Source organism: Struthio camelus, chromosome 2, assembly GCF_040807025.1.
Source record: "Struthio camelus isolate bStrCam1 chromosome 2, bStrCam1.hap1, whole genome shotgun sequence".
Lineage (NCBI taxonomy): Eukaryota > Metazoa > Chordata > Aves > Struthioniformes > Struthionidae > Struthio > Struthio camelus.
In genome coordinates, this window is record NC_090943.1 from 102,220,140 (window position 1) to 102,292,228 (window position 72,089).

General features: G+C 38.5%; 1 protein-coding gene and 2 long non-coding RNA genes across 6 annotated transcripts; 2 read left to right on the plus strand and 1 right to left on the minus strand.

The window, feature by feature from the left end:
• Positions 1-18,471: 18,471 nt before the first annotated feature.
• On the plus strand, positions 18,472-49,309 carry SLC35B3 (solute carrier family 35 member B3). 3 transcript variants are annotated; one of them, XR_011139074.1, is made up of 11 exons: positions 18,786-19,021; positions 25,416-25,695; positions 27,114-27,235; positions 29,660-29,814; positions 31,491-31,598; positions 35,297-35,394; positions 39,481-39,573; positions 39,982-40,093; positions 42,283-42,401; positions 44,422-44,491; positions 45,586-46,281. XR_011139074.1 is itself a non-coding variant. In XM_068931892.1 (10 exons), exons 2-10 carry the CDS (start codon positions 25,495-25,497, stop codon positions 45,734-45,736), a joined length of 1,110 nt encoding a protein of 369 aa, XP_068787993.1. In that variant the 5' UTR covers positions 18,472-19,021; positions 25,416-25,494; the 3' UTR covers positions 45,737-49,309. The 3 variants fall into 3 exon arrangements, 2 of the variants coding, with proteins under 2 accessions (XP_068787993.1, XP_068787994.1); XM_068931892.1 differs by lacking the exon at positions 42,283-42,401 and having other exon boundaries at positions 18,472-19,021; positions 45,586-49,309; XM_068931893.1 differs by lacking the exons at positions 44,422-44,491; positions 45,586-46,281 and having other exon boundaries at positions 42,283-42,436.
• LOC138065981 (uncharacterized) lies at positions 23,524-34,028 on the minus strand. 2 transcript variants are annotated; one of them, XR_011139077.1, is made up of 3 exons: positions 33,974-34,028; positions 33,737-33,885; positions 23,524-25,240 (listed from the first exon to the last, which is right to left on the minus strand). It is a non-coding gene; the product is annotated as an uncharacterized lncRNA (long non-coding RNA). The 2 variants fall into 2 exon arrangements; XR_011139075.1 differs by lacking the exon at positions 33,974-34,028 and having other exon boundaries at positions 33,737-33,940.
• Positions 49,310-57,396: 8,087 nt separating the features above from the next.
• Positions 57,397-64,482, plus strand: LOC138065982 (uncharacterized). Its single transcript, XR_011139078.1, has 3 exons — positions 57,397-61,068; positions 61,640-61,729; positions 64,415-64,482. It is a non-coding gene; the product is annotated as an uncharacterized lncRNA (long non-coding RNA).
• Positions 64,483-72,089: the final 7,607 nt, after the last annotated feature.

Consider the following 72,089-nt stretch of genomic DNA (forward strand, 5'->3'; position numbering starts at 1 on the left):
AAAAACAGTCAGGCAGTCTGTTTTAGGCTATGCAAAAAATTACAGTAAAAGAAGATCATAACCCTGACAAGCTTAAAAACCCCAGTCTCACAATATTTTACCATTATTACAAATCTGTGCTATCAGATCTGATCTTGCATTCCAAAAAGTACTTCATTAAACCAAAATTCCTATTGTACTGAACAGGAGTAGCAGTATGTAACACCCCAAAAGTCTATCATATCTGATCTGCATTGACAAGTGATACACAGCTTAAATTGTGACTGAAGATGCACAGTTACTGAGTGATGTTCATTGCGCACAGTTGCATACTGCAATCATTTTTATATCAAACTTGTATAATCACCCCAGATAGCTCTGGGGAACACTACTGACTATAGAAACAACTGATAACTTAATATTCATGAGAGGTCTCACTAGATACCCTAGGACCATGCTGGCATTTTTGTTACCACTATAATCTCTCTTCCTGAGATCAGTGATCAAATTCAAAAAACATACATGCATAGTATTCTTAAAATAGTTCAACTGTGGGTTAACAGCCAGGTCATGCTGCAAAGCAGCTTAATTCTGTGACAACAGTTGATTTCAGATGTCTCAAAGCGACACAGCATTAAAAAAAAAATCCTATGAAGTTGTTTATATTTTAAACCCAGGTGCCTGGTCTTAAGATGCTTAACATCATGAACTACAGAAGAAAGTAATGCAGAACATGCACTTTTAAAAATGGATATTGCATTAAAGAAGAAAGTACAACCAATAGGTTTAGACTTTCTTGGGATGTTGTGCTATATAGAGAAATACAGAAATGAATAGTATTGGTTTTAGTTTAGTTTTTGTTGGTTTGGTTTTCCATGGGTTTTGAGTCTTTTTCAATTTATGTATCAAGAAAACTTACTGAAAAGTCATCCTCCTTCTCCCTTTTCATCATTTTTTGTGATGATCTATGGTACTGCCTGGATGATTATACTTCACCATCTGGTTAACCTTATCAGCAAGGCACTAGAAAACAAATCCTGTGCAGTACAATTGTATCTATACTTCAGTTATTCTGATCACAGGCAGTTACCCAAAACTATGACAAATTGTTATGGAGACTTGAAATGTGCTGCATAAACCACTTGTGACTGAATTCAAGTAAGGGCTCCTGCACTTTGCTAGAAAGAATTATCCCCCAAAACTCCACTCACAATCATGTTTTTTTCGTAGGGGGGAATATGCTTTGTGAGCTACTACACAAATAGATCATATGGATTGGTACCAAGATGTTGGGAGAGCGTGCTCAGAGGATTTGTTAGTAGGGTATAACTTTTTGTATGCAAAAAAAAAAAAAAATAACAAATATCATTCCAGTCTGAGTGGCTTATTTGGGATCCAGGAAAAACATGCAGCAATAAAATTTTACATTTACATCTCCAAGACGAGTTTTGGAGATGCTATTCACCGTACAGTATAGCAGTTACCTTGAAAGTCTCACACACTGGTTATCCACGCACACAAAAGAGAAAAATCTTGTATTTACAGTGTAAGAAATAAGCAAAACTAAATATCTCATACAGTACACAAGTCGTGTATAACCATGAGCAATTTCTTAATAAGAAAGCTACTTTATTTGAGAGACATATTTCTGTGTTAATTTCATGAAAACTGATCCTTTTCATCTTTTGAGAAACTAGACTGAATCTTCTAAATGAGCCACTGAAGCCTTAGAAGAAATTTAGGCACTGCTAGAAAGTGCAATGAAGTGAAGTGCAAACCATCAGCCACACTGGCTCTAATTCCTAAAGGAAGATTTGCTAGAATTTTTTTTTTCCCCAAGGCATTCTCAAAGAAAGGACAATGATCTATCTTTTATAAATGGGAGCCAAGAAATCCTGTTATATAATTATTTTTCTATTGTCTGCAAAGACAGGAACCTTTATAGATGTGAATAAAGGAGCAAGAATTCTAAGTGGAATGAGTAAAAGAATACCTCCTCTCTAAGGGTGACCCAAAAAACTTGTACAGCCTTTCTTTTCCAACTTCCATTGTGTACTGTAAGGCTGTTTTTAGCTCTTAACAGAAGAAAGATATGCAGAAAACAAGAGGGGAAAATAATAGGGGTAAATTGTCATAAGCACCTCAAAAGGTAATATTCAAAGCAGATTGTCCATCTCTAACTTCCTAAGGCAGCAGTTCTTAAAAAAAGAATTAAACTCTAGCAGTTTTAGTCCTATTTAATCCTATATGCTATTCAACTCATAAACCACACAAGAGGTTCACTTTGTAAATGAATGCAAAATATTCTACCTGTAGGTGACACCTCTATGAGTTAAAGGGAACTGCTTTGGGCTTCTTCTGTGGCCTCCACCCACTACTGAAGTGATAAACAAGACATGTGAGTAAGCCACAAGGAGGCAGGGAAGAATTCCCACAGGGAAACAGAATAGAGACAACAAAAGCTGCCCTATGCTCCATCCCAGGCCCTGGTAAAGAGCATGGTTAGAAGTGTGAAAGCCTTAGAGCTCAGCACTATGGAAAATATACGGTACACGGCATCCCACAGGCTAAGAAAAGCTGCTGTAAATTACAGCAGTCTCCAAAGATTCTCTAGCTTATGCCAGGGGCTGTTCTAATCCCTCTCTTGACTGAGTCTTCTGTATTCCACCTCTCAGGAGAGAAGCATCACATAATTTGCCCCACTGGGTCATGTATAGTATAGCAATACGCATCTTCTACAACAGGATCTTAATGTAGTGGGCAGCCCACGCTCGTTTCTGGAAATAATGAAGCCCGTATCTTCTGATAAACAGCTCACTGGAAAATATCTGAAACACTTTTGCTTATAAAACAAAACAGTCCAACACCCTTGTGCTTACTGTTACTCAAATGAGAGACCAATAACACAATGTAAGCTTAGCCTTAATATATGGATTTGAGAGAGCTATAACCCTGTTATAGTTTATATTTCACCAGTTTCAAAAATGACCTTACAGAAACACCACACCAGCTAACATTGCATTTGGTGTTCTGCATACTGAAGAAATTTCATCACCCTTAACCACTGTAACAATCTCTCCCTCCCTCATACCCACAGAATGCCAAGAGCTTTGAAATGCATTACTATGCAAATATCTTGGGTATCTTTACTACACATTTATATTGCAGGGTAATCAATAAATTATTATTTCAATATTTATTGGAATCTCAGAATAAGAAAGAAGACAGATTACACAAATCCATCGTAGTTGATTAATGGGAACTCCAGCAAAAGGCATACACTGATGGAGTGGGTCAGTATGCAGACTATATTACTGAATATTTCAGCTCGGTTGTAAATATAGTATCTGTTTCTCTTAGGGACTGTCACACTGAGTGCAGTATAAAAGGCAATAAATTTCAACAGATTAATTAACTCTTTGGTTACTGGGGCTGTGTGTCACCTATCCTGGCACCTAATAAAAAATCCTTTAATGCCAAGACATAAAGAAGGGCCTCTTTGGAAATGAGTTATTAACAGCATTTCGTGAATAGATGGAGAAATTGTAGCCCAGCCATTTAAGTGTCATAAAGTGCAGCAAAGGCTGCTGGAGGCCTCTGAGGGACGCCAGGCAATACCATAACAATCAAATCTGAGATGGAAGAGGGATTGAGCTGTCCACTCAGAATTTTTATATTGTCAAAGAGCAGCGAGGAAATAATGTGATCAAGAAGTGAATTAACCTTGTGTGTGAAAGGAAGGGGATGATCTGATGGAAAAGGCAGTAAAGTAAAAATCACTCCATAATGCCTACATTGCAGGCTGGTCATGAGGGGCCCCTAATGTCTGCAGGCTGTCAGGGAACAGATCCAGCCCTCTAAGTACCATAAAGCCATTACCTGCATTAGTCTGTAATTGGAATATATTTATTCATACATTTTAAGTTCTTAGGGTCCTGGTGCTGGCTAACCATTCAGCATTAATTTCTATAAATGTTCTCCATTTCCATCCCTGTGAAAAGAACATGGACAGTCTTCTGGGGCAATTAATACTCAAAAAGGAATGGAAGACTCATGTACAATGTAACATTTATATATGTGTGTATATCACACCATACTTTTTGATCTAGTTTCCTTGGTGTCAATTCCCTTTGAAGTTACACTGGCATTTCTAGTAAACCCTAAGCTGCAAAAAATTTGTGCTATTAGAAATGGAACTGATGCAACCATATGGGAGGACTACATCAAGGAAGAAATGATCCATACCAAGTCTAACAAAATTGCTTTGACCTGAATGTCTTTAGTAACACATTATCCAAGCAAGAGGCAATGAAAGCCACACAGTGTACTTCTGTCATGTAGGAGTATGCAATTTTTTTCCTTATGCAAGACAAAAAATTTTTTCTCAGACCACTCTTCACGGAAGTGATAGGCGCAGTCTATGTGTACATTACATCTACTGGGCACAAGCCTCTTACTTGCACATCATGCTCAATCAGATGTTATACCAGCACAAAAAAAAAAAAGAAAACTGGACAATCAAGATACATATTCTTGGAAAGACCCAAGAAAACACAGACAAATTACATACACAGCGTGTACGTACCATACCTGGTGTTTCATCAAATGAGAAGTATTTTCTGCTATTAATTAAGGCTGCCTTCCTATTAAAGAATTTGTTCACTGTTACCATAAAAGCAGAACACGTGACAATGCAATGAGAGCTAAAGACCATGTAAGCAATTGGTTGTAGCATCACTACATGAACTGAGCACAAGAAGAGCATCCTTTAAAGGTCCTCATTGTACACATTGTTATTCTGACTATTAGAAGTAACTAGAGTTCCAAAACTTATATACAAGTTTAACAGAGATTTAAAAATGTACTATGGTTGTCCAAGTATTCCTTCTTTAGTAGAGAGAATTTAGGTATCATGCACTTCAGTATACTTCAGTTCACCTAGCAATCAAAATCAGATTGAGAAATGCAAGCATACAAGAAGGTCTCATTGTTGGTGGCAGCAGCATTTGCTTTGCCAAAAGGAGTATGTTTCCTAGCCAGCCACTGACCTAAGAGAAACTTCACAAGACTTCTGGTATAATCACCCCTCTTAATAGCCCCATTCTGTCACCATCTCAGGTTAACCATTTCTCTTGGCTTACAAACCTCCCCTATCCAGCCTCTGGTACTTCTGACTCTCAGAATTTGAATGGTTTCAGTTTAACCAAGAGAGTTCATTAAGAACTACTGTTGTATTTAATTTTCAGAGGACCCAGAGCATGCCCTATCACAGCTCTAACAGTGCAGCCCTTCCTTTAACAAACCGAAACTAAGAAAAAACTGCAGCTGACATTTCTGTAAATATCACTTCTTAGACACATTTCTGTAAAACAGTTTCTATTTGTGCAAAGAATTCACTAACAGCCAAAAGGAATTTGAAATTAAAGAATTTATTTCATAAACAAAATGTATCCACTACTCATGGTGAAAGCATGCTCCTCAAATTTTGTTTAGCAGGTAAATTATACTAGGAGTTGAATGAGTATGGAAGGCTTTGGACATGCTCATAACCACGAGATCACTGGATGAACAGAACCATTGAGTTACCCTTCACTGCTCCTTGACAATTGCCTGCACTCTCTTAAATGTTCATGACAAATGCACTGCGAAATACCTTGTGTCACTCAGTATTATATCCATTTTAGCCGCCACCAGAAAATATACAAAAGCTGCCTCTAGGGGCATCTTTCCAGGGCACGGAAAAACACAATCCTAATCCTTTTGTCCCTTTTGCTCAACCAACCAAATAGCCAAAGCCCTGAAGTGAACAAGAAATACTGGAGCATACATTCAAAGCTGAAATTATGTCAGTCACTTAGTGACTCTTAAGAACAAGGGATAATATACCCAAACCTATCACCTATGAAAACATGTAATCAAACTAGGCAGTGAAAAATATTTTCACCTAAAAAAAATAGTATTTGCGACAAAACAGTGGCGTGAAGAAGTCTTTCTCTGGGTTTGCAGAGCATCACTGCATGCCAAGAAAATATCAAGTCCAACAAAAAAACTAGCAAAAGTCCTGCTGTAGATTGCCAAGCAGTGCAGGCAGCAAGGACACAGAAAACATTCGCCCTGCTCCCAGACTTTCAGTTCAGTACCAGGTGAAAACACCTCATCATTTTTAATAATTCCATGCTGATAATCCAATTACTGGAAATGAAAAACACTTTTGTCAAAGAACATTAAATTTAGACAACATTTGCTGAGCATAATGACATTTGATCACATGGCCACAAAAAAGACCAAAGCTCTTTTTTTTAGACTTTTTTTTCAGTTGGGAGGACAACAGATGCTTTGCTTCTCAATAACATTACAAAAATTGACATCTATATGAAAAGTTTATTTAGTAATTTGGTTGTATTTACGGTCCCTTATAACTCATGACTCATGGAAACTCATGAGTTTCCATTCCTTAATAAAGGAAAATGTCATAAATGAGTGGTCTAAGTCATGAAACATCACTGTTCATCACCTATTAAGGTCATGTCTACCATATTCAATCACTTAAACTAAACTCCTATTCTGTTGAGTTTTGTAGTCATGGAATTTAAACGCCTTCATGTACTGAATATCAAGAGATTGAAGACTCCTGGGTATAATTACACAAAGGAACTTTTTTTCAGTCAATATCTGTTGGTTTTAGAAGACTCACTGAAACATGTCCAGATATTTCAGCCAAAAGCAACGATTTTGGTTGAAGAGCCCTGGAAAAATTATACTGATGAGTGAACCATCATTCAAAGAATTCCTTACGGGAAGGTTCAAAATTTGCAGAGTTGTAGCTACTTCCCACAGACAATGGCCTTTAAAATCGGTGAAGCGTTATATCTTACAGGCAAAGGACCATGAACCGAATATGTTCACAGAACAACGCACTTTTCTAATGCTACCATAGCAGACTATGTTTTCAGATTGGGGTTTGAGATTAATGCTCACACAAATTAAATAATATCAACTGTGATCACCAGCCAAGGCATCCCCCTACAACATAATGTGAACTACAGGAATTCATTTTAGTGAATCTGCAAAGCATATTTTTCCCTTCAGTTTCTTTTTCTCTTCTCAAGTAAATATGAAAAAAAGGAAGTGACTATTCTCCACGATGAAATGCACTAGGTACATTGGAACTAAACGCTACCGGTTTCTATTTAAACGAAAATTGTTCCACAGTACCTTTAATCCCTTACAGTGCATCCTACTGGTTCGTGCTTTGAGAAGGAACTTCTGTCACCAGCTTTTGTGCCCCAAGTAATTTTCATCTTTCTCATACACCATTAATATTGTTACTGCTCCAGTTACCGCTAAACAATATAATTAATGGAGCCCAGCTACAGTGATTCTGGCACACTGCAATCTAACCACGTTGCAGTTTGATTTGGGTCTATAAAGAACATGCTGAAGGCCTTAGCAGAATTGACCAGATTGCCCAAAATAATAACGCTGTAGTTTCAGAAGAAGAAAAAAAAACACCTTCAATATAACCGAGCAATTGGAATACAATTTTAATAAACTAAGAATAATGAGCATGTTACAATGCTACTTAACTTCTTTGTAAACATCAGTTTAAACTACTTAGCAAAGGAAAAAAAGCTTGCAAGATGGACCATGGGGGGAAAAAAACTTCAGATTATTGGCCTATGTTCACCAGCAGAGTTAGCAATTTATGGACTTGATTATACCTTCAAAATGAACAATAACCCAGTAACTACTGCAGTAGAGAGGTACTAAATTTTTATGGTATTGGGTAATCAGGTTGGCTACCGAAGACATAGCAGACATGCTGCAAAGAAGAAACAACTCACATTAAAATAGCTGAGTAACAAATTTCCTTCTTGAAAAGGATATTTTTCTTTATATGATGTCCTTAGCAGACTGTAGGCTGTTTCTTTAAATAAATGCATATGACACAATTTTCAGACACACTCAGTTACAGAAAACAGCACTGCACTGTACATCATGTTTAGAAATAAATAGAGCTGTCATACCTGGATTCATATTGACATTTACATCAGACTCTTAATCCGTATAGATTTGACATATAGAAAAGAGTCAGTCACCCCACATATAAACGATGCTTACCTATTCATAATAAAAATGTTCTTGGTTGTTTACTCAGTAAAACAAAACTAGTTTCTTTATACCTCTCTACTGTAGGAGTAAATGGTCTGACATTCAGCATATTTGGAAAGACAGTATGCTATTTTATTGCATTTACTATTTCCAGTGAAAAATTAAGGAGCAAAAATTGTGGTGATTTTTCAAAAAAATAACGTACTCATTTTTGTAGAAGGTAAAAGAAATTGTACTTTTTGTTCCATGGTGTAATGGGTACTCACAGACTGTGGAATTAGCAATTTCATGCAAATCAGTAAACTCTTCCCTTCCATTTAGTGCATGAGTTGTTAAAAAAAATGAAAGAAAAGTAAAGTGCCTACAATGACCCAATAAATACACAAAGAAATGTTACTTATTAATTAGTTAACGCCGACAGTAGTAACTCAGTTGCTATAAAAAAAATGATGCAAATCAAATTTTAAAATAGAACATTTAGAATTTAATATAAGTAACAGCCAAATCTTTCCATGACTGTATTACGGCATTCCAAGTTCTTGCTATGCTCTATAACTTAAACCGGGGTTAATACTGTTTTTTAACTCTCCTGTTATGTTCTAATGAAAGTGAACGTTCATCTAAGGAGGTGAGCCCAAAGTTGAACACCACACCTCACAATTAAGACTCTGATATTCCACATCTTCTGCGCAGGTAATTGTCGAATGCATCTACAGGGATTTCTAATGAAGTCAATGAAGCCCTGTGTGACATGAGACAACTTTTCGGACACTGAACATAACTTCTAGATAACAATTTATCTTTGTGAGCTGCATTAATTATGCCACAAAATATTTTTTTGCTGAAGCTGTTGATACTTGATATCTTACCCTATTTCCAACAGCCAGTACACAATGTTTAGAGGGAGAAAAGAGAAAGAAAACTTATTGATATACTTTATCCTAATAGAAAAGAAATTAACATAACATCAATAACACTTGATAAAGTTCAACACTGGAAGAGACAATTACGCTCTCTGTATGTGAGTTTTATCCTTTCATTATTTATCAAAACGCGTGGAGAGGCTAATTTCTGCTGGTTGGTTTTTGTTTGGTGAGTTTTTAAGCACATATCCCCAAACTAAGGGTTATGCATGATGTTTGTTGGTACACTGAAGGATCTAACCACATTGCTTAACTGGGTACTACTTGAAGCAGTAACATTCCCAGCATAATCCACAGCCCAAGGACTCAGATGTCTGTGACTCAAAACTGAGTTTTGAGCAACACACAATGTGATCTTAGTTCAGTTTTACTGAGTTGTGAGGGAATTCATAAGCTAAATCCATGCAAGAAAAGTAAAAACACGGACGGAAGCGAATGTGTTAGTAACAGTTAACTCAAGAGTTGAAGTGAAAAATACCAACATGAAAAGCCTAACAAGAAAACTGAAGTCTGAAGAGAGACACCCTGCAAGATTAAGGATCCTGTTATGAAGAGGAATGGAGACCAATACTTCCCTACTTAACAACTTCCTGGTCAGCCTCATCAGGTGTCTCCATTGAAGGTGGTGAGCATATTAAAGCTTCATCTCCACAGTATGTTAGTCCTAGCTATCCACTATACGTATTAGCAGTTCATAATATGCTTGCAGATTCTCTCCATGGCCAGTATAAACAAAAAGTGACCCCACAGAAGGAGATTATGCTCCTAGGTTATTTATTTCTATCTTTCCCTAAGTTATTTCACATTTAAAACTCTCTAGTCAGAGAGGTTTTACTGCAACTTTGTATAAACTCTAGCACAACCAGACCTCTATCCTGCTTGAAGATTCTAGATATTATAGCAATAAAAACAAAGAAGACCCAGACTGGATTAGGAAACTTTCTTATTGATGGGTAAAAGAAGAGACTTAATAGATATGTTGGAGGTATAGGAAAAAAGATTAGGGTATTATTCAGTCTTTCACACATAGTTAGCAAAACAAGGCCCTGAAGGAAGGAGCAAGACAACACTCTAAGGCAACCAGATAAGGAAGTACCCAGATAAGCCCGAAGAGAATAAAAACAGTCGATAAACAGGAGAGAACTATTTCAACTACAGGTGACCTATCCTAATTAGCATAATAAAAAACCCAGCCACAAGCAGGGAAGCCCCCTGCTGATCAAAGTCCCTTCCCCACAGAGCATGCATAGTAAGGAAAAAAAGGATACGGTGACTTCAAACGAAGATGCGACCTAGCAGAAACAATGAGAACAAGGATGACTTAATGTAGTTGTAAACCGTACTGACAACTGTCGCTTAAACTGTATACAAGTGTAAGCTGTGTAGTAATCAGGTATGCTAGCTTTGTGGAATTACCGCCTAGCACCCATCTCTGCGCAGAAATGAATTCAACAAATATCTCGACTCTGTGTTTCTCAGCTCATTGCACACCAGGTGCAAGAACCCTTCTTTGGGACAACAGGTAAATGTGTTTAACATGCCAGCTTGTTTTGTTGCTGCAGTGAAAATCTGCCCCTTGCTGTTGCAACATTCAGAAATAGCAGGAGAGGAAGTACATTCCTCTCACATCCTCAGCAAAAAAGTTGAATGTTCTGGAAAAAAATGCTGTAAAAGAGGAACACTATGGAAAAAATGCTTAGAGATCTTTTGTGACATTCATTCTTCATACTTCAAAATATCTACCTAATAAACATTTTCTACTCTTATTAGTGGTACAATAAAGCTTTCGAAACATGCTTTTTAAAATCAAAATCAGTCTCTCCAGTGACTTACATCTTTCTTAAGGCAGCAATTTCCAGTAATACTCCTAATGACATATTCCAATGCACAGGGCATCACATAGTCAGAAAACACAGGCAGCTGTTCACTATTAGATGGGAGGAAGGGATGGTACTTCAGGAGTTCAAGGATTCAAATAGTGCCTACTTACAGAAAGAGAAATACGACCATTCATGTCACAAAAACAGTGAAACCTAGCTTCTCTCAACTGCTGAAAAAAATCCCAGTCAAACTAATGTGAGGCTGCTGAAGAATTTTTTTTTTCCAAGAGGCAAATCCAGAAAGTACAGCAAGCAGAATAACTAACTGTACATGGTCTTTGTTGACCTAGCTAAAGACTCCAGTATCATCAGCTATGACGGTTTGTTTAGGGTTCTGCACATATTCAGCTACGCAGGCAAGATCATGAATATGCTGGTTCATTCATTCTGCATGAGGGCAAGGCTCAGAACGTCAGAGCCTTGCACTTTCAGCTGTGTCTCCAAACAATGCACTCTTCCCTGTTCTTAGAATCAGCAATGTAATTAGAGATGGCACAGAAACCTGGACTCAGAGAGTACTCTGGGAAAGTAAAGTGTGCTTGCTCTGTTCTTACACTCTTCTTTAAGCATTTGCTCCCGGCCACTGTAAGAGACAATACTACAATACACTGGCCTTCTGTCTGACCCAAATCTTATGAGCTTAGTTCATTTTCAGTATCATATGGATGCATAACCTTCAACCTGAAAAGATGTTGTGCTAAATTAAAAGCCATAAAGCTGCTGGCCCATGGCATGCTCTTTGTCAGTACCCACACGCTGATCACGTCATCAGGCCTAAAAGCGGGCACCACACTGCTGCCTTATAAGAGTACTGCCAACTGGTTTGACCAGATCATTAGCACAAGAAACCAGAGGTCCTGTCCACTTCAGTAGAAAGTAGGTGATGCCAGTAAATGTGCATTGACAATATAACACTGAAAGGCATCAATTAGTTCTGCTTGCTGTCTCTGTACATCACAGTAACATTGAAAAAACACACAAGAAAACAAAAGCCAATACAGCATTTGGGAGATTAAGGAAACCTTTCTTGAGGGAAATAATGATCCTTTCCAAAAGCAAAAAAAAGTTTGTTGTGCTGTTGCAGACCCAGCTCCAGTGGTCCAGAAGCCTGGTTACACAATAATCATCCAGCTACCCAAAGTTTTCCTGTGGCCAGTTGAAATATGGCAAGTAAGTGTGAGGCTGTATAGACGGACATGCTAAATAAATCAGTTGCATATCAATTCCACAATGTGGAAAAACCATAGATGAGCCACCTCCTGTAACAGAAAATACTACTGATGACATCAAACCCTACGCAGCCAAACCAGAATGCAACTTGAAAACGAAGAATATCCCAGAGGGTGAAGCTGGCAGCTACAGAAGTCTGTCTTTGACACTTTTGATCATCAGCCGGTTGTGTAAATTGAACTGAATTTTCCACCAACAGAACGACAGGAAGCTGAACCAAACAAGTCAGTTCAAAAGGGATTCCATCCACTGACAGAGAAAATCTTTGATGAGGAATTCTCTTGCTACTACAGTAAATTTGCTGTTCTTTCCAAAATATATTTTCATGCACTGTAGATAAAGTTTTACGTTGATTTGGGGTAGAGAGAAATGAGCTTAATCATAAACATTTTCAGTGGAGACTCTTTGCCCTAGTGTGCTATCTGCATCCACCCAGGTAAATGCAGGGTAGAGATCATGGTAGCTTAACTGCAACGTAGAACTTTTTCCAAAAAGGTGCTGGGACACATATCACATTTTTGCCATCACTGCAAAACAAGAGGAAGACCCGAAATAAGATGGAGATCTGCATTTGCTTCTTACGTCAGCCACTGAAGTCCAGATGAACTTGGACATACCATTGTACCTTACAGCATACCAGTTCTGATGCCCATGAAGTGGTGACAAATCTTTAATTCACAGGAGTGCTGTTCTATCCATTAATTCATGTTTGCAAAGTACTCATAAGCCATTATAAAAGTATCACAAAAATATTCATGAATATAAAACAAATGATGTGAGAATTCATTTCAAAACCTTCCCATGTGTAACACGTTAGTTTCTTCAAATTACATTATGTTATGGTGCTTTTCACAAACCTCTTTTGCCTTCAGAAAACTTGAGAATACACATAAAACTCATTATTTATTGTACCAAGCCTTTAGTAATAAATACAGTATATTGCTTTTAACTGCAGTTGGGACTAATTCCCAGCTGACTATTTTTCTAGCATATCAGCAAGGTATACAGAGTTCTTTGACCCAAGTTATTAACTAATATTATTAACTAATTCAGCAGAAGAAACCACTGAAACGTGAAAATTACTTCAACCTCCTTTTAAGCCAAATTAAAACACAGTGATGAATGAGCTTCAGAAACTTTGGAATTATTATTCAAATTTATTTCAGTACAATATAAAATATTTTGATGTTTATCTCAAAGTATCATTCTCTAGCCAAGCTTGTACAAACATACTCTCTCCCTAAAGCCACCAATCAGAAGTATGAAACAGACCTCATGTTCTCTATTCCTTTTCCTGAGTTAACACCAACCCTTCCTTTCCAGCACTACTAGACACCAAGACAACAATTCTGGTTATTTTCTCTTCCAGGATCATACTTTGACTGTCAGCTATCTCCCTTTCAAGTTCATATATCACTCTCACAATACTGCATTATGTCTCCACTTGCCCATTTCACAACCTTTACTGTACTCCTCCATCCCAAACCAGATTCTCAACTGGGAGATATTTAAGTTCCCTACAGCATCTTCTTTACCTGTATGTTATGAAACTCAAGAATTTAAATGGCTTCAAAGCAAGATAGACCAAGTGAGGGAAGAGATTTGTACTGGTGGATGCTGAATGATCTAGACACAAACTCCACACAAATTACTGCTACAAGTTAGGAGACTATGCTTCTCCTATGCTAGGAGAAGGACTATTTAATGTTTCCTCAGTTACTATGCTCTTCCCTAGACTCTGTCAAAGAAGAGTGACTAAATGGACCTTTGATCTGGCCCAATACTTGCTCTCAGATGAGCTCTCAAGTTCACATATCCCACTTCATATGTTATGACAGTACATGTCGTGTATCTTCAGCACGTATAAAATGCCGTTCTTACTCAGCAAACTTCCCAAATCTTACATTTCAAGAACGAACATCCATCACATCTTCAGTTCTCAAAAGCAGGGCCTGAGTTCAAACTTTGCACAGCCATGGCACTCCCTACTATTTACAGTCTAGAAGGCCTTAAACTATTAGAAACAACATGTGATAGGACAGTGAGAAATTTTTAGATAGAAAATATTCTATCCGTCAACCTGCCATGTTGGTACTTACTCTGCCATTGTCTCCAGTGTAACCTGCAGGCGTAAGTGAGACAGCTTTCACTCGCTCAGTCTGGCGTGTCATGAGCGTAAGACAGTCAAATCTGGGTCATAATGTCTGCTCAGAACTGCTTATGAATAAAAACAAGTTATTTTAAAGAAGGCTGCTTGCGACCTAAACTGACTGGCAATGTTACTTTAGCCTCCTCAAACCACAGATTTCAAAGCTATTGGAATACAGTCTGCCTTAAGCACAACAATTTTCCTAACAGCAAATGAGTTATGGAGTGCAAAATTCCCTATGATGTTATCCCAAACAAAATCATAAAATATACACGTGCAAATCCACTCTCTCTGAAAAAAAATTATACATTATTTGGTTCTGAGTTCTAGCATGTACATGCACCAGTGACAAGGCAGAAATAATGAAGTTCTATCTAGAACTTAATAGATTATCTGTCTGGTCATATGTTACGTGTTTTAAGTGCAATTTAAAAATTTAAAAATCAGTATTACAGTACTTTGTAATGTCAGGGGCAGAACTTAATTTAACTTTATAATTCTACATATAATAGCTTTCCCTTGAATATAAAGTGATGTATCACGCATTTCAAATGAGGTATTCTATAATCATAGAGCTTTTTTGTTACTGTTAAAACTGCAATTTAGTTTCTGAGGCAGTCAAACAGTACTACACGGAACATATTAAAAATGTTTTAACAATTAGGCTAAGAAAAAACATTTTGGCAGGAAAACGTAGAAATTGACAGGAAAGGATTCAGAAAACATGCATTGCAGAAGCCTAAATTGTATGCACGTTTTCAAGTAAAATATGACCTTTCTAAAATTGCAATAATACTGTGATCCCTAAGCAGGTATCCCCAGTGTGGATAGGCGCATATTCCTAACTTAAAAACATTCCTGGCAAAAAGTCAAGTAAGTCTTTCTTCTGTATATGACTTATTTATTTTGTTCTCATTCTGCAGCAGCACATTCCAAGAATAGCAGTAGCAAAAATCTACACCAAGCTCGTAGGAGAATCTTACTATTAAATGTACCGTATTAAATTATTAACAACAGCATTATGTTCATCAGTAGGAGAAGGGAACTATTGCTGACCTCCCTCTACAACTATGAAGATAAACATCCTTTCTTCTTACTGTCAGTCAAGTTTCTACATTCATGTAATTCTCACAAATTCAGAGGACAACAAGTTCTGACAGATAAAAAACACTTGTATCTAACCAATAACTAACTTCTGAGCAACACCTGGTCATCTTGTGTGCAACCTTAAATCGTAATTTATACAAAAATAGAAAGTTTTGCAGGTAATACTCTGTCATTTTTGGTAAAGACAATAACAGCAGTAAATTACACCGGTTTTAGCTGTACCAAGTCTCAGAAACAGCATTCTGATTTACATATATCATGTTTTAGTTAACATAGCAGATTCTGAAATTATTTACACAAAGCTAAAAAAAAACTTCAGAGGTCTGAGAGGATGGTTCAAGTTCTTGAAAGCGGTATTAATTTGCCTTTCATGCTGAACATAAGAAAAAATACACTATTTTGCTTCATTAACTTCATCTATTTATCAACCAGGTGATAATGCTTGTACATACTTGTGCCACTAATGCTATGCCTATTTATATTTTTCATGAGGAAACATGCCTGCTATAGTGGGTAATTTCTGCAGATACAGGGAAAATGGTTTTACTCCTTTAATTGCTAATAGCAAAACATACTACGCTACAAGTGTATTACTGTTCATAATCTACTAGCAAAAAGCAGGATGTGCACCTGTTCGAAAAATTCCATATTTGTGTTCCCCTCTGCAAACAAGAAAAGCTTTGAACGCATAAAGCTTTCTTCTGGTTAATTCACAATACACTAAATGGAGTATGGTTACACGGCTTTGATTTTACACTTGAGAAATTTGAAATGCTTGTATTCAAGGAGTCTCAAAGAGTAGGAAAATACAGAAACAATCTAGGCGAGGCCACACAGACAACATGACCCAACACAACAAAGCTGACATTTCTAAGTTTGACTATAGTGAACAAAAGTTCCTGTCAGTAATAATGACAACCATCCTTATTCTGCATCTTAATTTATGCATACTGGAAGAAAGCCATAGAATTAAGTTTGTGCTTTGTACACAGAGTGAACTTCCCCTTTGGTACCTGCACTTGGAATGAGAAGTACAGACAGGCAGCCCAAAAACTTTGAGATCTTTGCTGTTTCCATTGCCTCTGTTAGTGATGTACAATATCTATTTTGTGGATAAACAGAGAAGCTCAGTCTCCAGAGCCTGAATCCAGTACCTTTCATAAGCCCTAACTTCATTTTTAAAAACGATAAAAGAAAATGTAATTTGCTTCCCAGCTTTATCAGTAATCCATATGTGCTCCTATTGCAGACTGCAAAAACATCTGAGAGATCAATAATAAACATCCTACTCTTGGTTCATTCTTCCACTTTATTTAAAAAAAACATTCCCCAGCATATACCCTACTCCATGCTTTTCCCAGGTTGAATGATGGAATATGGATAACGGCAATGGAAGCAGACACTGGAAATGGAAAAAAATGTATATTCTTCACAAATAGGCAGAAGACCCTTGACGACTAAATCAGGCAGTCTAATTTACACATTTGTTAACAAAAAAATTACACTAAGACAACAACAAGACCGCAAACGAGGACCAGAATTACATTTACCAGTGTGTTTCTCCTCAACCCTCTTCCTAGACAAAATCCCTATGCCTTCCTCATTCTTCATTCCAATTACAGGTTACTTAGCCAACTAGCTAATTTAGTAGCATGATTTGTTTTTTCCTCCTGTCTGCCTGCTTCCACTCAGGCATTTTGGCACATTCTACTCACTTTGCCAGCACTCAAAGTCCAACTCTTGCCTCCTCTGTATTTTAACTGTCTTCAAACTTCACATGGATGGGCGGTTTGTTGCCATTAACAGTACAAGCAAGTTTTCCCTTTTGATACCTGTTCCCCACCTAGCAGCAGCTGAAAAAGACAGTAGAGAAGTGATTATTCTTTTATATCCATAACAGGAAAGATCATTAAGGATGACATGTCTGGAGAATTTAGTTATAAGAAGCTAGAAAATCCCTATGGACTATGTGAAAGCTTGCATACTGGAGTTACTAGGATAGTCTCTTTATGAAGACACAAAAAGCATCATCCCTATTATGGTCTGCCAAATGTGAAATCCCTCCACCCAAACCAATGAAAATCAAACCTAGAAGCACTAGAACCCCTCAGCAAGATTGCTGCTCTATTTTCTCAGCAAGGAGAACTATTTTCTCAGCAAGGAGAAAGGAAAACTTTTTAAACATCGTGAACAAAATTCTGAATTTCCCAAACACTCCACAAAGTACAAAATTTTTATATACATATACATATGTTAAATATTTTTGCAGTTACTGAAAACACATTCCCATTTTATAGCCTAGTATGATTAATAGCTAGATCTTATGCATTTTCAAGTTGTATCTAATTCATGTATTTTCACAAAAATGCCTTCAGCTACGTTCCTTCTAAGCTTTTTACCCGGTTCTTTTGGCTGCCATGTTCTTTATGCATTTTGCTGTTATTGCTCTCCTTTGCCTCTTTGCTTGTCTTTATTAAATATTTTTATGATTTTCTTTCTGTAGTCTCACACGCAAAGATCACAGGAAGGTCTGTCTCCCTGCAGAGCTAAATCCATTTTTGTGACTTTTTGAAGGAAGTTTCACACAGGTGATTTATTGCTTACATTAGCGCATCAAGAGCATTAGACTAATCTTGCAACAAAACGTCTCATTAACGATACCAAACTTTATTTGAGGGAACTGTTTCCCGATTTCACTGCCACGTGAAATACAACCGTTATCTTTTCCAGGGGCTTTCTGAGCGTTAAGATTGTCCAGCTTACTGCAGACCCGAGGCAGCGTCCAATCAAACCGCGTTCAGAGGCGAGGCCACGCTCGATGAGGTGCCCCTCATCGTCAGAGGGCCATAATCTGAAGCCCCTTGATTAAAACAAAAGCAACGTGGGGAAGCCCGCCAGCCGGCCCTCCCTCCTCCAGCCAGCGCCTGAGCACCTGCCCGCGGGCCCCGCGGGTGGCGGTTGGCGGCGGCGGTTGACCCCTCCCCCCACAGCTGCCCGGCTACGCCCGGGCTCGCACCGGCACCCGGAGCGCGGCGCCCCTCTCCCACCCCCGCCCAACGGCCGCTACCCGCCGCGGCGCAGGGGGAGCGGAGGAGCCGGGGCTCTTGCCGCCCCGTGACGGCTTCCCCACGCCGGCGAGCTCGCGCCTCGTGAAGCTTCTGCAGGGGGGCAGCCCGCAGCGAGCGAGCGAGCGAGCGACCGCACGGGCACGACTCGCCTCCAGGGCAGGCAGGGCTAGAGAAAGGGCCGCCGGCTGCCGGGCCCCAACTGGCAACGCACCCCCCCCGCCTGGAAAGCGGCAGAGGGTGCTCCGCCCCCAGCGCCTGCCCGCCACGCTGGAGCAGCCCCTCCCCCGCCCGCGTGGGCGGTCCCTGCGGAGACCCCGCCCCGCCTGGGGGCGGGGCGACGGCCACGGCCACGGGCCTCAGGGCGAGTAGAGGAGCGCCGAGCGAGCGGCGTTCGGCCGATGCGCTTGGTGCTCGCGCTGACCCCCCAACCGGCCCCATCAGCACTTCCGGCGGCGCGCGGGGACAGAGAGGGAGGGAAGGAGGGCGGCGGGGCTGTGGCAGTTGGCGGCGGAGGACGGGTGGCAGTTGGCGCCGCCGCGCCCCTGTCCGCACGCCCCCTCCCATTGCCAGCAGGTAAGGGGCAGGGCCGGGGCCGCCCCTCCTGGCGCGCCGGGGCGAGGGGGGAGGAGGCGGGGTCGCTTCCTGGGGAGCGCCACCCGGCACCGGGGGGGCCATGGGCGCGGCGGTAAGGAGCGCGGTGGGCGCGGGCAGGGAGGTTGGTTGGTTCTGTCTCGCGGGCGGGGTTTGATCGGACGCAGGGGAGGTGTCTCGGGCTGCCCTGGGCCCCGCGGGCCGGCCAGCGGGGAGGCTTTTCCTTCCCCCTCGCTCTCCCCGGGGGTGGCGGCCTGGCATCCCGTCCCGGCCCCGCCCGGGGCGGGCGGCAGGTGCTGGGGTAGAGCCACGTCTGTGCCGGCCTCGGGCTGTGGCGGGGGCCTGGCCTCCCCCGCCCCGTGGCGGCGGGCGGGCGCACCCGAAGGAGCAGGAAGCAAGGCTACACGGGGTCATTCTGCTCCCTGTCCCTCTCCTGCCTCCGGGGCAGGAGCCAGGTACCCACCCCCGAGCAAAGGATTCGCTCGGGTATGGAGCAGACAATGCCTTTGCGACCCTGCAGCCCGGGGCATCCCTGCGGGGAGTCATGATGCCTGCTGCTGTCGTGCCTACCAGACGCTTGTGGAATTGCTTCCAAATGAAATGAGTCCTGGCTAGGGTTGTGGTTGGAATTTAGGTCTGCCATCGCCTTGGATGGCTTCTGCAAGTGATCTCTCTGAAAAAAGTATGGAAGTGCTTTTTTTTTTTTTTTTGCCAAATGGGTGAGGTTGTGGGGATGAAATTCACAGTCTATTTCCACCTAGGCTGTTCTTACAAGAGTGCTTTTCTGAAACAGAAAAAAAAAAAAGCTCTGTCTATCACTTAAAATATTCTTCCGTGATTGTTGTTACAAGTCATGAACTTTTTAGAAGTTAAAGAACTCCTGCTTTTCTAGTTATTTCCTCATTTGTTTGTTTTCAGTGTGTTAATCACCCTGAACTGTTTTTTGCCACTACATTAGGTTAAAGTCTTGTTCTGCCTAGGATTCTTCTGAAAAGGGAAGGAACAAAAAGTGTCTTCAATCTAAGGAATGTGTTGTTTATTTTTTCACACTAATGAGCAGAAATGGAGAGGAGTGTGCTATGTTAAGTAAATCAGGGAGGCTTAAGAGCTACTAGGTTCTTGTTAAATGGATTTTTTGCTACCTGTTTGTACAAAAAGTGAATCGGTTGCCTAGGGCATTTTGGCAGAAGGAGGATGAATAGCATTTTTGATACTTAGAAAAATAACAGTTTGGGAAGTCATAATGGCCATCAGAAGAGTTTCATCACTGTTGGTAATGAAATTACTTGGTGGAGAGTTTTTCAAAAGGGTACATACGTTTACTGTTTATCCAGCTCTTAAGCAATGTTCCTTGAAGTGTTTCTGGAGCATGATAAAATGTTTTGTTTAATGTAGAAGCTAATACAGGAAAAAAACAGTTATTAGGCCTCATCTTCAGGATGGCCTTGGGCATGACTAGAACTATCAGCGCTATTTCTTTAATGGCAAACTCAGTAATCTTCAGGAAATTAAATGGATAGATCATAAAAACTGATGTTGCTGATTAAATATTTTGAATGTAAATAGTTGAGCATTCAAAATTGAATTAATAAATACACTTGTTGCTATCTCTTCTTCCCTCTACTTTTTCTGATGCAGCTTTGATATTCTGTCCCGCTGATGCAGCTGTTCAGTAATATCTGAAGTAGTGGCTAAAGTGGAAAACTTAGGCACAAAAGTATGCATTGTACAGTTCACCGCATTGTGGGACAAGTAAATGTGACAGTACATGACTTTTCCTTCTGTGAGATGTACCTCATTCTCTGTGTTCCAGTTTGAGTGAAAAACGAGCCTCAAATTATTTCGGCAGCTCTTGATCCTGCTGAGAAAGAGTGACCTTAACAAATGCTCTGTCTATCAAGGGAAAGTGTACACTGGTCAGGAGAGACCTGAACAGGTGCTAATGAAAATACGAGGTCCGCTAAGATGTTAACAATGGATATATTTCTAAATAACCTTGCCCTGTCTTCATAGTGATTTGCTTCTTGGGCTTGAAATTTAGACCCCTAACCTAGCACATCGTTTTTCTGGGGAAAACAGTAATTCATACACTGTTTTAGTGATCTCTTTTTGATGATCAAGTACGGATCACTGGGTGTCTCCCAGAGATGCCTTTACTATGCTTTCTGCAGTGGAGAAGTCCTGTAAACACAGGACTAAAAGGAAGCTGCTCAGTCATAAAGTCCAATCTTAACAGCTATATGTAATCACTTCTATAAACTTCTCATTTTAAAACAGTTGAGTTGTTTGTTCTTTTATTTCTAGGCTGTTACGGAACACTGATAGATGAGAAATTAGAAGATAGTTTCTAGTAAAGTTTATGCATGATCAGTTCATGCCCATTTGTTCTCATGCCACTATCTTTAAAATCAGAGCTATTTTCCCTCCTTAGTGGTAACCTCTGTGATGCTTTTATTGGAAGCAGGTTCATCTTCTTTTCATCTGTTATTTCTAGGCTACACAAGTTAAGCTGTCGTCTGGTTTCATTTCATAAGATGGGCTCTCTATTCCCCTAGTCATCCTAATAACACATTTTTGCAGCCATTTTTTGAATTCATCTTTCTTTGAGGGTGATCAGAACAGTGTATGATATTCCACATAAAGTCTCACTAGTGCCTTGTAGGAAGATGCTGGTACTTCACAGAATAGTTGAGGTTGGAAGGGACCTCTGGAGATCATCTAGTCCGACCCCCCTGCTCCAGTAGGGTCCTCTAGAGCACATTGCCCAGGATTGTGTCCAGACGGCTTTTGAATATCTCCAGGGAAGGAGACTCCACAGCCTCTCTGGGCAACCTGTTCCAGTGCTCTGTCACCCTTAAAGTAAAGAAGTTTCTCCTCCTGTTCAGATGGAACTTCCTGTGTTTCAGTTTGTGCCCATTGCCTCTTGTCCTGTTGCTGGGCACCACGGAGAAGAGTCTGGCCTCATCCTCCTGACACCCCCCCTTCAGATACTTGTACACATTGAGGAGATCCCCTCTCAGTCTTCTCTTCTCCAGGCTGAACAGGCCCAGCTCTTGCAGTCTTTCTTCATAGGAGAGATGCTCCAGCCCTCTAATCATCTTGGTAGCCCTCCGCTGGACTCTCTCCAGTACTGCCATGTCTCTCTTGTACTGGGGAGCCCACAACTGGACACAGGACTCCAGGTGAGGCCTCCCCAGGGCTGAGGAGAGGGGCAGCATCACCTCTCTCCACCTGCTGGCAACACTCTGCCTCATGCACCCCAGGATCCCATTGGCCTTCTTGGCCACAAGGGCACACTGCTGGCTCATGGTTAACTTGCTGTCCACCAGGACTCCCAGGTCCTTCTCCGCAGAGTTGCTTTCCAGCAGGTCAACCCCCAGCCTGTCCTGGTGCAGGGGGCTCTTCCTCCCCAGGTGCAGGACCCTGCACTTGCCTTTGTTGAACTCCAGGAGGTTCCTCTCCGCCCACCTCTCCGGCCTGTCCAGGTCCCTCTGAATGGCAGCAGAGCCCTCTGGAGTGTCAGCCACTCCCCCCAGTTTAGTCTCATCAGCACACTTGCTGAGGGTACACTCTGTCCCATCTTTCCTGTCTCTGCTGAAAAGAGACTGCTTAATCTTTTCTTTAGTCTTTCCCCACCCCCCTCCTTTTTTTTTTTTTATGGCCGCCTCATTTTGTGATTAAGTAACAATCCACAAGGGTAAACTTCCTATCCTCTGCTTTGATCTTCAGGTGAGCAGCTCTGAATTTAAACATAAATTGTTATCATAGATCCTAAATTGTTATTATAGTCCTGAAGCCATTCTTTCTGCACTTTAATAGGAATCTTATTCCAGCCTGATAATAGGTTGTATCAGAAAAGGAAATTTTAATGGCATTGCAAGTTTTATACTAATCCTTCATTTTTCAGCTAAACTTGTAATTTTTCATATTGCATAATACCTCACCAAATTCCATGTATACTAGACTTGCTGCATTTCCTTTGCCTGGAAAATAAATTCAAGGGGAGATACTGGGTTAATGTGGCATGATCTGCCTTTCATATGTTAGCACACTTACCATTTAAAAATTGTGAGAAAAGGGATTTTTGTAGATGTGGGATGAGAAGTATTTTTGAGTTAGGAGGAAAAAAAAGCACTAAATAGTTGAGACAAATAAAATTTAATTACTGATTGATGGTTGCACTAGCTGCTGACCTACACTTAAAAATCATGAGAGAACTTACTGACCAGTGTGTAGCTTGAGGCTGAATAGAAGAAAAGAGGAGGGGGAGGAAAAAAGGAAAACCACAGCCTCAAACATCACACTCTCCACTGAAGGAGAAAAGGATTTTTTGCCTGCCGATCTAGTGAGCTGCTAAACTCATTCCTTGGGCTTCAGTCATCCAATTTTGTTTTATATTACATGTGGAAATGGTTGCATGTGGTTAATACTAAAGGAACTGCCATGCCATATACATTATGAGGTAACCAGACTTACTTTAGAACTGGCTTCTTAATCTTTTTATTTTCATTTTCATGTCCTTAAAGGTGTATGAGAAATATTTAGCAACAGTGAGAATGAGGTAAAAATTTGTTTCAGTTCAACACTTGTAACCAATCACAGGCTCAGCTCTATAGCTCTTAGCAAATCTTCATATGTAATAGGCTAGTTTGGTATATCTTGCTGTGAAAATGAAGTAAACTAGACAGAACTGCAGTGCCCGCATACCTGCATGCCATACTTTCATTATGATTTGAGCATGGGGATCATTTCTGTCTCAAGCAGTCATTCCTCTTAGAACTGGCAAAAAAGGCTAGTTTGAGCTATTGTGAAGCAGAGGCTGTTTTTCTACTGCTGTTTTTTTTTGTGGAGTACAGGAGTACTCCTTCCACATGAAGGGAAGTGAAAATAGAGGAATATAGGAACATTGTCAGAGTATGTAGGGATGTGACAAGGAAGGCTAAGACCCATTTGGAATTAAATCTGGCAAGGGATGTGAAGGACAGCAAGAAGGGCTTCTTCAGATGATCTCCAGAGGTCCCTTCCAACCTAAACAATTCTGTGATTCAAATACATCTACAGCAGAAGAAAAGCTAGGGAAAATGTAGGCCCACTACTGAAAGGGGCAGGGGTCCTGGTAATGAAGGATACAGAGGAGGCAGAGATAATGCATTGTTTGCCTCAACCTTTATTGCTAAGATCAGCCCTCAGGAGTCGTGGACCCTGGAGACCAAAGAGAGTCTAGAGAAAGGAAGACTTTCCCTTGGTCAAGGACAATTGGATTAGAGGTCATTTAGGCAAACTTGACATCCACAAATGCATGGGCCCTGATGGGATACACCCACGAGTGCCGAGGGAGCTGGCAGATGGTATCGCTAGGCCACTCTCTATCATCTTGGAAAGGTCCTCGAGATCAGAAGAGGTGCCTGAGGACTGGAAGAAAGCCAGTGTCACACCAGTCTTCCAAAAGGGCAAGAAGGAGGAGCCAGGAAAGTACAGGCCTGTCAGCCTCCCCTCCGTCCCGGGAAAGGTGATGGAACAGCTCCTCCTGGAGGTCATCACTAAGCATCTGGAGGACAAGAAGGTGATCAGGAGTAGTCAGCATGGATTCACCAAAGGGAAATCATGCTTGACCCATCTGATAGCCTTCTCTGGTGGAATGACTGGCTGGGTAGATGAGGGCAGAGCAGTGGATGTTGTCTTTCTGGACTTCAGCAAGGCTTTGGACACTGTCTCCCATCACATCCTTGTGGGTAAACTCAGGAAGTGTGGGTTAGATGAGTGGACAATGAGGTGGATTGAGAACTGGCTGGATGGCTGAGCTCAGAGTGTTGTGGTCAGTGGTGCGGAGTCTAGTTGGAGGCCTGTAGCTAGTGGTGTCCCCCCGGGGTCAATACTGGGTCTGATGTAGTTTAACTTATTCATCAACGACTTGGATGAAGAGAGAGAGTGCCTCCTCAGCATCTACTGATGATTTAAAAAAAAAAAAAAAAAAAAGGGAGGAGTGTCTGATGTTCCAGAGGGCTCTGCTGCAATTCAGAGGGACCTGTCATTCAGGTTGCCCAGAGAGGTTATGGAGTCGTCATCTTTGGAGATATCCAGAAGTCATCTGGAAACGATCCTGGGCAACGTGCTCTAGATGATCCTGCATGAGCAGGGAGGTTGGACTAGATGATCGCCAGAGGTCTCTTCCAACCTCAACGGTTCTGTGATGCTGTGATTCTGTGAAAAAAGCGTTGAGAGGTCTTTTAACTTTGGACAGCAGAAAAAAATGGATGAAATCAAGCCAATAAAACCCTTGATTGTTTACATTTTTATGTATATACTGCACACTTATTTACTGTTCTTGTTGGAAGGCTATATGTTATATCTTCTCTGACTTTGTCATTTCTTTCAGTTTTTCAGATAGAGGACAAAATAAAAGAGAAGAACAGAAAGAAGATAACAGTAGCGCCGAATGCAGCAAACTAGGAAACATGGATCTGAAATTCAGTTCGTCAAGAAAATACATTTCCATCAGCGTACCTTCCAAATCTCAGGCTATGTCGCCTCATATCAAATCAGTAGATGATGTTGTAGTTCTTGGCATGAATCTGAGCAAATTTAACAAACCTACTCAATTTTTCATTTGTGTTTCTGGAGTTTTTATGTTTTATCTAATCTATGGATATTTACAGGTAAATGCTATGAACCTGTGTCTTGGGCCACTTTCCCCATCCCCCCTCCATCTTTTTAATAACATGATATAGTAGCTAATTTAATATGTGAAGGCATCTAAAACGAATACCAATTGCAAAGTCAAGGTTTCAGAAGTTAAAAGCAGTAAGTGTATACTGTATGATTTTGCTACATGCCGATGAGGTTTGGTTCAGTTGGACTTTCTTAACTTTTCTTTTTGTTTTTATGTGCATGATTTATCTTTCAATATTGTTCTTAATACATATTTTTGTATGTGATTTTTATAGTCTTCTAAAAACAAATGAACTGTAGAACCATTCTGACTGCCATATAAGTCCTTATTGGAGTTGAAACCTTTAGATCAGCTTGAGTTCAGTAAGTCCATTACAATAGTAATAGTGTATTCTCTCTGCTCTTAATGGTTGACAAGGCTGAAATATGTGCTATGGTTGTTTGTTAAGCAGAAGAGTAATGTTTAGACAAATCTTAAGTTTTGTGCCAGTTTAAGTTAAGCATTTCTGTAAGCATTTCTATTTCTGTTAACCTCTTTCTGTTATCGTGTCCAGTTGCATTTCTGTTCCTTTTTTGAAATTCAGCTGAATCTTCTCAGAAGTTGTCAAATCATCATATTTTTTCTGGTGCTCTTTTCGAAAACTTCTAAGAAGCTTGTTAAAATGAAAAAAAAATTCTGAATAGTTGTGTTTGACAGAGTTGTCAGTAACTGAAAGCAGAATCTTAAAAAGGAGAATATTTAGGCAGTTTTTGTATGTGTTTTTTTTTTTTTTTTTTTTTTACTATAGGTGCTGCTGTGCCATCTCTGCCTGTAATTGACACATCTACATAATCCCTTATGCTCTGTCTATATTTTTCCATTGCAGTTCCTCAAGGGAATACATTTGACCCATGAATGGTCATCTCAAATTATAGATAGTAACAAACTTCCTCTAAAAGACAAATTTGCTGGTAATCTTCTTTACTTAGAAACACGCACTTAATATTTGTCTTTTAGAGAAAGTTTGTATTTAATTTGTTGTGAGCTATTTATAAATTCTGGCTAAAAACAAAGTCAATCTGAGTAAATGAACAGAAAAGCAAGTAAAAAGCAAACGGGAAACTATCTACAATTTGAGATGACCATTCATGGGTCAAATGTATTCCCTTGAGGAATCATTTCATTAATTTCAGTGGACTTACACCAGCAATAATTTTTCTCATTGAATTTTGCAGAAACTAAATTGTCTCTTTCAATAATACTTTGCAGGTCCTGAAAAATATATGGCAGGTGAATTCTAGTTGTTAATTAACAGCTGCAAATGATAGATTTGCATGTATATGAAGAAAAAATAAATCTGTTGATTTTGTTTTGATTTATTGTTTTGCATATGTACATTACCTTGGTGTATTTTTGTTTTTATAGGAACTAATATTTTCAGTGGACGGTTTTAAACCCTTTGGTTGGTACCTTACTTTAGTGCAATTTGGATTTTATTCCATTTTTGGACTAATAGAATTGCAGCTGATTCAGGACAAAAGGAGAAGGTATGTATGGTACATTTAACATCTGTTGTTTGAATATGAATATTGTGAGGCATTGGTAGCAGTTCCATAGTTAAATTAACTTACTGGGCAATGTTAGAAAATATTTCATAAATGAGCTTATGATTAGTAAACGGCAAGGTGTATCTTCAAACTATATTCCGGGGCCCTTCATCTTCTGTCATGTCTGACATGCTGTGGTTAGGGAATTAGAATCAGAAATTCCTGAATCTTAATCCTTTTATATGTATATCCTTTAGGATCTGGCAAAAGCCATTTAGCCTATTGGATGTTTTTTTTCTTGTCTAATTTTTTCTTATCTGTAAGGTAAGCTGCCCTCTTAGATACACTGTGAGAATAGGTATGTTAAAGCTAAGAACTGATAAATGCTATCACTGATTGTTAAACTCGGAATCAGGATGCTTTCAAAGTAGGGTTCTTATATGAACAAATGAACAGCTTCCAAGATGTGACTCTCTCTGTTTCAGTACTTGGATATTACACAGAGTACGATTATTCACAGCATATAGTCTGCAGCTTCTAAAATACAGCTCCGTAGCAGTATGTAGAACATACTCTATATATGTAGACAAAAAAAAAAATTGAAGCCTTTGGTGTTCACCCTGGCAGAAGATACAGATAATGCACCTGCTTAGATTTCAGACTCATAAGTAGTCTTGTTGACTTTGTCTGTATTGCCATTTTCACCCAGTCACAGAGCGATTTATATCCCCAAACTAGCTGATGCAGACTGACTCATGTATGTGCTACTGTGGGTTATCATATCTAGAACAGGCAGAGTGCACTTCTCGGTACTTGAAGCCGTCTCTCACGTAATATGTTTTCTTCAGACTTCTGCACCTCCTCAGCAACAGTTTCCTCTAACATGCTATGTATCTTAGAGCATCGCATGTCTGCTGCATGTTTGCTGTTTAAGTTTTCCTCAAAATCTATTTCTAATTTTTGTTTTTCATTTCAAATTGCACTCAAAACACCCTGCCACAAAACTGTTCTGCGTTTTTGCCGTAGTTAACCAAGGAGATTCTTTCTGTCTTAAATACCATGGAAACGAGGTAGTTTGATCCAGCTCAGTGTGGCCGTTCTTACAGTTTCCTCTCCAGCTACTGCCTCTGCAAACTGTATATTCTTTGCAACTTGGACAGAGGCTGCCGTGATGTATGCGAATTTAAAAAGTGTGTTAAAAGTGTTATTTCTTAGTTGAGCATACCCAGTTTTCCTTACGTGTATTCGTCCTTGGCTTATGTTTTATATGCTGTTTTTAGGTCATAGAATTCTTTTACAGCCAAGCGAGGCAACTTTGGAAAATAATAATTTGTATTTTGAACACCTACAGCTCATGTTTTGAGGTATCTGACTGTTTCAGAGGCATCAGACAATGCAAAGTTTTTAACTGTCAAGCTTTCTATAACCGGTATTTGTATTTTGGTTACGAAAACAGTTGCTAAAGTTTATGGAATGTGGCCCTGCACGTAACTTATGTGGGAAATGTAGATCTTAAAATATTTTATTTTCTGTAATCTGTGCATCCTCTTGTAGGTTTTAAAAATCTATTTCCTAGTTTTGATTCTGCATTCTGTCTTTCTTGAATCTTCTTATACAATTATTTTTCTTGCATGCATCAGTGTTTGCCTACATCACAGACTGAGTTATGGGTAAGACAGAGTTTTACAGCAACACATCTCCTTATGTTACTTAGTTTGGCTTTGAGTATGCATAAAATTCAGCTGAACATATGCACAGTAATGCACAATAATGTAAAAAGTTACTTCACAAATGCAACACAGTCATCGTTAAAAATTACTGCTGGATCACCTGTCATCGGGTGATAATTTCATCAGATTGCAAACAATACATTTGTAAAAGTTCAAGGAGCCCATCCCTTCATGATACTTGAATCACTTATCTTTTATTTCTATAGAGTTCTGTAAAATAACTTTACTTTTTTTCCCCACTTCCTCCTCTCTAAAAACACCAGTGTTCTTGTGTGTAGTTCACCAAAAAATTGACCTCGAGACCATGACAGGACTGAGATTCAGGATATCTAGGTATACAAACCTTCTGTGTCTCCTTTGACAAGTAACTTAAAGCCTTTTTCTTGATTCTTTTGTAAATAACATAACTCCTTAGAAGGAAATTAAAGAATTCTTCCTTGAATACTTCATGAGCCTTGAGATTTTTACAGTGTCTTGTATTTGAACGTTATTTGTTAGAGGTAATTAAAGGAATTAAATTTGAAACCACTCATTTTTATGCATTTTTAACTTTCTATTGTGGGGTGAAATTCAGTGAGAGATATGGTCAAGTTCTATTATGAAATTATTCTTTTATCTAGATTATCCAAGCTAAATCTCTTTTAGATTTACAGAGTGTCTGTAATAACAAGATTCATATGTTTATATTTTGTAGAATTCCTGGGAAAACCTACATGATAATAGCCTTTTTAACAGTGGGAACTATGGGTTTGTCAAATACCTCTTTAGGATATCTAAATTACCCTACTCAAGTCATCTTCAAGTGCTGTAAACTGATTCCAGTTATGATAGGCGGGGTTTTTATACAAGGTAAGTGTTAGTTTTGCTATTGGATAGCTATTAGGTTTTTTTGGGGGGAGGGGTAGGGGAGGGGGACAAACATGTACGGAATCCTGTATTTTGTTAAATGTAATTGAAGTTCTTGGTTAGAGAGGAACAGATTTTTTCCCTGAGGAAAAATGTGAATTTCTGAAACAACATCTCAAAAATGTTCAGATAAAATTAGATAAACAAAAGAAGGGGCAAGGGAAGTGGTATAGGTCAATCACGAAACTTCCTTTATAAGCAGACTTTCTTAATTTTTACGTCACTTTATTTTTTTAAACACAGTCATTTCACAAATGAACCATTTTTTATGAAAAACTTAGAAATGAAAAAAATCTAGGCATGATTTGTGAAGAAATCCTCTACACATGTTGTTTAAAAAGCTTGTTTAACTGCTGCTTTCCCCCACATGGTTTTTTGTTTTTGTTTTTTTTGGCAAATGTTTAATAAGAAATACACGTGTTCATATTCCAAGAACATAAAAAGGGATATGGAAAACAACAGAAAACACTAATTATGTGAATAAACATACTTCAGGACTTCTGTTGGTAAGCTTTAAGTATAGTGTGAAAGTTTTTGTTTCTGTGGTAGATATAAGGATTCATTAACTATTCATTAACAATAATTAACTCTTCATATGAAAGTGTTGTGGAGCAGAATCTAAAATGGTGCATTTCTGTTGTTGTAGTTCCGGCCTTCTACTCACAATAGAAAGCTGAACTTCTGGAGGACTGTGTCTGGGGCAGTAAATGCATCTAAGGAAAAAATTCTGTCCAGGCTTGTGAAGCTTAAACTTTACATGCATGTACATGTGCATGCACAGGCTCACACACACGCACGCATGCACACACACACACGCACTATTTACCATCTGTTAAGAATCATTGTGTATCATTTGAATTAAGGGAATATCAATCTCTGAAAACTTCCTAAAACCTTGTAGTGTGTGGGTATGTATATGCATACACACACATACACACGCGCGCACACACACATACCAACATACACACACACAGAGTTACATATATATATAGCATATTCTCAGAAGCTGTGAATGTTTTTCAGTTAAAATTTGCTTTCCAGAAAAATATCCTTGGAATTTTATATGGAAGCTGTGACTTGTGGGGAAAATAATAGGTTATTTAGAACAAGACATCCCAGCTCCTGCCTTTCTGTTTTCCTTCTCTCTTTCTTACTCCTCCCTGCTTTACATCCTATTTGCCCCAGACTGAAAAATAATGCATGGTTCCAGAAGTACTGGTTCCCAAATGGCCAACTAAATGCTTGAAAATGACTTCTCTCTAATAAATAATGCAGCTGAAATGTCTTGCATGAGAAATTTGTCTTAAGAAAGCATCCAAGCTGTCCTGAAGTCGCTGAGATGGTGATTTGTGGGGGCGGATGTATTTTTTAATTGGGAGTAAAATTAAAAGTGGGAACAAAAATCAGATAAGACCTGCAAAGACCTTTTCTGTTAGGAACTGCTGCTATAGAAGAAGCTGATTCTGGTCATGAAAGGCCAGGACATTAGACAATGTGCTTTAATAGAAGAATGACGTTGGAACAGTTTTTTTGCTCTTGACTCCTATCCTGCTGACAGGATAAACACAAAATACTAAGAGTATTACAGTCTTATTGATGTTGTTGGTTTCCTTTTGTAGGAAAACGTTATAATGTTGCAGATGTCTCTGCTGCCCTGTGTATGAGTCTTGGATTAATATGGTTTACTTTAGCTGACAGCACAGTTGCACCAAACTTCAACTTGACAGGTAAAGATATATATTATAGTTTCATAAAATGCTTATGTAGTCTACAGTAAGCATTCCATAAAGGGTCTAAGTGTTCTTAGTGTAGTGTCTTCAGGTATCATACTGAAAATGCAGATTTCATTGTCATTGCACTACATCTGTGGCAGAACAGGCTTTTTTTTTCCTTAAGCCTTAGTTTTTAGGTTCTTAACTTTCTGAAAATACCACCTTTTATGTTGTAATATCCCATGCTTGTTCTCAGGAATAATTACTTCTGAATAGAGATACTAAAATAAATTTGATGAAATTCCATTTGACCATTTTGAATACTTCAAAAGGTGAGGTTTTATGTTTTTCTAGTTAAACCTTTCAGTCTCTTTCCGTATCAGAATCATTTATTTTGTATTTGCTGTAGATCTCACTCTAGGTAATAAAATAACTTGTTATATTTAGAAACTTAATGGAATTTCTATCTCAAATGCCATGAAAGAATTAGTTATTCATAAAAAATATATATTATATACTTGGCCAGTGTTTGGATTAATACCGAACCTTAGAAGACTTTTGAATAGTCTTCTTTCAGTGTTTTCTTCCTTTAAAATTTTGGGTGAGGTATAATAATAGTTATGGCAGACATTCAGTGTGAAACTTTTATTTCTTAATAGTGGAGGCATCAATTTAGAAGTTTTTTTCCTAAAAATAATGATTAAATCTTCTGTTAAAAAGATTTTTTTTGTCCTCACAAAATGTTATTTCTTTTAGTGATAAATAATGATCTAATGGGAAGGGCATGTGATGTTATTTAAACGTGTATTTTTTTGCCTTGCTCATAATTTAACTCTCATGCCTTTTAATGTTGAGAGCTAATAACATATTTAAGAATATTAACGCTTTTAAAAACATAAACAGCAAAATAAGCGTTAAACTTCAAAATAATAGTTTTTAAAAACTTAAGTTGCTTTATGTTACTACCTACTTACTGGCCACTAAATAATTTCAGAGTTCCTCCTATGGTTTGTACAAATTTATGTGGAACTGTTGAAATGCAAACTAGTATGGTTCTAGCCTGATTTCATCAAAATTGTGTTAACATGCATGTTGTCAAGGGAAAATCTGTTTTCATGCCACAGCTCTAAGAAAGCAAAACTATGCTCTGAAGTTGAACAGAACAAATACTTTTTAATACAAATGCTGAAAACAGAACGAATAGCTATAAAGTATTAGCTGGATGAACAGTTTTGCCCATATTGTTCCATAAAGAACATTACAAGTTGTGGGTTTGAAGTGAATGAGTTTGTTTTTTAAAAGTCTGTTCATTTTATAGTCCTGAAAGGCAGTCTCATGTTTGTAACCATGGGAGAGGTATATTCTCAAGGTTGCGAGGGTGATAAGAGCTCAAAAACATCACCGAGTATTATCAAATTGGGGAGCTAGGTGTAGATTGTCTAAATAGCCATGAGCACTAGATGTAGGACTTTCACAAGAGAAGCAGACCAGAGGAGGAGTGTTCAGAAGGAAGCCATGTTGCAACATTGGTGCAACAGAAATTTCCACTGTTCTGGTATTACAGGTATAAATAGAAATTAACTATTTTCAGTGAGGAAACAGTTAAAAAAAAAAAAAAGTGCAAAACATTGTATCTTAGAATCCTAGTCCTTAGCTTCACTGTTGTTAAGATAATATTTGTTGGTTAGTTAGCGAGTGTGTTCTAATCCCATGTACAGCGAGCTTCAAAAATGTAAATTATTAAAGAGATCTTAATAGGCAAATAAGCTCCAAACTACTCAGTAGTCTTCAATAACACATCTGCCCGGTGGGAACTGCAAGTGTGAGAATATGTTGTTGAGTAAGTTATGCAAGTGTCCAGGAGCTTGTAAATATATACCAGTGTTAGCATTTTAGTGACTTCAAACGTTACATTAATAGTGTAAAATACAATGTAATGTAGTGTCTTAAGCAGGTCTGTTAGTGCAAATCATCCAGGTCTTATCCCTTTCAGGACTAATTTAGGACCAGTTCTTCCAATAATTTTTACTCATGCTTTACATATTGCATAATGTTGCTGCTCTTATTCGTGGTTTTGCCTCTTCTTGGCAAATGCAGCACTGTCACAATAAGAGTGGAACAACTCTCTCTTGTACCCCCGAGTATATACTTACATAATAGTAGTATGTCTTGTCCCTCCATATCTTTCTTCCATGCTCACTTGCACTTCAGGTTCCAAATAACTCTTTAATCTCAATCCAGCGCTGAAGCCATGCGTTTGTCCTGTGATGTGCCTGGGCCTTTAAGTCTCACTGGAAACAGCCTGATCAAGAATGCAAATGGAAAGATACTCAGTCGCTTTATATAAGTCATCTGCTGCAAGGCTGTCGCTGAGTTAAGAGTTAACATACCTTTGGACCAGAGCTGATTTCATGTGTTTGATATCTCTATACTATGGTCCCTAGCATAACCAATAGTATTCAGGCTGTCATGTCGTTTCCATTAACTCCTCAGTGCCTGGTAACTTTGAATAACAGAGTTGTCCACATAATCTTTTTGTGTTGCTTCAGCTGCAGCCTGGGAGAGGAAATGGTTCCCAACGAAAAAAGCTCATTTAGAAATTCACCTTTATTTAGAAGTTTACCAGTGAGATGCTACCTTAAACTTCACTTGTCTTAAACATGTTAAACCTTTCATTTCTGGAAATCTTAGAAGTGTGTGTGTGTTTGTATGTTTGTTTTTTCTCTGTCTGATAGGATTTTATTGGCCATTTGGTCCATCAGAATGCCTGTTTGAGACCACTGGTCTTAAGAACATAATATTAAGAAAATACTGTGCTATTTATTTCTTGTCTTCTGCTCATCATTCTTCTCTGACACTCCTGATTTTTTAAGGAACTAAGATTAGAATAGACAGCAGACGTGGTTTTAACTACTGATATCTTGTGCAGCAAGTTAATGTGATGTTGTCTACTTTATTAAAACTGGGATTTCACCTGTGTGCATCATTAATTTCTAGCTCTTGCAATGTTAAATGCAGCGGTTGCTACAGTCATGAAAGAATTAAAGTTTAGAGGTTGGGAAATGAATTGTGGCTGGCACGGGTAGTTACTAATTTTTGTTATTGGAAAGCTCACTATACGTTGCTCACTATGTAGTGACTTTGTTATTACCAGGTATGACAACATAAAAGCATGGGTTTTGTACCTGAACAGTACTTTTTAAAAAGGAATTAAAGATTTTCATTGCTGTGAATCATCTTGCATTTGTTCTATCACTATGTCTAATATATTTCAATGTTACATGTGTGGTGTATTTTTTTTTCCTTTATTGGGAAAAATAATCTAGCATTTGCTCCTTCGCGGGGTATATTCTCTGGTAATTTATCTTCATAACAGACAAGTACCTAAATAAATGCAGTTTACATTCTATCGCTCTTGTTGCTACAAAAACTACAGTTTACCTGTATTACAGCAATGCCCAGATGTTTCTATCAAGATAAGCACAGTGCTCTGAGCTTAACCAAGAAAATAAATGCTTTATAGACTGTTAAAACTTATGTCAGTAAAACAAAGTAGTTTTGTTGACCTTTGGAATCTGATATAAAGATTTTTTTTTTTCTATTCCTGAGATTTTTCAGGATAAGTACAGAGTGATTTTGATTTTCATCACTACTGTTTTGTTGATAAATATTCTGAATACGTCTTTTTTTTTTTCCTTGCTTTCTTGTATTAGGTGTGGTCCTAATATCCCTTGCCCTCTGTGCAGATGCAATTATAGGAAACGTACAGGAAAAAGCTATGAAGTTGCACAATGGTTCTAATTCAGAAATGGTAAATACCAAATTCTAATGTAGTATTCTGTCACACAAACTCTGGGAGTATTTAAGTAATGAAATTGATCAGCTATTTTAGGGGGAGATGAAGGCCTGAATTAATATGAAATTGGAATCTTTTGCAATTTTAAGGATATGTTTCGTCAAAGATAAGACATACGATGACAAACCATAAATTAATCTACTTTTCTCTGGCATGTGTAGATAATAGCTCTCGGTGTATTCATTTTCTACCTTTCAGGGGTGCTGATTTCTGTACGCTGTTTCGAATGTATATTGCAGCTACAAAAGCATCTCCTCTCTAGCAAAAAATTTTTTATATGGACGGGGAAGAGACTGCCATGCAGCCCTGGAATCAGTGGAGTGTTTTCTGTGTGATTCGGCACTTAAAATTTTCTAAAAATATATCCTGTTTTTCTGGTATAGAAGTATATGTTACACTGTATTGTTACACTGAACTCTATATAATTTTTTGTAATTGCTTTTCTTAATCACTTGCTAGACTTCTGAATCTAGATAGTGTGCTAGCGTTTCAGAGAGAATTTTTTTCAGAGCTTGTTCCATTATGTTAAAATCAGTAAAAACTTCTGTCTTTTCAAGTAGATAGATGCCTGTTCTTGATTCAGCAAAATACATTGTTTTAAACAATTCTTGTTCAGTTTTTTTATATTAGAATTTTTTATATACTTCAGAACATGGATTGTCTGACTGTTTGACTTTTTTAATTTGTTCTGGATTTCACATCTTTTTCTCTAAAATAAATACAAACTAACCTTTTATTAGCTTGGATTATGCCTCAAAGTCATTAGGTTGGCTCAAGAAGTTTGAGCTGCTGGTTTCTGGAAGGTGGAAGAATACACCTGAAAGTATCACTGTATTCTTGTTTCCATTTCTGTATTTTTCCTCAGTATTCACTGTTAACTGCTGCCAGAGACAGAGTTTTTGGTTCGAGCGACCTTGTCTGACCCAGTACAGGCTTTTGTAGCTGTAATGTCAGAGGTCCAAAACAAAGGGCAGTCTGTAACCGCTTTCTTGCGTACTTTGCCTCTTGACAACGTTCATTTGATAATTGGTAACTACCTTCCTTATGATGCTTTTGTATCTCCAGAGCTTTGCTCTTTATTCCATGTTAGTCTGACAGATGTTGATCTTGGTTTTGTATATTCGTACTATTTGTAGAGAATCAGTGCAGTGGTTAAGGAAATAAAGGTTTTGTTTGAGACCTAGAAATGACGCTCTTACGTTCTGTTCAAAGAATTTGATGTAGGATACTAGCAGAATTTCACGCTTTTGTAGACCTAAGACTGGGGGTGAAAATTTAAAAGGCCTTATGAATAAGACTTCATCTCATCAGTTGCTTTGCACAATAAAATTGCAGTTTAGGACCTAATTTTAGACAGTTGGGCACTTCTTGAATATTGCGAAGTTAGTGAGTCTTTAGCTCCCATTGATACCAATGGTAATTATTAGTGTTTTAGGAAACCTTACTAACTACCTCCGTCTTTAGCCATCTAAAATATCTTTGAAAAAATCTGACTTAAAGACTTACCAATATTGCACCTACATTAGTTTTTGAAAAGGATAGAATGTAATTGCAGTAGCATGTTATACTGCCAAGACTGCAGATTTCATTTTGTAAGGGAAAATGGGAGTAAGCAGTGGTATTCAAAATGCCTTAACAGAACCATATGAAAAACTCCTGGGTGGATAGTACAAAGGCATTATTGTCCTGCACAATATGGGAAACTAAATGTAGGTACAGCTTGTTTTATTTGAAACTGCTGAAAACCCTGGCAGAGTTTTGATGGGTCTAACTGGCATTAATATTAAGAATAAAAAAATTTTAAAAAGAAAAGTTAAGATCAGTCCCTAGTGATGATTTTTTAAAAAATGCATGAAATTTAAAATAAATGTATGTCGTCCTCAGCAGATGCAGCTGAAGAGTTTGAGAATATGAGAGAGTTCTGAACCTTGTTAAAACTTCACCTCAGAGTTCAGCAGTCAGTTCACAGTACAGAACAAAGGCGCTCTGACTAACCCCATTAGAAATTACTTAAGAAAATAATCAGAGCTTGTAAAATGAACTGTGCTATAATAGTGAGCAGTATGGAATTTCAAATTCCATTTGAAGCCCAAAAGATCTCAAAATTTTTTTTCGTGGCAGTAGTCTGTCTATTTTTCAAGTTCCTGTCCACTTAGGAACTGAGGTGTTCAGAAGAAAACAGTGAACAGTAAATTTTACATAATTTCAGTTATTTATTTTTCATTGCTTTCTGCCTTGTTGCTTCATGACAAGGATAAAGGAGAGAGGAGAAAAGCACTGGGCATAGTCAAACTTCAGAAGTGAGAGAATTTGTGTTGAATTGCAGTAACAAATGTCTTAGGCTAATGAGCTTAAAAGGTAAAATGAATTCAGAGTAGGAGTTTTCATCAGTAGTGAACATATATTAATGAGCCATTGATTTTTAAATGTGAATGTGTTAAATATGATTCTGAGAATTGTTTGTGAAAAGAATTATTTTCTTAATGGTATTAATATAACTTTTTAATAGATAGTATCAGAGTAACTAGCCACCCTTAGGAAGGTTGCTGTCATCACTTTTATTAAAATCGATCATTAATATAATCCATTGATGAGATATATTCCATTAGTAGTATTGGTAGACAAATATGACTTAATAGTAAAGGAACCTCTCATCGATAGGATCTCATTTCGTTGCAGAATTTGAAACTTGCCCTGAATTAAGCAGTTATGAAACAGAAAAGATGTCTTGTGACTAAACCACTAAACACTGCTCTGCAAAATTATACCTGATTTTTCCTTATATGTGACTCTAAGCAAGTGATTTATATCACACTTCCTGACAAGGAACTATCTATGTGTTACTGACATAGCAACTGTGTGAAGTGAGATCTTTCGGACAGTTTGGTAGAAAAGCTGGGTGTTTGCAAAGGCAAGTGAAAAACTGAGGGCTAACTTCTATATTTTTAAACAGTGTGGAAAGTAAGTACTCTGAAAATCAGGTCACTGGTTTTAAAGTTAGAGGTTGAAAATAATTCTGCTCTTGAAATAACCATTCACTGTCCTTTATTGTAAAGCAGAAATAAGCATTCTGTCTACTTATGGCATTGTTAATCAACTGTTAATAGATTCATTTTTGCAAACCATTGAGATACAGCAATGAGGAAACAGTTGAAAAAAAAACTGCGCAGAAAGAAGTAGCTCTGTAATTGACACCAAGTTTTGAAAATGTGTTAAATCAGTGTGTTCTAGGGGGCAACCTGTAGGATAGTTCTGTTCACTGTCCCCCTTTTCCATGAGAAATGATCACCAAACGCTGCCCAGACAGGTGGATGCCTCCCACAGTGCCTGTGTAGAGACAGGCAGTTCCAGCCTGAACTGCTGTCGTTACCTGGAGAAGGGTAGGATGAAGACTCTTTTGCCACTGTATGAGGCTGTATATTAAATGAGAATAGAAAGAAAATGAAAGGCTGACCTGTTTGCCAAATATAATCTCTCTTGAATGCTCAATTAGGCCAGAGCTTGTCCTATGTGAAGATTTTATATCCTGTAACCGTAATGCAGGAGCACAATGTTGATGAACTGAAGTAGCACAGGTGACACTTAATCTGGCATTTCATGATAGTTAAGTGCTTTAACTGCTTTTGCATTTAATGTAATATGGATCTTTAATGTGTTGGATAAGTAGCAGAAGTCTAAATATGATTAACATATATTATTCAGACTGTTTAGCTTTATAGTTGTGTTAAGTTTTGTTTAAGCGGTGAAGTCCTGAATTTGAAGGATTTACGACAGTCAACGTTGACCTCAGGATGCTATTAACTAACAGGCTTACAAAACTTTTTCTATGAAGTTGTGGGTAGGAAGAATGGCTCTGACTTGTGTTATTCACTTTGCACTGTTCATCAGCTGTTATAGAAATGCTAGTAAAAATATATTTAAACACTACAAATTCAGCTCAGATAAATTGAATATATTAATAGGGCCATATATTTGAAAGCATTTAATTTTCTACTTTTGTATAGTATCAACAGGTAATTATTTTCTCTTAAACTATTCCAGGTTTTGTATTCCTATTCAATAGGTTTTGTGTATATTTTATTGGGATTAACATGCACTAGCGGATTAAGCCCTGCAGTAACATTTTGCTCAAAGGTAGGCGTAAAGATTTCCTTTTTTTGCTATGAACAACTTAACCGGGAAACATTGCTCTGTATGGTTTTGAAAATGTCACCACTTCTCTAAATTTGTTTTCATCACGTAGACCAGTTGACTTGTTTAATTCATGCATTAACCAAGTTGTTACAGTCTGTGATATACAAAATAGGGTAATGTTTTAAAAACAAAATAAAATCACAGGATAAGACTTGTGAGTTTATAATTTCATTATTATTTTTTCCTTTATTTAAGTAAAATTAAATAAGGATCTTGGCATCAATGCATTGTTGAACAGCTTATTATTGCTCAAGCAGTTGATTAAAGACTGTAGTTTTATGTCATGTTGCAATACCTCAGGGTTTGTTTTGTCTTTTCCTAACAGTGTTGTTGTTGTTGTTGTTGCAGCATCCAGTTCAGACTTACGGTTATGCATTCTTTTTCTCCCTGACTGGATATTTTGGAATATCCTTTGTTCTAGCTTTGATTAAAATCTTTGGTGCCCTTCTGGCTGTAACAGGTATGAACAAATGATACCTTCACTGCTTTTAATATAAAAACGTGAAGTAATCCTGTCTTACTATTTAGGACAGAGCTTCTAAGAGTTGTTCCCGCTCTGGCTCTTTTTTCTTTTCTTTGTGCTGGCTTTGTCCTGATTTCTGTAGCATGGCTCTTCTCTTACAGTATGTGATTGAGAGCTTCCTGGTTCTTTCTATGCCACTGTTTCAGCCTTGAAGAGCCTATTAAGTAATCTTGCGCACATAGCCTATGCTATGTTTCGATGCAGGAACAATACTGTTCTATATAGAAGACATGCAATGGAAATGTATAGCAAGGTATAAGAAAAGGATAGGAATTATCTGAAACATGTACCTATTCAAGAGAGGCATGGTAGGCAGTGTCATAGCCTCTAAGCATCCAGTTTCTGGAGATTTTCAGCAAATGTTGTTGCTGGAAAAACTATGACAAACTCCTTTGAAGCTTCTGAATGTCCAAGTGGAATGCTGCTGTAGCAATGTTAAATGTACATTTCGGACTCAGTTCAAAATAAACTCAAGCAGATCAAATTGTGACTTTCGTGACAGTCTCTTCAGTTGTTTCAGTGAAGCTGAAGGGAATCATGGGTGTGAAGCAGTTTTAGAAGTGAGGATCTAAGCTAAGCAAGCTTTTGGTGGACTGTGTAGCAGCTGCTGAATTTTCTGTAGCTTGCAACTTATGTTGACGCTGGATAGGTATTAGCCTTCTATTAAAAACAAAAACAGTCTTTCAGTTGTTCTTCTGCCCTTTCAATGTAACTGTCCTGCAAAGAATGGAAGCAAGCCTTGCGTCATTTTCGGTTGAATGCTTGGTATAGCATGTGACTGCATCAGCCAGGTCAGAAGAAGCAAATGTACAGAACTGTGATCGGTGGGCTGGAAATGTTTGGGCCTATCACAGGTGCACCTGCTAGTTGGCCCGGCATGAGTGTGGAACAATATAGACCCATAAAATACGTCAGCAGTTACTGGAATCCTCCCCAAAATAAGGTCACCAAATGCCATCATATCTGTTCTTGTGACAGTTCATGTGCAAATGAAGAGTTTCTGTAAAGTGGTGTTCTCACCTAATAGTGTGACCATTTTCTAGCAATAAATGCAAGTCAGACCTATCCACAGTGGCACGCCACAGGAACGTATTTGGATTTAGAAGGAAAAAGAAGGCTTCTAACAAGAGAGTGTCACAAGCTTTTATAGATTTTCAACCTGTATAGGTTTTCACCCTTGACCCTTATCCCATATGCAACTGGACATACTCTTCATGTTGAGTAATCAGTCATCTGAAAAAATCATGATGAGAGACTGAAGTCCCGATAGCTGAGCTTGGCTGGCCCGCTATGAATGAGGAAGCTGCGTGAGCACAATTTATTCAGCACCACGCTGGCAAGTGATGTCATCTCCTTATGCATGGTCTTTACCCATGTGTTGGGTGATGTGTTCATTAAAAGCAAAGTATTTAAACCTATTCTGTGTGGAAGGATAATGGTATGGCTTCAAAGAAGGAAGCGTGCTAACTGCCTGAGATCCTTAAGGGAAGGAGCAGTATAGAGTATGATTAAACGAAAGAAATTGCTGGTAAGACAAATATGACACAAATTGTGACTCAAAAATTACTTTTACTAGTTTACTCTGGCTTGCGTCTGTATTTGTGAGGCCATGAAATATTTTAAGTATGCAACGTAACCTGAGTGTCACAAAGCTAGCTAGGTGAAAATTATGTTAACAGCTATTACAAGTGAAAGCTTTTATCCTGTATCATTTTGAGTTTGTAAATCGTCAGTTATCTAAAGTGTTTGCATGCCAGAATATCCTCGACTTTTAATTAAGATAAGGGGAGATGGTCCGGCGGTTAATTTTAACAGCAGTTCATGTTAATGTTTTTGATGTGCCTAACAACACTAAAGAAAGAGTATAAGACATTTGAATATTTTTCAGCATCGCTTTTTGTACACTTGCTTTCAGACTGTTCCCAAAATTATTATTCTTTGCTCTTTGCAATTGCTACAGAATGTAGAATTGTTATTCTGAAGAAAATTGTTGCTTCCAAACTTAAAATGTCATTTGTATGTATTTTTCAAGATTTAGGCGTTGCCTACCTAGTCTCTCCTATCGTTTGTATACTCGTGATAGTAGTCTGTCAAGAACAGTTACATCAGGCTCATTCCTTCCTCAGGTTACCTTTTCTTATAACTACAAACACCAGTCCCAAGGGACTGGGGGGGGAGGTGTAGCAAGATGCCATGGAACTGCTTTCCTCTCCTCCCTCTGCCCCCAAAAGCTGGTTTCTGTCAGGTAATGCTCTACTTCATTCACATTAGCGGAGAGGAAAATAGACAGTTGTCTTCTGACCTAAAAATTGCATGCTCTGATTTCCTGTGAATTGTTGCTGCTGTAGCACTTTTGTATGATGTTTGTTTTTAACAAAGTTCAGGACATCTACTGGCTGGAATTAGCACAGATGAGAGCACTGGTTCGGGTATTGGCTCTTAAAACAAATCTTACTGGGCTAAAATTGTTAAAAATGCTGTGGATTAGCAAACCCTTCCCAGGTTTTCTTGTGCCTGACCTTGGCAATCCTAACACTCGAGCCCTTTTTCTGTCTCGCCTGTAGCAATGTGAAAATGTTTATCATGCCTTGGAAGAATACCACATTCATTACTGTCTTTCCCCCACCATTTACCCTCCCCCTTATTGGGGTAGTGGGGTGACGGAGTTTAATGAAAATTGTATTTCTATTAGCACAGTGAGAAATTATCAGACTTAATTGGGAAAAAGAAGAAAAGGCACTTAATTTAGAAGGAAATGGTTACATAAATATTTTAATTAATAACTGATTTGAAAGAACAGAAATAATCGTAATTAGAAAAACTGAAGTAATTTAACCATTTTTTTAAATTATTCATCTGTAAACTGTTTTCTAATTAAAACTCAATTTTCTTTTTCATTCTCCTTTAATTTTTCATGTAATAGAAAATCATTTTATTTGATGTGCATAAATTTCTTAAAATATAGAGGAAATTATTACCAAAAAGTTGAGATTGAGGCAGAATAAGCAACAGTGAAAGATGTTTCTTCCAATGCTAAACATGCTTTTAAGGAAATACTGTTTATGGGGGCGGGGGGGGGGGGGGAATGGGAGAGAATGAGACTCACTTTAGGAGCTGTAACAGCCTGGAAGTACTTATATGGGTAGTCATTGCTTCCTTTTGTTAGTATGTTACAATCATACTAATGTGGATGTATACAAGCAAAGCTTTTCTTCTGGTATAGTAAAAAGTACTTAATGGTGAACAGAACTATTAATAAAGAGCATTTTTTTCTTGTGGAGGCAATTCTGTTAGGGTCTGTCTTAAGTGAGAAGGCTGCACTGTCATATAGCACCTTCTCTGGCCTTTAACCTCCATAGCGGAATATGTAGGCCTGGCTGCATTGTTACAATTTTAGTGTTTTCGTATAACCTACTCATTTAGAAATTGCATGTTTCAATGATAAAATTGATTTGTTTCCCAGTACCTAATTTACTAGCAATGTTTTATTCTTGTTTGTAGTGGATACAATTGAAATTGTTCAAATGATTGATGGAAGTCATAGTTAATTTGGGACTAGCCCAAACAGATAATTTTACTCCCTTTTTGGTAATGGGATTGTATTCTCAACTCCTATTACCACCTTGATTCTTTTTAGTGATGAGATCATATGTAGAAGAAGGTTTTTAAGGTTTTGGTGGAAACTTACATATTGTAATTGTTGAAGTCTTGGTGTATTAGGCTTCTAGCCAAAGTTGTATTCCTCTGTGCTGTTAGGTAAAGATTTCAGTGGCTTTAGAAGAATTACAAGAAGTTGATCCCTTTCCACTTCAAAATAAAGCCAAAAGCAACACTTTATGCCACTAGCTTGTAATCAAATGAGGTGGAAATAGCAAGAGGTTTCGTGTATCCAAATCTTACTGGGCTTGATACCACTTCTTTCTGCTTTATTCCTTTTTAGTTTATATAGTCAATTGTTGCAAGGATTATTCATCACTTTCAGATATTGTGAATTGGTTAGAATGAAGTTATTGAGTAGCAAGTCTTCTTTTTGGATGTTTCTCTGCTCCTGGAGCTGATATTACTGATACACTGTGCTCATTTCAAACAGGAGTGGTTCTAGTATTATTTTACACTGAGCCAGTGCATCTACAGTCCGTGCTTGCACTAGGGATGGTAATCAGTATAGGCAGGCACTTTAATCATGTAGTTAGGCTGTGTGCTAATATTGAAGACTATCTTACATTCTTATTCCTGAAGAACTTAACATTTCTTTTCCTCTGCAGTAACAACAGGAAGAAAAGCAATGACCATTGTGCTTTCTTTTTTGTTCTTTGCAAAGCCATTCACTTTCCAGTAAGTATTTATAACTTTTAATGGGTTTTCCAATATTTTATAAAAATTGGGTCCTTGATCATAGAAATATAACAACAGTAATTATATTCAGGCTTTAATGGTTTTCCTTTCATATCTTCTATAAATGTTGGCAGTCTGTTGTAAATATTGACTGGCTTGTTGATGCTAATCATGCTAGAGAAGATAATTTCTGTTTTTCTAAAGGTCTAGAAGATAAACTACTATTCCATGTGTTGGCTTTTTTGTTGTTTTTAAGAAAAATCTTATGATAGTTAATAAATTGTTTTAGTGCTTTCTCTATGGAGGAAGATTTGGCTAAAGGAAGGTATTTTCTCCATTACAGTGTAGTTTCCCCTTTTATGAGCTCAAGTTTGAATTCTTAGCTAGCCCTTTTTAATAATAGCAATCTTCCGTCATCTTCATACATTAAGCTGCAAGTTTTTGAGGCTTGGGATATTTTTCTTTAGTTTTTTGTTTTGTTTTGTTTCAGAGAAGGGCTTTCATTGAAAAGTGCAGCTAAGTTACTACATTTATCCTAATTACTTCTGGTTTGAAAGAAGTATGTGTGTGTTATGTGTAAATGTATTTGAAATTTAAGAACAAAGCTTAAAGCCAAATGCTTAACCAAATTTAATTTATTCCTGCTAAACATGTTTAGGCTTAAAATAATAGAGAGCTAAAACAAAAAAAGGTGCTTACATTGTAAAGTACAGACACAGGGCGCTGAGTGGGAATAATGTTTTGGAACAGTAACAGAAAGTATAGCTCTCCTAAATGTAGGAAGGAAGAACATTTTAAAACCCCTCAGGACTACTGTATTCGTATAAGAAATAAAAGATGCTGTTTAATTATTATTTAACTATGAATGCACCATAGTCAACTGTCTAGTCTGCACAGGAAAGTTGGAAGGATAGTAAAACCAAAAATTCAGACTTCCTCTGAGTCCACTAATTCATCCTTTCTGATCTGAAACTCTCATACTCTTCCCTTCAGGCAGAGGCTTTGTTTTTATTTAATCCACAAATACCGGTATGTAATAATTACCAGTAAAGTGTTAATGATAACTTCCTCTCCCTCCTCTTCCTCCCCTTTAGGTATGTGTGGTCAGGCTTACTGGTTGTCCTTGGTATATTTCTGAATGTTTACAGTAAGAATATGGATAAAATCAAACTGCCTTCACTGCATGGTCTTTGGAAAAAAAGTGTGGAAGAAAGAAAAACAAGGACGTTGTCACAAACTGTATAGACATGTCATGTCTAGAGTATGACTTACTATTATTACTGTTTTACTGGAACAGTCTTCAACAGATTCACTTTCCAAAGGGAACATTATTAAAACCAAAGGAGCTGAAGGCATATCGTCTGCTAGCAGATTGCTGGAAATGCACGTTTTGTGAGCCCTTGTGAGCCCTTCAGGGCACTTGCGTTCATCATAAAAGGTGTTACAGGCATTATCAGATGGCATTATCAGGCAATGAAGGACAGCAGCTCCTGGCGGATTGCTGAGAAGCTGCACTCCAAGTGAGACACCGTAGAAGTATAAGTTGGGCATTTTAATGATCCTGGCCGTGTGGCTGATGTGAGATTAGTAGTTCTTTGTCTTTATTAATTGTTTGGGTGGGATTATTTAAACATTATACTGTATTAACATTTAATGGAACTTAATCAGCAACTGGTTGACCAAAACTGCAATTTTTAACACTGGAAAATTTAGAACATGTTATGTTGTCACTCATTTTAAATAAAAAAAGTGCTTTTTTTTTTTTTTTAAAGTCTTGATCGTATCATCCCAGAACTTGGTATTTATTGTCATAATTGAAATTTTTGTTGAATGTCAAGTTGTGTTATTCTTTGCCATTATTGCTCGCAAGTAATGAAAATGAGATTGATTTGGTGGAGTCAAAACCTGTGCTTTTACTCAGGTAGGATGTTTTTTTAGGCCTGAACTAGGTGTGAATGTAGAATGGAAAAAGTCATGGTAGAAACAATTATATAATAAGCTGCAATCTACTTATTTTGTAGTGAAGTACTAATGTTTTAGTAAATCTTGACCCTCCATGTCACCACGGTATAAATAAACATTGAGGGAAATCCTTTAGATTAGTATCCTCAACTCTCACTTCCAATATTGAAGTAAAGAATAGCAGCATCTGCTAATATATGTAGGATAGGTATGTGTCAATATTTGTCTGGTTCTGTGATGGATTTAAGAAGTTTAGGGTACAGATTACAATTTTCTTTATTAAATGACAGGAAGAGACAGTGTACTGCCATCCTTTATCTTTCATTTTGAATTTAGGAAGATTCCAATATTGCTATTGTACAGTCAGTTTCTCTGTCTTGCTTTCAAATTCAAATCACTTTTGGACCACTTGCCATATTTGTCATTTTATATATTTAATAATAGCATGTTAAAATACTAATTACCTTGCAGTTCAGTGTTCTCTTATAGCCGAATTTTTTTGGTATTTCCCTTAACTACATTTTGATTTATGTTCATTCATACAAAATGAATGACTTATTCCAACTGGGCAAATTTAAACTTGATAATAGAATTGTATAGTCAGTGAATGTACAAAAAATTGAAGACTCTCACAGGATTTACTGCCTTCTGCCAAAAGCATTATTTATGAAAATGTCCAAGAAGTACAAAATCTTCTTCAGGCATTTAGGAAGACAACTGCTGCTCTAAGGAGCTTTTAATCAAAGCACAGTCGCAGAACGTTCCTTAAGTTTTGCTATTGAGTTAGTAGCATATGCTGTGGTAGGTATGCTACGCAGCAAGACTTGAAATATTGTAGCTGTATTAGCATGATGGGACAAATAAGTGAAGTGGAGAGCTGCACTAACATAACTGCAGTGCTTCCAGCACTCAAGCTACTTCTGGTATGTCAGCATAGCCCTTCAGTCCATAAAGACGTAGCCATTGTTGCTAAGTCATGAGATTTTATTGTGAGTATGGCAATTTTGTTCTCTAAATTCCCAGCTGCTATGTTGATTGATTGTGTCCTGGGCAAGGGAGGGAGGTGCTAATGTGACAAACAGATACACCTTGAAAGAGAATGGCTGCAACATAAGAACAGATAGTGATGATAACCATGGCAAGCCAAAGTTTTATGGTGAGGTATGAAAAGGGTTACAGTTTCAAATTTGATGCTGGAGTGGATTTGGACCAAGTCAGAGGGATTGGCATGTGTTTCCTTTTCCATAATTTTTATCAACTCTTATGTTTCTTGCATTCCTCTACCTAAATGTAAATGGCTATTTCCAGTGAGGTTAAGTTACGTACCACGCTTAAAAGAGGGGCAGGTTTTGAACCAATGAAAAGAAAGTAATTACAGAACTTTGACTGCTGTGTTCACTGGCTCGATGTTAGCACTTGAGCATCAGTTTTGACAGTTTTTCAATGTCAGTTTTGCCGTTTGTAAACTGTTGCTAAACTTCATTGAACTTCCTGGGAGCCAAACTGTATGAATGCTACCATGCATGTAGAAAGTAATAATAAAAATAATTCATTTGGTACTGGTTTTATATAAATAGATGAGAAGTCACTCCCAACTTGTCTGATTGGAATTAAAATATAGTATGTAGGTTGCAGAACTGTTTATATAATCCAGTTTTGTCTGAATTTACTCTCTTCAGAGTTGTTCTGTGTTCAGAATTATTTGCCTTATAACTTATTCTGTATCATATACAAGACTGAATTGATGGAATATTCGGTAAACAAAGTTTTGAATTTTTTTTTTTTAACTATGGAAAGGTTTGTTTTGTCTTACAGGTATTTGGTACTTTTTTTAAAAAATGTGGATTTTATAGACAAACCAATATTGTAGATTTTATTATTAATAGCATAAATTTAAGAGTCAGGTTTTTATTTTCATAGGTGTGAGTTTAGTACTCATTAATCACCAATATGCAACTATGTTAAAGAAAATACTTACAGAAGTGTGAGAAGTCCATAATTTGCCACCTTTCATAGTCTGTGCAGTTTCGTGCTCATGTCACAGTTCATGTCACTGAGACATTAAGAAAACATTTATTTCGGTGATGTAATTTTTTAATAATGAGCTTTGTAGCACAGTGAGCTTTATGCAAATAAGAGAACCTTACAAACCTTCAAGTATTCTTATTACAAAGTTATGTTTTAGAAACTTCTGTACCGTATATGTATATTGTTTTTGTGTTGCCTATGAAATATGAGTAAGGGCTTGTCCACAAAGTAACTCCCAATTCTTTAATTTTGAAGTAAGAACACTTATACTGGGATGTAGGTTAACCCTTCTTAATGTTCCTATATAGGCTGATCATAGTAACTTTTACATTTATATTCATTAGCTCCTGGACCTTCATGCAATAGGCATTATGAAACTACAGAATAAAAAGATAATTTCTTTCACCATAAAAATTATCATCTAAATATAATGTGAATTAGTTGGCTTTTATTCTCATGCTGCAAAACTTTCTTTTCCTATCAGGAAAAATGTGATATAAGAATTAGTTACAGTGAGTACCAATGGGGTTGAAGTTCATACTAAAATTTAAGGCTGTCCAAGCTCTCCATTGATGTAAGTGATCTATCTCCATAACATCCTCCATCTCCGTCTCCTTTGGAGGACAGAGGAAGTTCTATTTGCCTAAATTAGTATGTGTTTGCTATTGTTTTCACATTGCATTTTTACATTTACTTGGTACTCTTGCATACCAAAATAATTGACTGTGCAGTGGGTTTCTTCAGTATGTCACTATGTCAGTACTAACAAACTGCTAATTATTCTAATATCTATATGTGAATGCAACTGTGGGAAAACTAATGCTCTCCAAAAAAAAAAACAACCTATAACGTTTCATGAAACTGCATTAGATTGGTTTTTGGTCTTTTTTTTTTATTATTTTTTTCCTCAACCTTCTCATGTGCTATGAACTTATTCACCAAGAATTTTAACGTAAAATTTACGTGTATAGCATTCATACTTCTCTTTCATTACTTCTGGATGCTAACTCTTTCCCTTCTTAATATCCTCTGTTAATGCACTATGAATTGTTTCAGCTTTGTATTCTTGCTTTTAAGAGCTCACACCATACTATTACAAATCGGTCATGTTCCACATTTTTTTACTTTATATTGTTTATGACCTCCTGGATTCTTTTAAACCCTTTTTTCCTCCACAAAAATTCCTTTTGTCTATACATTCCCTTATTTTTGAAAAAGTCTTGCAAAGTGCACTTATGAGTTAACTCCTTGACCTCATTTCGTCTTCCCAGAAAATTTCTCTTCTCCATTGCTTGCCTTTGAGAACTAAAGGAAGAGGAAATAAGTTACTGCAGGTGCTCTTTTTTCTTTGATGAGTGCCATCCATACGAAACTAGTTTATCTTAATTGTTTTTCTTCATTCTGTCACCCATGCTCCCAGCCACCAACAAGCCCTTATTTTATGTCTGTCCACTGCTTGCTCAGTCATGGAAACTTTCTGGATTTTTACTGTTCTAAAAAGATGTACACAATTCCATTTATACTCTGGAAGACAGGAAATAATTAGAAAACTAAAATTCTCAAGTTAAGGAAATAATTAAATGGATTACTCATGCTTTTTTTCCAGAAGGATTTTATATACAATACAGGTAGGCAACAGCTCGATTTTTGTTAATGGAAGTTTTTTCTTTTACATTTTATCTATTTAAAAATACTTTGTATTAATTTTAATATTTAATATAGAACTCCTGACTATTCAGGCAGTTTATAGACATTAATTTTAATCTTGCCTGTGAGGCAGAAAAATTCTATCTCCATTTCACTGATGAAGCAGAGATGGTAACTTGCCCAAAGTTGCTTTAGTAAGTCTGTAGTGAACAGGGAATAGATGTTAATACCCTCAATTGTCCTGTACTCCAAGTTCCAGAGTGCTTCTGTACCTGAAACCAAACGATACTAACATCAACTCAGTTTTCTTTTACCCTGGAAATTTTAAGTTGCTTTTATGTTGTGTTCTATGCTAGTGTAATTTAAAGTGAAATCTAGAAAGCCATAAAGTAGGCTTCTTGCATCTTGTTTGAAGCTTCTTTTTACTATAGTCGCACTGTTCTGGGTCTTTTTGATTTGTTCTGTTTTCTGTTAACAGTGCTAATACCTACTCGCTCTGATTTGTTTGCATCACAGGAAAAGCATAACATCCTTCACGTTCAGATGACTGTTCTGAATTTTGTCCAACTTGTTAGTAGGCAAAAGCTGCTGTCATTTGGCAGCTGTATAGAGCTTTCATCTGAGTGTAATGTTGTCATGCCAGATCTACATCCTTTTGTCATTCTCCTATAATGAAGCAAAGAAAGTAAAGCAATAAAGAACATTCATGCACAAATATTCAATTAGCTTAGAATATGATGTGGACTTAACACTTCTTTTGTATACCTGGATCAATTCTGGTTTTTCTTGAGATATGATAGTTATATATTGCTTCTTTGCACTGTTGGATATTTAAATATTTTTTCTCTTTGTTAGTTTTCTCACCTTTGTGTTTCTTCTTCTCTTACTGTTTCATTTTACGTGTCAATTTTTAGCTTGTAATTTTCAGTAAGACATATTTGCAGATATATTAACAGGACTATAAAACTTATGATCTTTCCCTATCCAGGTTCTTATATTGCCACTAGTTCTCTTGGCTTCTGAGCATTCATGAGCATACTTACAGTTAGTGTCTCAGCTATGGTTACTCCTCTGAAGCCGAAGAAACTATGCAGACTTATTGCCTGACAATAAAGGCCTCTGTAACTGTTGCACAATCTATCTGTCACATGGGAAACTCCTATTTTCCTGTACCTGCAGCAGGAAAGAGAAATCAAATATCCCACATACTTCTGTTAATATGGTACATCTGAATCCATAACTAAGTCTGACTTCCTCTGCAAACTCTCTCCTAGAATAAAGTTGGTGACAACATGTCCTGTGCCAGGCATCTCATCAGGCATGGGAGAGGGCCGCAAGACAACAGGCTCTGCGTATGCTCTACATCTGGTTGGTTCTGTGATGCCAACATGGCTGCTTTGCTCTCTATTGATAGACAAATATATCTACCCTTAGCTTGCTGAATTTTCTAAGTAGTACTAGCAGTAAACAGGACTACCAAGTCAAGCCTTAGATGTGGTTTAAGAAAAGTTTTTGTGCCTAGTTCCTGTGAAGTCTATGTCTTGAGGAAATGCCCCTAGGATTGTTAAGAAAATGTGAGCAATATAGCAAGCTAATGTCTGAGTTCTCCCTATCCTACCTAGGAGGGACAAATAACAGCTGTTATACCAGAAAGTTATAGCTTGAGTTATGGTCTATAAAGCAGTTGATGAGTAGTTCAAGAGGCTGCTGAAATTATCTTTGTGAATTTGGACACGTTCATAGGTTCCATTTACTGGTACCGTGTGTAGAAGGAGTCAGTTTCGAAGTCTTCACTTTGCTTCATTCTAAGTTTCCAAATTCCTTTGTTTCTAGAGCACTGCAGTAAATACTGGCACTCAAAATTAACATAAATATAGTAAAACCTGTAGCTAGAATAGGCTTTTTTCACAGTATTTCCCTTATCTAGGGGAAAGGAATGAGGCAGCAATGGCATTCCAGTGACAAAGCATTGTGAAAGCTGTACAATGCAGTCTCTTGTATAAAGTTATATTGTTGGCCACATGCTACAAAGGCACTTCTTCATGTTTGCTTCTCCATGGCTTCAAATCTGCAGGTCCTCATACTTGTTTAATTATGTGAGAACCATCACAGTGCTTTGCAGGACTAAACATATTTAAAGAGCTCTCAGCACAATAAATTGAGGGCGCTACAGGCCATGATTTGGAATGGATTATGTTATGTATAGGAGGTAGAGGCACCAGATGTGCAGATAGGAAAGTTATTCAAACCCATCTCAACCTTAATTTGAATGACCAGATCCAGCTAAATAATTGTCCCTCATGAGCAAAACAGTATTGGGACTAGACATTGCAAGTGCTCCATCTTGAATTTCAGAATCACTTGTAGCTTAAAAGTCGAAGTTTTCTTTTTGAAGAGAGTTGGGAGGGAGACATGGCTCTGACTGGTGTGACTGAGGCAAGAAAAGAAGCCATATCATTCAGTGATGAACAGTGCTGTTAAAAGATAGAAATGGTGTCTCCACTTAGTGTGTCTTTACATGTAGCCTGCTATATTAATACTCCCATGCCTAATCCAGCAAATCTGCTTGTTCTTAAAACACAGGTAAAGGCGTTTGCTATTTTTTTTGAACTTGATGGGTTTGATGTTGTAATCAAAAGATTTGGACAATCATAGACATGTCCACAAAGAGGATCTGGGGCCCCTGTGAAAGGCTTTAATATGTAAAGTGGAGTTTATGTAGGCTTTAGGCAGCAATTGAACAGAATTTAAGCACTTCAGGCTTTAACACTCCTTTAATGCTTTCTTGCTCTAGCCTAAAGTTAGGATTACTTATTCTGCATACTGTCCAAATTTTGATACTGTAAAATCATTTTACTGAGAAGTATGCTAAAAAATACCCTTAATACGTAGTTCAAGGTAAGAGCTGGTAGTATTCTATCACCAGTTTACACCATTCTGTGCAGTGCAACTAATCGTAAAATCCAAATGAGCATTAATGCCTCTCCAAATGAAGACTGCATCCTTTATAAAAAGAAAAAAAAACCTACATAACTAACTACATAGGAAAGAAGTGATTTAAGAGTAACTAATTCCTAGTATGAATCACACCTGATTTCCCCTGGCTCTTCATCCTTAATAAATGACTCATGCCTGGCTATACAAACTCAGTTTGCACGCTTTATCTTTCCTGGGATTAAAATGATCTGAGATTAAGAAATCAGGCTTGCATGCGTGCCTGGGGTATTGCTTAATACTTTTGGATCCCCAGGCATCCAAAGGAAAGACTGGATTCACCATCTTAGACTTGTTTAATTTTGCGTTGCAGGACAGCTCCAGTATCAGCTGTTCTTTCTCGGATAACAGCTTTTTTTGTTTCCAACAACTTGAAGCATAGACTGTGAACAAATGATGTATGTTTAGTGTCTAAATAGAAATGTCACTAGTTGGGATAGTTAGTGTTTTTTCCTATTGAGAGCTAAATTTGTATGGACAACAGGGTAGTAGCTGTGTATCAGAAAGGTGCACTGTCTTTTCCCAGATCAAATTTGTCTTTTCTAAATATAACGGAGAAAATGCAGTATCTCAGTAGACTGTGGCGAAGCTAAATAATAAATTTTGACAGCAAGCTTTTCTTAAAATCTTCAAAAATCCTTAGGAATTGTAACCTTTAGTATTTGGAGGAGCAGACTTCTTTACTGTTTAATGTTAATATATAGAATGACAAATTTGTACTGGAGGGAGGAGGAAAAATTGTGACAATTTGGTATCATGTTGTCAGCCTAAATACTTATGAGTTACCCATATTCTGCAGAATATGAGCATATTGTGAAATATATACAAATAAATGAATTGGTTGCAAAGCTTACCTTATAAACAGTATTGCATCAGTTTGAAATCTTCCTGACTCTTCTGTCATTTTGGGCTGAATAACAGCTACTTTATTCCTCCTCTTCATAGATAGGTAGCAGAATGTCCAGTGTGGACAGTTTAGGTAGTAGTATTAGGCTGTGTCACTGCTGACTGGCCAAGAAAAAGACAAAAGAGAGAGAGGAATGTGAAGAAAGTGCACTGTGGTAGGATGAGGAAAGGGAATGATAAAGGAGAGAAATGAAAACCTAGATGAGGTAGAGAGGACAGCAATAGGTTTAATTTTTGGCAAGTGTATTTTTTTCCATTACATAATGTTGAAAGCAACAGATAAAAAGCAGGTTGCTCAGTAATCACGCTAAGAATTGGGACAGGGATTTCTCAAAGGAATCTGAAGAAAATCCAAATCCTATTGAGCCTTAACTTCTTTATTATTCTGAAAATACCAAATTCAATCACCACAGAAGAGAATACTTTACACTGCTTCTCTCTGTGCTGAGCTTCCTTTGTTGTCTGTGGAGATCCACTGTGAAGAAAGATTTATCCTAAACATGTACCTTGTTCCACAGACCAAAGGTAACAAAGACATTTGTTTTAGGCATGCTGAGACTTTATGGATAGTCCCTATCAATCATCTTTACTGGAAGCCCCTCAAAGTTGAGAATAGCTGTGCCATAGGGAAAATGGGTTATTCAAGTTTGGTAGATGTGCAGATGACTGAAGAAGGAAAAGTACCAAAGGAAAATAAATAATTCTATACATGAACCATCAAAAATTCAAGTTCCAAAAAGTTTTATTTGTGCACCGTTCCTACTCTAACTCCAAAAATACAGGCAGCTAGTGTTTGCATCCTTTCATCTTTCAGCTGACTTTCTTCTCATGACCCTACAGCAACTTTTTCTGTGACGTTAAGGTATTAAGGATGTGCTTGTAGAACATAGTTTCTTGGGTTTGCTAGATTTTGTCTTCCAGAGCTGTGAATGTTGAATCAGTTTAACTGCCAATTATTATCTCTCTGCTAACGATTTAAAGTGTTAAAATATGTTTTTTGAAAGCACCAATATTACCAATATTGGTATTTGCACAGTCTGGTGGGGCTTCAAGTTGATTTTTGTTTTCTTTTCTTCTTTGCATTTTTCAAAATTCATGTTCTGTGGGGCAGGGGAGTCTTTGTAAATAATTTTCAGTACTGACCTTTTATTCTGTTTAGTGCATTTACTGAGGCTAACTTTCAAAAAGAGCTATCTGTATCTCTTCCTCTGTTTGTCCATTTTTATTATTCTAATCTCTCCGCAGTAGAACTGGTGACCTGTGTTATTTTCTCAGTCTCATATAATAAATATTGGTAGATATATGAAGCTCATCACAACAGCAAGTAGGATGGTATATAACGCATCATCCTTTCAAAACTGCTACAGCAGAGAGGGCTGGCAGTCCATTCATTACCTCTGTTGTTTCTCACAAAAAGCTTAATTTTTCTGCCCATGGATGTTTTAATGCAGCAGCAGAAAAATTGCTGAGGTAGCTACCTGAGGAAGTGAGCCTACACAAAAATGTTATTCCTTTTGTTAGATGAGCAACCCACACAGGGTTGCTTGCAGTTCTAGTTCGATGTTTTGTCCCCCGTGCACACCCTTTTCTTTTTCATACTTCTCATATCTTTTAGATTTTGTGTTGAAACGGAAGAGCTAGTGGTACTGTTCTGTCAAAAAAGAACATCTTTACTAAAGAAAAGACTTTTCCTAGTAGATGAAGGACAGAGCATTACCATGAGCTCGTATGTTTAATATGCATGAAACCATTGGGTTCTTGTGTGGAAGAACTAACAGCAATTAATTGTTTTTAAAGAAAATTTGAATACAAACTGTGGTTTTTAGAAATTCTTGAAAAGCAAAAATGTACCAATTATTACAAAAGGAAATCTATTTGCTCCTCCCTGAGTTTGAAACACTTAGTATATACATTTGGCTTGGGCAGAGGCAGATTTATTCCTTGGAGGAGGTGTAGGAAGCATTTTGGTGGTAGGAAAGGCAGAACATTTTTTCCTGGAAAACAAGACCTGAAGAACAGTTTATGCTTAACAAAAACTTGCGTTTGATCTGAGATGGCTTTTCACATTTTTAGTTAATGATACCATTAGCAAGCTAAAAGAAGCAACAAGCTAGATGTACTGAAGTGCTGGAGCAGGAGGCTTTAATCCAGTAGTCTAGTTATCAGACCAGTCATCTTGACTGCTGAAGACTATTTCAATTCTTTTTGTCTTGAGAAGGCTATAACATTGCCAGAGATACTAATTTACAGAGTATGTTGGAGTATGAGGAAGGAAAGATTGAGCGGCACTGTCCCACCGTGTTGTGTAACACAATCTACTCAGGCATTTTTTTAGCACGTGTTAGAAAAGTGGAAGACAATGGAATTAGATCTCCCTTTTTTTTTTTCAGTTTTTTATTATTAAATAGAAGATACAGCATATCTCACCAGTTTTCTGGGATTTATAAATATAAAATTAAATCAGAACATTTGCAAATGATTCTGTTGAATTTTATTTTTTACATTTTCCCAGCATTCTAGCTGAAGCATCAATATGTGAGAATCTATTACTAACACTTCTGCCTCTCCTCCAAAGTAATGTTTGCATGGGAATTCAGCAGGAAGTCACAAGTGCATTCTCAGACTGGAGAAATAATGGATTCTGTTTAGCCCACCCTTTAGAGAGCTTTAGTGACATTCTCTACTTTGCTCTCCATTGTCTTGTAAGTGTAACCTTAATTGAATTTTCTGAATTTACAGTACTTGGTTTAGAGACAGTATTTAAACCTAGCTATCACTGTTTGTATAGGGGTAAGAAATACACAGCTCTGCCTCACTGGTTCCTGTACAATCATGCAGTAAGATGCTGTCCTTGTCTTGGAAAGAAAACAATATCAACAGGCAGCCATCAACACAGTGTAAAAAATGACAAAACATTTCTCTCCATTTCACAGATAAAGCAGGGAGGAGCGCTGACACTGAAATACTGCCCAGGGTCACTGTAGCATAGGCCTCTTAGGTCCTGGTCTACTGCCTGTACACCGTAATTGCCGTATTTCTTTTCCTTTGTCTTATAGGTTGTGCTTTTAATTGGTGGTTTTATGCTGCTGTTTTAGGAAATGGTGTTGTATGGCCTTATTCCCATCAGCTGACAGAGGGATGTAAGAATTTCATTAGCTTGCAGACTGCTCTCTCGTTCTGGCTGATATGACATGAAAAATGTAGTTTAAAAATACCTTCCAGGGCTACCCTCGTGGCCCAGATACAGCCATGTCAGAAACCCCAATTCATTTCATAGCCTTTTAGTCCTCTAGCTGCCACATTTACCAAGTAGAGTCCCACAGGTTTTTCCACAGCAGGCAGAAGGGTAGCTAGACAAAGAGCTTAGCGGGAACTTCAACAAAATGTGTTTGGATACTTACTGGAGATTCATCAGTAAGTGCTTCTGATGTAGTAACTTCCTAAGATTACCTTATATAGCAGAAAGGCTTGCAGCCTTCTGCATGTCGGGATGCTGTCTCACAGCAGAAAAATAAAAGTAGATCCTTTTCCCACCTACGAACAAAAGGAGCTGCAAGTCCCTTAGACCATGTGACCCCAAAGCAAAGAACCTCCATCCTCATGTGTGAGTTATGGATAAAAATATTTGTGTGACTACTTTATTTAGGGGAGGTAAAGTTCAAATTTTGAAAGCTTGGGTATTCACAAAATAAAACTGATTCTGTGCATCCCACCTTCTACCTGGAGACCAAAACTATACCCCGGGACTTCTGCATCCACTAAAAATGCGTTGATTAGTTACTGTACCCAGCACCGTACAGCACCCAGCTCCTCCCAGATAAACAACAGACTACACATTCATCACAGAAATTGGCAAATAGTGTTGAATAATAAATATATTTGAGAAGATTGAACTGTATTGGCTGACAATTCATTAAAAAGGAAGAGTTGAAATTGATCAAATGAATTGTTTGTTACTAATTATTTGCCTAGCGCTAGCTGTGATGTGAGACCTTGAGGGTGGGAATAAATTATCTTAATGAGGGATTAGGTTAAGGCATGTTGTAAATTCTCATTTCAAGAGCCAACCCCACTATTAATATGCTAGCCTATAACTGTGAATCTTCTTTAATAGCTGTCTGTCTTCCTTGCACTCCATAAAACGTTCCCCTGTTTAAATCTGTGTTTTGAAAAGGAAGTATGTGGTTTTCCAGATTTTATGGTTGTTAGAAATGAGGAAATACCTATGAGGAAATACCACTAATATAGTCTGTAAATTATATTTCATTATGGAGAAAGAGATGTTCATATCAGAAGGCCAGCTGAAGTGCCAGAAACCTTTGACTGACCTGAACACATCCCTGCTCAGATTTTGAAAATCTCATTTCTATACCGCAAGTCAATTTACAGAGACAGAGTTTTCCAAGTGAAATTAGGATAGAGAAATAGGGGGAGGCTACCTTATGCAATCTGAAAAGGAGAAGAGAAACAAGGATGCGTATGCTGTTTTGCTTGCAGTGAAGTCGGGAGCTCCTGTTTGTAATCTAAACAATGTACAAGCATAAGATGGTAATGTTATCTTTTCCTCAGACAGTCCAAGTAACAAACATTTTAAATCTGTCTGGTCTTTCTCTGTTATGTTTCTTTAGCCACATTATTTTACTTAATCACTATAACAGCTATTAATAATTCATACCAAAGTCTGAGACAGTTAAATCATAGGCTGTTTGAGATAGGGACCATTTCTCATAATATATTTGTGCAATGTTTGGCAACTCTAGATACTACTGCAGTGTAACTACCAAATAATAATAATATAGCACTGTTTTTTCTCTCCCTTTTTCCTATCTTTGTTTTTGTTGGTTGACCTCAAAGTGCCTTAAAAAAAAGGGCATATTGTTGTCTATATTTCTACAGCTAGGATAGCACCCACGGTCACTCAGCAGGTCAATGTGGAATCGGCCCGCAGACGCACAGCTCCCAGTGCCATTCCTCAGATGCCTCAGTCATATGCATGCTTTTCCTCTTAGAAACTGCTTCCTTAAAAGATCAGCTTTGCTGATTATTTTGTAGTTTGGGTTTAGAGAAGTAGGAGAACATATTAGGTGGTCTTGCCTTTCTTTGAACTCTTTTTGCTTTAAGAATTTAGTTTATCAAATTTCCTCTGTATTTTTAAGACGTGATCAAAATGTAAGCTTCAGTTTGCCAGGTGCTTGAAAGCCCTTTGTAAAAGAATGCTTTCCTTACCTTCTTTTTTGCTTATCACATATACACTGCTCTTTTTGACTAGTTAGCTCTCTCCTCCTTTCTGCAGTGCATGGCATGTTATAAAATTAAATTTTGGGAGCGCACATGAGACGATGGGCTACTGATGTAAATTGTCAGAGCTCCTTAGAAATGCTGCTTGTTTCACTGGGAACAGAATTGGGTCCTCTCTGCTTCCAAAGATCTGTTTCAGGGCACTGTCAAGCCCCTCACTATTGAGATTCAAAACAGTAACAAGCTTCCTAGCATTCACTGCCCTATTTGCTATCAATTTAGAGGCAGCACTTGTGTGTTTGTGTTTGGGCAGTAAAGATTCATCACACATTTTGGTCAGTTACCTTGTCGATTCCACAAACACACACATGGGGAAAAAAAATGAGCTTCATACACTTCATTCATGTCAGAACTCAACAACTTTAACAGCGCAAATATTCTGCAGTCACTCATGAAAAGAAATTTTTAATAATAAATATCTAACAATTAATGGGCTGGTAGCTGCAATTGTCTTCAGGGCATAATATCTAATTTCCTTGCAATGTTTCATATCCTTACTTTTCACGCTGCAACAGTCTATCATTAAAACTGAATGCAGGTTTCTATCACTTTTATTTATTTTTCAAATCAACTTATAAATCAGTGCCAAGCCTTGTTACAGATGAGTTCCAATAAATTATCGGCTGTGTACAAATTGTGAATGTTAAACATTCTCTGTTTTTCCCTTCTCTTTTCCACTCGCTGTGCTCCAGTGCAGCCCTCTGAGCCTGGAGCACACAACAGGCAGGGTTTTTTGGGGTTTTTCCTCTCTCTGAACTAGGAAAGAACCTTGCTACTTAATTATGTGCTGTTTAAATAATGTAAAAATACATTTGTTTTTCAGGAAAAAAATACATAAGGAAACAATTTCGCACACACAACCTACAACAAAATTTGCATTTCTGAAAGAAGTAAGATAGACATCAGCTCTTTTAGCTGACAGGTAATTCCCAGAGCCACTTTCAACCCTAAGTCATATTAATTCTTTAACCAAAATGCTCTGTCTTTTCATTTGGACACAGGTTGTAAGCGCTTTTGTGAGCTAATGCTAGCTTTTCCTTGACTGATCCATCAGTTCTAAATTGGGTTATTGAAATTAGCAGTGTATTGCTGAGTTTGGCATGACACTGTCAGTTAAGTAAGCTTATTTATAGTTTTACCATTCAGCTGAGGTACATACAATAAACTAATGTGACCTACCCTTGCATGGCTAGTGGGAAACTCTGACTATTGTAATTAGTAGAATGCCTTTTAAAAATATCCTGGTTTGCAATAGTTTATAGCTGTGGTACAACAGTGCAGTGAATTAGCTGTGATCCTTACTCTGGATAAACTCTGTATTACATGGTTCTATGTCAAAATGCCCTAAAAACAGTATTGATTCTTATAGAAAGTCCACTTCAGAATGCTGTGTTCTCTCCCAGTTTTTCATTTCTTCCTCCCTTCTGCATTTTTTTTATTTTCTGCTTCCTTTCTCTTTCAAACTTCTTGGTTTTCAATACATCTCTCTTGCTGATATATATATTATGGTTTCCAGTCCATGCAGACAGAATATGATTTGTTTAATAATACCACCATGAACTCAAGTGAACTCCAACCCATTGCTTGAGCCATAAAGGGAACCAATTAGAAATAGCCCGATGTTCCTTCTGTTCTTCTCCTTTTTTGTTTTCTTTTAACTTAGAAAACGTCTCTTGCTATTAAACTCGCTGATAATTTATCAAGTGATATTTCTGGGCATTGTCTGACATTTTCTTTACTAGGTAAGTGATTTCATTCAATATAGTATGTTGAGCAGCAGACAACCTTAATCCTTTGCAAAGATAGGAAATCGTTTAAGAAAAATAGAATTTCTTCAGGAGTGGCTAAATCTCAGATAAGAGCCAGAAGTGCAGAATATGCATCTATTCTAGACACTTAATTCTTTCCATCTGAATTTTTTAAAAGTCCACCTTAGTACTATATAGTGCTAACTTCTGGCTTGATCTGAATGCAAGTTTAATGCAAGCTAAAATCACCAATCAAACAAAAAGCACAATTAATTTGGTAATACTGCCAAACCAAAAGGACGTGAACGTGTTCCTGAGAGGTCTGCCAGTGAGAAAATCCTTGGTATATGTTTCAGATCTCTTCCAAATCCTACCAAAGGAATCATTTTTAGTCTTTTTTATGCCTCTGTTCCAATGTACTTGCCATTATTTCAGTAAAGCAAGTTTCTACCTTCCCATAAATTCTTCCTTGAAATATATCTTCATGTAATTTGCCAGCTGAAGCTGTCCCATTCCCATGGGAAAGTAGCTACATATCTGATTTGTTGTTCTCCTTGCCCCTCAGACTAGGTGCTCTTCAGGGAAAAGATCCTGTTTGTTCCTGTTGGTCTGTGCTACATCCACTGCAAGGATGCAAATGCATAAACAAACACAGGTACAGAGATGGGCCGCATACTCTCCCTGCAATTAAAGATGTAACTGTTTCTACTCTATACATGTAACTAATTTGTTGTATTTATCAGTTCCCATGAATGGCTGACAAGGGGAGTTAAAGATACCTCGATATGCAAAACTGGGGACAGAGCAAAAAAGCTGCAAGATGAACTTTACTATCCTGCCCTGACCTACTAAATTTAATTCAGCCCATTTATATTGTTTGTGTGGTAGGAAAAGCTGTCTAGAACATGGACTGAGCTGAGGATGTGCAACTCAGCTTTCCTGGAGAGACACGTTTTAAATCTGGACCCAATGAGAAAAAGCAATTGCTTTTCTCTCCCTACACCATAATTCTATCTAGATGATAAGCAAATGGGGAGGAAGAGGCAGACAAAAAACCTTTTCCAGTCTCTCCAATGGGCCTTTTGAATTTATTTCAGAAGTGTTTAATAGAGCCTACGGAAGTGGACTTACATACCTATTTAAATCCTGTGGTGGTTAAGCTAGTTGGAACAGGTGTTCTTACCACATGGGTCTATGTTTAATTCTCAGTTAGTGGGAAGAGAGTTACTAACCTTTGTGTGGACCTCTCTCACTCTTGCACTCAGGTTAGTCCTCCCAAGCTGCATAGGGTTAGGAATCATGGAAAAGGCATGGGTGATTAAAAGGTACAATGATACTCATTCCCATCCTGATTCGCCTGTCATCTTCTCTGTGACAAACCACAGAAAACTTTTGGCAGGTGTTTTTTTGATAATAGGATAAAATGTAGGAGCCAAATTCACTTCTGTTATAAAAGTGAAACATTCCACTGATTTCTGTGAGCTACATAGCTTTCCATGTGCAGACAGTGTGACTATGGAGAAGTTGCAACATGTCTCCCAGAGAAATATGTTACTAGCCATGGACTACAGCTTCCAGCGTTTTCAAGCCTCTCTTGTCAGTCTGTCTCTCTGTCAGAAGCACGTCTTCGGAACGTGGTCCTGTGAGAAGTCCTAACCTAGAGGTGTTACACCTTAACATTGACACAAAAATCTCACAAACTGATCGACTGTAAGCCAAATAACAGCCAGGAACCCAGTTTCCATTTCCTGAGACACGGTATTGCCAACAGTTTGAAACTCGGATGGCTGCAGTCAGATACCTAAATTCATACTGAGAAACCTAAATTTAAGCTGATGTCTGATGTTTAGTTGCATGTGCTCAGTGTCATTGAAAATCAGTCCACTTTTATTTCAGTGCTTATACAGAAGCTAACTGCAGGGACACTGACTGAAAAATATTAACTGATGCTAATATTTCATTATTAATAAATCCCTTTCTTGATCTTGAAAACCACTGTGCATCTTTGCATTGTATACAGCATGTTGTCTATAGTCAGGTGACGGGGGAGAGTGCAAGTCAGGTCTCTAATTTTTATTCACAGCTCTCCCATTGACTTCATACAAAGTCTGGGGCAAATCATTCTCTAGCTTCCTAAGACAGATCGGTCGGGGATACTACTTCCCAGAATTGCTGAGAGGCCTAATTAATTTGCAGGGTGCTTTGAGTTGTTTGAATGAAAGGCGCTACAGAAGTGGAAAAGTATTAATTATTATTATTATTTCACAGGAGCCCTTTTCATTGTTCTAATGAGCAATCTGTGTCTGGTGGAAGACTGCCTTCAAATCTTTCTAGACACGAGTTCCATTAACATACAAACGAACAGGTCACACTATTCTTGGAGCAGAACTCTTTAGCATGTTAATGACAAATTCACACTAGTGGCCCCTTAGTGCTCTGGAGAAATACAGGTTTTGCTTAGCACTTAATAAAAAAAGGCCATCATAAAATATGTCACTTGGGGCTGATTAATATTGTCGCAAGAGATAAAATTGAAGAGGAAAATAACATAAATTTATCTTTTCATGGGTGCCAAACGTGGCTCCCACATTTACCACAATCTCACTATTAACGTAGTATTAATTTGGGGCTACTTGAGGAGAGAGGTCTATGGGGCCAAATTTTCAAGTGAAGGCTCACAGAAAGGGCTTGGCTTATGTTTCTAGGCACCTGAAATGAGCCAGCTTTTGCTGTGACTGATAAAAGAGCTCAAAGTCAATATGCGCCTAATGTGGTAGGGGCATCTAGAAGCCTTGGGGCCAGTCCACAGCAGGCATATACTGTCCTAATAACATGACAAAATTGTAACAATTTATGTCGTCTGAGGATTCATCTCATGGCTCAGGTTACTTAGGTTGCTCCTTATGTGCAAGCTGAGCATTTTTGAAAAGCTGGCCCTGCATGTAAGTGGTTGAGCTCCTTTTAAACTTATGGCAACAGTGACAGGCATCGCTTCACAGCTTTGAGGGTGTTTTATACAGGAAAAGGAGCAGGAAAACCTTATGCTCCTTATTCCTTACAAATCACAGTTACAGGAAAATTTTCTTCAGGGATTCTATATGCCTCTTCTATAAGTTACAGATGAGAGAAGAAAACTTTGCTGTAAGGATTTGATTCACAGTCTACAGAAATCAGCAGAAAACATTCCCCTTGAGTTTATTGGGCCTTGGGTCGAGGCCTAAATTAGGAAATAGTATTTCACTATTGAAGGATGCAGTTTGATTGCAGGATTTTCATGCATGCCTTCAGAAAGTGTCTTCTTTTCATATATGCTTCCTTAATTTTCCTTTTTCATTTTTAGTTTAGAACCCAACAGCTGTAAGAAGGCATGGGAGCGCACAGCAGCATTGCCTAAATTCAGTAATGGTTGCATTGTCCATAATATATGCAAGAGCAAAGGTGAGCTGTTCCATAAGGAGAAAACACTTCAGGGCTTAAACAGCTAAGCACAGCTGATCACACAGTTCTGTGCCTGCCAGGGGCTGTTCACCTGCTGCTCCAGTCAGAAATGCAGAGATTTGAAGATGTCATGCTGAAATAGTATTATGAAGAGGCAAGACCGTTAATAACGTAGATACACCACTGCTGCTGTCATGGAGCTAGGCACTGTACCAAGTGCTGGTACAAAGTAGTTTTCTGTGCCCTATAAAGGTTAGATTATATCTTTGAGGATTTCATGCATTTCTATTTTTTTTTTCTGTTTAGTTCTTGTTTTGTATTAAGTATAGTGAAGGAGTTTATAGAGGATGAAGTGACAAAATGATTCTCAAAACAGTATAATTGTTGTTCTAATTACATGGATACCAGCTTCAAAATTCCAGTGGCAAACCAAAGTTACGATATTTACAATGAAAAGAGCAACAAAGATATTGCTTCACAGGCTTTTAATTGGAATCCTAATGACATCACCTTGTGAAGGAGTGGGATGCCTGAAGCATGCACATGATGGCAAACAAGGTGACTTTTGCGCACTAGCATTCAGAAAGAGTACAAGCATGGTTTAGGCAGAGTTCACTCAAAGCTTCTCAGCTGTGGGGAAATTGAATTTTGCCACTCCGGGAATGAAAAGCTGAACCACAGGAATGGGAAATATAAGAGAGGATAGAGCTGCATTAGAGAGCCAGGGGAATGACCACTGTAAAAATGTACTTTTTGGTCTTCCTGTCCCTGGAGAATTGGGAGAGATAGGAGAGGAAACTGCCCTTTCAATCTGCAGGGAGGCACCATAGCTGTTTTTAGTCCCCCCTCCTCCCCAGCTCTAATCCATCACTTGGCAACAGCAATAGAAGTAGTATCAGCAAGATGAGTTTCCCAAACAATGTAGCCTACAGTGCTTGGGCTGCTTTACTACCTGTGCCAGTTTGCCATCCCATGCAACTGCCTATTGCCTACAGCAAACCCTATTGCTGGAACCAGGCTGCTGGTCCCTCTGCCCCTGATGGCTCTGCACCAGAACAGACAAGCACAAAATTGGCCGCTGTTGCTTACATCAAAGCCAGTGCGGTGGCTGAGGGATTCTCTCCTTGGTTCCATGGTTAAAGAGCTAGACTCAGGGCAGGCCTCTGTTCTTGATCACCTTCCTATCTGTCCCCGTCAAGCGATCAAAGAGAAAGCATAGGGAGAAACATCTCAACAGTGTGGCTTGTGTACTCCTGAAAGTATGTTAGAAGGGTAGTACAATGGGACTTCCCTACAAAGGGAAGGAACAATGATATTTTGTTCAGCATTCTCATGGCCTGTAGTTGCACCCACAGAAAGCATCTAGTTTTCGAAGATGCTCTCTGCCTACTAGGTCACAAAGGACTAAGCAGAACTGCTTTGATAAGCATTTTTGAAAGCTGTTTAAAAGCTTACAAAAGGCTCTACAAGCCTACCTTGCAAGTTCCCTTTTTATTTAATTTTGGTTATCCTCTAGTGCAAAACTTCCTCACAGTTATGTTCCATATTTATCACCCAAAGCAAAGGAAAAAGAAATCAACTTGTCAGTCAGACTGAGGATGAACATGACCTCTCTCATTCATCAAATCGAATCAACATCAATGCAACAATGTCAGTAAATTTAATTTACTGACATTTACATTACATGCATTTAATAATCTCACTCCAAAGAACTTTTATGTGTAGAGATCCATTATTAATATACCTCTTTGAAATATAACTTAACTACAAACCAAATGCTCAGTAAGCCACAGAGGCAGGAAGCATTTATAAGACAGCTTTATGTTTCACCAAAAGCACTAAAATAGTCCAAGGCTGCTTTTGACTCTAAGACCAATTATGGTAGCTAGCCCAAAGGCTGCTTTGCCTTCTAAAAGTCCTCTATTAACCATTACATTGACAGGAAAGCTAAGATGTGACATTCTCCATATATATCCTGTTTTGCTAGACTAGCAAAACTAAGTCTTAAACTGGACAAGACTTACTTATTACTTAGGAAAGGGTGAATTTGATTTTTCAGAAGGAACTCTCAGTTCCCATGTGAACATCTTAAGTCCTGGTTGTCATCCTACGTGTTGTTTCCTGGGTGCGTTCATTCTTGTTTTCACTACAAAATTCTAGAGACTGGGTTTATTAGATGCAGCTCTCAACCAAAGATACAGGTAGGTTTCGGTTTGCATCACAAACAAGGCAGCACATACAGTCATTGAGTCAATGCCATAATTTGCACTGTGCCCATTTCTGCTCTTACTGAAGTCAGTAAGAAGCTAGAGAGGGTAGAGTACTAAGTTTATAGGCATTATTAGCAAAGATTATAAAGCTCTTTGGAATTTATGGGAGTGTAATATGTCATGAATATGTAAGATCTTATCCCAGTGTGAAAAGCAGCAGAGTGGAAGCAAAGTAAGAATATTTATAGGAACTACTGAGTGACATTTTGTGGCATGTTTTACTCAAGAGATCATTCTCTTTCATCCTGATCTTAAAATCTATCATCTATAATAACATTCTCTCCTCTCTCTTCCTCCATATATACATGTGGCATACATATAGTGCCTGCGTTCTCCATGTATGCAAAAAACATTTAAAAATTCTGAGATTATAGAAATTAATTATAGGTTAAATAACAGTAATTTTCAGACAGTGAGGAATTACCGTTTAGATCAGCTAAGTAACCTTTTGTTTCAGTAATACCCAGCTACTCATAAGTGAATATTCTTCTGCATAAAATTTATTCACTCTCTTTCATTTGAATAAATCTAGTTGTGCACAACTTCACAGTATTTAACCTTAAGTATTTTAGAAAATCTTTACAGTAGTCAGTAAAGAAAGTTCAAACATTTGTATATGAAAATAAAGCAGCATCTGCCTTGCTAGAGTATTTTGGCTATTTCCACAAACAACTGGTGATGCTATATTTAGGGAAATTTCCTGATCTTTGCTTGTTGGGCCTGATCCAAAACTCACTAAAGTGAGTGAGAAGATATCCATTAACTTTGGTGAGCTCTGAATCAAGCTTCTGGTCTAGGAGAAGGAACACTGCAGTGCACTTCAGCAGAAACAGTAACCCTAACAAGTTATCTTCCCCCCTACGCATATCCAAAAAGCAATTTAACGCACCAGCAGCAGTTGCCTATTAATCGGGCTAGAAAAAAGGTAGCCTGGGAGGGTGGGTTTAAAAGAGGAATGTGGTGCTATTATGTATTGCTTGCAAAGTAAACAAGCAACATCAGTATAGTCATTTCCTAATTACGAGCTGTTTCATAAACTGTAAATGCTAACATGGGAGAGGTAAATCATAGCAATTTAATTAATAAAACACTTTAGACAATTAAATCCATATGTGCATGTCCCGGGGCATAACATCAATAATAGAAGCTTGCAGGCATATTTTGGAAATTTTATGCAATCATTTGCAGATCTTGTAGTCAATAATTGGTACAAACTGTTTTAACTCTTCCTTGCCTGATCTGGAAAAGGGAAAAGTATTGCTAATTACTATTAGTATTATTTATTGCATTACTGTTATTATATTGCCCATTTTTCCATGTTATGTATATTTTCAAATTGTTTCTGTACAGCCTCTGAGAAAAATCCCTGATTTCTTCCTTACAGGTATGTGAGCTTTATAAGCAGTGTGATGAATGAAATTCATCCTAGAAAGTTGGTGGATTTGTTTTGCTGATCCGCAGCGCTAGCCTAAAATTTGCAGTACGTTAGAATTTTAGGCTGTGAAGTATGACTGCAATTTCTGAAGAATGGGGCTTGAGCTCTAAGGTCTCTTAAGATCCATCCAAAAGTTATCTGAACGGATTTTGGAGTCCCTAAGCACAGAGCTGACTGGAGGTTTTTGACAGTTCCAGATAGACAAGTGATGCATGCACAGAGTGGCTACCTGATGTGTGCAGAGAGCAAGGTAGACTTGTTCAGCAGCTATTACAGAATCACAGGATCACAGAATGGTTTAGGTTGGAAGGGACCTCTGGAGATCATCTAGTCCAACCTCCCTGCTCAAGCAGGGTCCTCTAGAGCACATTGCCCAGGGTCACATCCAGACGGGTTTTGAATATCTCCAGGGAAGGAGACTCCACCGCCTCTCTGGGCAACCTGTTCCAGTGCTCTGTCACCCTCACAGTGAAGAAGTTTTTTCTCAGGTTCAGATGGAACTTCCTGTCCTTCAGTTTCTGCCCATTGCCTCTTGTCCTGTTGCTGGGCACCACGGAGAAGAGGCTGGCCTCATCCTCTTGACACCCCCCCTTCAGATACTTGTACACATTGAGGAGATCCCCTCTCAATCTTCTCTTCTCCAGGCTGAACAGGCCCAGCTCTTGCAGTCTTTCTTCATAGGAGAGATGCTCCAGCCCTCTAATCATCTTGGTAGCCCTCCGCTGGACTCTCTCCAGTACTGCCATGTCTCTCTTGTACTGGGGAGCCCACAACTGGACACAGGACTCCAGGTGAGGCCTCCCCAGGGCTGAGGAGAGGGGCAGCATCACCTCCCTCCACCTGCTGGCAACACTCCTCCTAATGCACCCCAGGATCCCATTGGCCTTCTTGGCTACAAGGGCACACTGCTGCCTCATGGTTAACTTGCTGTCCACCAGGACTCCCAGGTCCTTCTACGCAGAGTTGCTTTCCAGCAGGTCAACCCCCAGCCTGTAATGGTGCAGGACCCTGCACTTGCCTTTGTTCCTCTCCGCCCACCTCTCCGGCCTGTCCAGGTCCCTCTGAATGGCAGCAGAGCCTTCTGGTGTGTCAGCCACTCCCCCAGTTTAGTCTCATCAGCAAACTTGCTGAGGAGGCACTCTGTGCCTTCCTCCAGGTCACTGATGAATACATTGAAGAAGACTGGACCCAGGACTGACCCCTGGGGGACACCGCTAGCTACAGGCCTCCAACTAGACTCCGCACCACTGACCACAACACTCTGAGCTCAGCCATCCAGCCAGTTCTCAATCCACCTCACCGTCCACTCATCTAACCCACACTTCCTGAGCTTACCCACGAGAATGTGATGGGAGACAGTGTCCAAAGCCTTGCTGAAGTCCAGAAAGACAACATCCACTGCTCTGCCCTCATCTACCCAGCCAGTCATTCCACCAGAGAAGGCTATCAGATGGGTCAAGCATGATTTCCCTTTGGTGAATCCATGCTGACTACTCCTGATCACCTTCTTGTCCTCCACGTGCTTAGTGATGACCTCCAGGAGAAGCTGTTCCATCACCTTTCCCGGGATGGAGGGGAGGCTGACAGGCCTGTACTTTCCTGGCTCCTCCTTCTTGCCCTTTTTGAAGACTGGCGTGACACTGGCTTTCTTCCAGTCCTCAGGCACCTCTCCTGATCTCCAGGACCTTCCCAAGATGGTGGAGAGTGGCCTAGCAATGACATCTGCCAGCTCCCTTGGCACTCGCGGATGTATCCCATCGGGGCCCATGGATTTATGGATGTCAAGTTTGGACAAAAGATCTCTAACCTGATCCTCCTCAACCAAGGGAGAGTCTTCCTTTCTCCAGCTTTCCTCTCTTGTCCCCAGGGTCTGGAATTCCCGAGGACTGGCCTTAGCAGTGAAGACTGAAGCAAAGGCAGCATTCAGTAACTCTGCCTTCTCTATATCCTTTGTTATCAGGGCACCCGCCCCATTCAGCAGCGGGCCCACATTTTCCCTAGTCTTCCTTTTGCTGTTGATGTATTTGAAGAAGCCCTTCTTGTTGTCCTTGACATCCCTTGCCAGATTTAATTCCAAATGGGCCTTAGCCTTCCTTGTCGCATCCCTGCAGACTCTGACAACGTCCCTGTATTCCTCCCAAGTGGCCTGTCCCCTTTTCCACATTCTGTAGACTTCCTTCTTCTGTTGCAGTTTTGCCAGTAGTTCCTTGCTCATTTCTGACACATCCCAAACCAGGCTGCCAGCTATCCAGAAGAGCAATGGGTAACCATAACCAAAACAGTGCAGGGAGACCTGGGTCCTATACAGTTTTCCTGTGGGACATTGAGTTTGACAGTTTAATGTAGACATCTATTATTTGGGACGTCTAGCAGCCTATAGTGCCTGTTAAGCTGTGGGAGCCCATTTGACTATAACGGCAGCCACATAACCACACTTCATTCTCCCACAGGTCAACCACTAGCAGTATCTAAGCCCAGCATTTCTCAAATGTCAGAACATCTCCCCAGAGGTAGCTCCAGGATGAGGAAGCTGGCTCTAGCTGAAGCCAGGCAACAATCTCAGTTGCATCCGTTCCTGCCAGCAATAAACAAGTCCCACATGTCAGGAAAGTGCTGAGGTTTCCTAAGGCTCATTAAGCTCATTAAAAAGGAAACAGCACTAGTTTCCAAAAGGACTTCCCCTCACCCTCAAGCTGAAGGGGAATTTTCTCCTGTGCTCCTAGTTGAGGGTCTGGCCACTGGTAAGTGTCGCTTGGTAACTGAGGCTCATCGCCTCTGAGCATACAAAATGGAATGGGGCTGAAGCTGGCACAGAAAGTAGCTGTGACTTTTCAGGGTTCAGTCCAGCCTGCTGTGAGCGCTTCAGGGCAATGATTACACCCTGTCACTGGCTCCCAGCCCATTTCCAGTGGCCACATAAAGCTTTGTTCTTACATTTTCAAGCAATAATGAATCTAACTCTGGCAACATCAAAGCCATGGTATGATCTTTGAACCACTATAACTGCAAGTCCTCTGGGACAATGCAAATCAAAAGACCTTTAAAGCAATTAATGGATTCCACCCCGTGTACATCAAAGTTCCAGTTCTGATTTATGCACTGCCATGATAACTGTGCTCCTTTGGGACAAGGCAGTTCACAAAGCTTATATGCTGCAGAAGTAGCATATAAGAGCTGAGGACATCTTCAGTTACAAAGATCCTACAATTGGACGGTCTTCCAAAGGAGATCAAACAAATGTTAAGTCTTTAGAGAAAACAGCCAAGCTGTCTGAGAAACATTTCCACTCTGAGTCATACATGAGGTTTGAACCCCTGAACCTTAAATGTTTACCCACTCTGAACCTTAAACATCTACCCATTTCCCAAAAAGAACTGGAGAAGAGATTCACTCCCAAAAAGGGAAGACTTGCCAAAGACTTAATGAAATGCACTAGGGACTTCACTATTTCTATTACTTTCATGTGAAAAGCAATGACTGATGATTTAAAATTGTTGAATAGAGAAGTATGTAGATTAATTCTGATGTTTACTTATAAAAACACTATGGGGAAATATCCCTTCTCTCTTTGAGAGCAAACTACCACTGGCTTTTCCTCAGTTGCTGAGATGAAAATAATGGTTATCTTTTGTCTATCTCTTCAAGTCTCAGTCTGAATATGCCAGCAATTAAGTGAAAAGCATATGCTATCTACTTGTAGGGTGTATGAGGGTTTGTGATACAATCTTTCTTAACTTATCATGAATTTTTATTATCTCAGGTTATGTAAGGTACCTTTCACATAATACAAAATCAAGGGATTAAACATTTGTCCCTTCTTCTGCTATTTAGGGGTGGTGTTTCCACTGCCTATTATTATGTACAGGATCAGG

What these genes read in the sequence shown, in the direction of transcription:
- SLC35B3 (XM_068931892.1), top strand. Translation starts at nt 25,495, where the DNA reads ATGGATCTGAAATTCAGTTCGTCAAGAAAATACATTTCCATCAGCGTA. An exon ending in AGGCGGGGTTTTTATACAAG is followed by an intron (nt 29,815 to 31,490) that starts GTAAGTGTTAGT and finishes TTCCTTTTGTAG; the next exon opens with GAAAACGTTATAATGTTGCA. An exon ending in TGCCCTTCTGGCTGTAACAG is followed by an intron (nt 40,094 to 44,421) that starts GTATGAACAAAT and finishes TTTCCTCTGCAG; the next exon opens with TAACAACAGGAAGAAAAGCA.